Here is a 61518-nt window from a genome sequence, read left to right as displayed (position 1 = left end):
GTAATATTGTCGACATCCTTTTTTGTTTTATCAGTATTCCCTTTTCGACGCTAAAAGAGAGACGGCATAGTTCGGAACTAACAGCTGAAGGTTGAATCTTATATTTCCATTCGTTCTGGGATTGATCTGATTACTCGCTCTAGGTATCGGTTATGTTATAATTTACGTTCGTTGAAAGTCAGATATTTTGCTGTTCCAAAATATCATATCTTTTGTATATTTAACGCATTTTACATACCAGTTTCTTATAAATGTAGACTTTTTCGGGTGAGTACTATACTATATCCGTTCGCCTAAAATATCTGACAGTGTTGTTGGTGTGATTTTATTTCTCAGAGTCCTCCAGGTTCAAATGTATCTTTCCAAAAGGTGTTTTGAATTTCTTGTATAATTTTCGTCAGGTAATCAGGCCCTAATTGCCATATGTCAGGTGTTTCTGGCAATCACTGATTAATAATGTTCATCTGCTTTCATCAGAGATCAAACGTTTTACCTAAGGTATTTTAAGACTGTTCATATTGTTACCGACATTGACCATACGAAGCCCTCCTTCAGTGTAATCTAGATTCAATATACTCCTTTTTATTCTGTCCGTTTTGTCATTCCATACAAACTCGTAGAGAATGTCATTTCATTCCTGGATATATAAACTGGTGTGTTAATTTGGACACATGATTAATTTGGAGTCATGGATTTAATGACTGTGATTTTCCCAAGCAATCGTAAATTTTTTAGTCCCCATTTGTTGAGTTCTGCTATAACCTCTTCAGCTTTTGCTATTTAATTTGAGGATTTCGCTCATACTGAAAGCTGAAAACTGTATTTCTAATAAGTTGAAATCTGTAACCCAATCTAGCTTCACGTCCTGGCTTCTAGTTCTGACGCTATCATGGAACCTATCGATGCAGCTTTCATCTTTTCGACCTTAATTTAAGTCCTGGCATTTTATAGAATCGGGCCTAATACAGAAAGAGATCTTCTTAATAAAGTGGGGCCTCCGTGGCTCAGTCGGTTAAAGCGCTAGCGCAGCGTAATGACCCAGGAGTCTCTCACCAATGCGGTCGCTGTGAGTTCAAGTCCAGCTCATGCTGGCTTCCTCTCCGGCCGTACGTGAGAAGGTCTGTCAGCAACCTGCGGATGGTCGTGGGTTTCCTCCGGGCTCTGCCCGGTTTCCACCCACCATAATGCTGGCCGCCGTCGTATAAGTGAAATATTCTTGAGTACGGCGTAAAACACCAATCAAAAAAAAAAAAAAAAAAAATCTTAATAAAGTCTCAGGACCGTCAAGAGTTCCTGTTTATCGTCGGCATATTGCCCTATTTTGTATTCAGAGGCTCCTATACATATGCCTACAATACATTTATCATTTTTGATCATATGACCAAGAATTTCATCACAAAGTAAAAATATATATTTCGACATCGAATTCCCTTGTAGACCACCTCTGTAGTTTCGGCAAAAGGGCGTTTTGAACTACGCCTGTATGAATATTTGTATAAAACAGTTTGACCTATTTCCTTATTAATTCATCAAAACTGAAACAGCCCAAACCTTCATGTATAAAATCCCATGCGAATGAGTCAAGCATTTTTTCAAAGTCAATTAGCAAAAGTAATCCAGGGATACCCTGTTCTTTTGTTTCAAGCATTAAATCGTAAATTAGCCCTTATGTTGTCCCCCCAATAAAATGGCCCTGGATAGAGCCTCTTTGGTCTGCATTGATTAGTTTATCTAGGACTGTTTTTATTCCATTTCCAATACCTGCTATTGCTGATTTATATAGGACATTAAGAATACTAATTGGCCACCAGTTTTTCAGTTGACTTCGTTCTTTTCTAGGTTTGGGTAGGCAGGTAATAACTTCATATTTTAGAGATGTTGTAAGTTCTCCTGTTTGCATGCTTTATGAATAGCCCTTAAAACGAAGAACCCTAGATCTTTCCAACAGAATTTGAAGAACTTGACAGGAAAATCATCCAGTCCGTTCGATTTTTCATTAACAGTATTCTTCGAAACATTGCATAAGTCCTCATATTTTATAGAACCCTCTAAATCTTTTGTCTCCTCGGGGTTTAACATTACCGAAGGCAACGAGTCTAATAAGATTTTTACTTCTTTTCCATCTACATGTATTTGTTTACTATACAGGTCACTATAACATTTTTGTTGTCCTTATCCTAGTTTTTAATCCCTCAAAAGTTTTTAAGTAACCAAAGTGCAAGTTCTGTTTTCGGAAAACCTATGTGTTTTCAGACATTTACACGGGATGTTCTGTCCCTCTTTCTCTGGAACGGTCCGAGTCGATGATCTACAGTATATTTCTTTTAACCAGTCGCCTATATTCAGCTCTCTGTAAAACCAGTCATACTCGCTACCAAAATTACTTTTAGTCAGTGACATGTAACAACACAAGCTCTACGCAAGACATGTTGCCAGAATATCATTGCAAGGAAAATGAAGTTAGAACATTGTGAATTAGAAAAAAGTATTTTGACATTTTCCTTGTAATAATATTTGGCGTTCAACGTGTCACTGTTTAGAGCTTATGTTGTTACGTGTCACTGGCGAAAGGCAATTTTGGTAGCGAATATGACTGGTTTTACAACCAGCTGAACATAGGCCACTGTCTAAAAGAAGTAGATTATACCAGCTGCATCTGTATCCCTGGCTGAAATATCAATGCGTTCTCAGATTTTGCCCTATATCCTAATAGATGATTTCCTGATATACTATTCTACATCATTTATTTCTATTTGCACTGAACTGTTCTTGGAGTATTTAAATTTCTTCCGTAATTTTTACATTTTCTTACTCAAGTCGAACAATTTCCCTTCCATTAAATCTCACTTTTCCTGATACGATCCTGAGCGACGATCCTCCTCACAGTCAGCTGTTTGTTCGTCGACTTTAACAGGAGCACCCTCAGAACCTTCCTCCTCAATAAATCTTCTCTCGCTGCTACCTCTTAATCTTAATCGCTTTGATTCTGGTTTGTATTTACTCATGTCGATGTTGTCGGTACACATATCCCTGCAAGATGACGACGAGAGGTTCTTGCGTTTATCACTGGTTAGAAATTTAAGCATGGTTTAGCAACATGGGACTGGGTTAAGAAAACTTTCACCGTATAAACCCTCTTTGTTCATGTTGTTTGCCTTGAGCGGTCCCATGGTCCCAAATGCTTGGAGTTGTCCATTTTGTCACTGTTTCTCACTCTCAGTCTCCACAGTTCTTGTCTATAAGCATTCTAATGAAGCTTTAATAATATAAATAATTCTGTAAATACACGATTAGGTTCATGCAGATACACGATTACAGGCGTAAAAACACAATTAGGTGCAAGCAGATACACGATTACATGCGTAAGAACACTATTAGGTGCAAGCAGATACACGATTACAGGCGTAAATATACGATTAGGTTCATGCAGATACACGATTACAGGCGTAAAAAAACGATTAGGTGCAAGCAGAAACACGATTACAGGCGTAAATATACGATTAGGTTCATGCAGATACACGATTACAGGCGTAAAAAAACACGATTAGGTGCAAGCAGGTACACGATTACAGGCGTAAAAACACTATTAGGTGCAAGCAGATACACGATTACAGGCGTAAAAACACTATTAGGTTCATGCAGATACACGATTACATGCGTAAACATACGATTAGGTTCATGCAGATACACGATTACAGGCGTAAATACATGATTAGGTGCAAGCAGATACACGATTACAGGCGTAAATACACGATTCGGTTCATGCACATGCACGATTACAGGCGTAAAACACGATTAGGTGCAAGCAGACACACGATTGCAGGCGTAAAAATAAGATTAGGTGCATGCCGATACACGATTACACGCGCATATACACGATTAGGCGGTCGAAAACCCCTTGCTCAGTCTAATGTTTGTTCAAAGTCACCATGTATTCTCTCACCAAATAGGGAACAATATTCGTGAGTAACTTGCCAACAAAGATCGATGTACTCCGGTTTTCTCCGCCCTTGAAACTGTTCACCATCGTAAAACTTCTTAATTGAGTATAGCTTTATATAACAATCACTTAAAATGAACAAATAAAGATTACTTTACGGCCTTTTAAAACCCGTTAAATCTTTCTCCCCGTGGGGATACGCTATCAACTTTGTCAGTCTATTTGTGTAAAGCCTCGTGTATAGCAGGACTACTGGGATTTGGGTTAACAGACGAAAGGTATCGTCCATCATTGGTAGATCCAAAAATGTGGGCAAATTGTTACATGGCAATTTGCCATGGCAACTGAATATCAGTTCTGAGTAAGCTGATTCATATTCTCATCACGTAAAACCTCTACACATAAATCAAATCAAATCAAATCAAATTTTGTTGAAAAATCGACAGTCGTTTCATAACAGTATAACATTAGCCCTACTAGGCTACTTCTGTCTAATGTGAAACGCACAAAGCTGTATTACTAACGAATGTCAGGTTACTTTTTAAGGCTTTGGTTATGTTTGCCTGGCTTACATAGGCCCTAGAGAGAGGAATGCACTCGGATGCACTATTTTGTGATCATATAATCTTATAGTTAATGTACTATACGCGATGGCATTGATAAAATCACACCAGAACTATAATGCGCACGAGGATATCACATAGATGACTGGACTATTGGTCTATGTGGTGAGGTCACAATAGTGGTGAACGAAGGTTACTATTCAGTGGAGTCACGAATGAGCAAATAAAGACATTGGTTACTCTGTGTCCGACTTGTCTTTGAATTCAACAAAACTGTAGTTGATTCCAACTAAACCTTTGTCCGTGTGACGGGTTTTACGTTGCGTTGTATATTTGATAAAACAATTTTTGATCTAACTGTAAAATACTGTAACATAAAATAAAGACAAAAACAGTGAGAAGAATGAAATTGTCATAAACGTGTTGACGATATATATCCACAAGAATTTTGGTTTGATTCGTTCAATAACGCCAGGCCCAGATACACACGTATGTGATTGTTGTACACGTGACGTCCGCTTTTGATTAACCATGAATCAACCGTGACAATAGTCGCTCAAATATAGCTTTGAGGGGTGTTTGTCGTTTTTCTTATCTGGCAGTGACTATAAGGTGCTAGATTGCCTATGTCATAGTCTACCGGTTCACACCTGTAAGTCACATACCATTAAACACTGATCTGTCTCTATACCACCGGAATAATTGCGGTTCCGCTGAGTGAATAATCAGAAGCAAGATCCAGTCAAATCTGTTAAACGCATCCATATATATATATGGATCTAATGTAAAATACATATTTAATTCTCCGTCCTGGGAGCGATGTTTGATTCCGTCAATGTGCTGTTCTCTACACAAACACTATAGTTTACTAACCTACACAAGGCTGTGATTGCGCTACACACATGAGTATTATACGCTGCTGGCGTGTGAGATTTTGGCGTCTAGATTCCTGTATACGCCTATGTAAACGTTCCAGTACACTTGCTAGATAAACACTTTCTGTTTAAATAATAAAACGCAACGCTTTCCCTTGTTTGACAACAAACAAGGAAAGTAACCCAGTCAAGGAAAGTTAACACAAACCCTTTCTGGATCACGGAACCAGGATATGATTTAAAACCAACATAACATTCTAGTGTATAGAATTGTGACTATATATCCACGTACAAGGAATAAGACGTGTCAGATACACATGTAAAGCCTGTTCTCTCCAATGGACAAATACAGACAGTAAAATGGACTCACAATATTTTATTTTGTACCGAACGCAAAACGAAAGTAAGATATAGTTTCATCTTGGAGGGTATTTTGGTTCATTAAGAATTCGTGACCAGTACAGGCCTACCGTGAATCCTGCAGAGATGATTTGTATTCAGGAACAATGTTACAGCATCATTTCTATCCAAGCTCGTTTAATTTGGCACCACTACTGCTGTTTTTGATGGTAATTAACTTTTGTTCATCAGGCTGATCACTCTCAGCAGCTTAATAACTGACAATCATATATATTAGAACGTGCATCATAGGCGCCGAAGTGCGTAAGGCATCTGTATAATGATGCGATTCAATTAACTGAAACATGACAACCCGATATTCCATTTCCCACTACGATATCCCAAGCCGTTGTTTCATTTTCCATAAAACAATAAGTCACGGAGCAAACAGACGCGTCAGCTCCACACATGTGGTTCGTTCATACATCATTTGCCTCGAGCTGTATCGCACCGACGAGAATTCACCGACGGATAGGACTTTAACCTGATTCAACCGAGGCGTGACATACATACAAATGTGTTTGCCCTCAGGTGAATGATCATGTGATTGGTTTTGTTTTAGTTTAGTTAGTTTTATTTATTAATTTTAATATCCTTTTAGGTCCATTTACTGTTAAATTAAAAAAAATACATTAATCGTTTTCAAGTGATGGAGGATGGTGCGTGGCAACATGATCTCAGTTCCTTTAAATTACATTTGTTACAAACTTTGCTAACTGAGTTCCTGTTTTTAACGTAATTTGTAACAAATATATATCTGAAGGGAGTTTTCATCATTATCCTCAATCATTCTATCTACCAGTTATAGGCCTAAGCTCGTAGACATGACTGTGTTATTACAAGAAGCCACTCTAGATGTTCTAAATTGTTGAAATTAATTTCAAAATGTCCCTCTTAGAGTTGAAATAGAGATTTATTTATTTGATTGGTGTTTTACGCCGTAATCAAGAATATTTCACTTATACGACGGCGGCCAGCATTATGGTTGGAGGAAACCGGGCAGAGCCCGGGGGAAACTCAAGAACATCAGCAGAATGCTGGCAGACCTTCCCATGTACGGCCGGAGAGGAAGCCAGCATGAGCTGGACTTGAACTCACAGCGAGCGCATTGGCATTGTATTTTGTAAATATTGTTACAACTTTACGTTGTTTTTACAAATTGCCTTGTAACACAACAGATACCGGTGCGCATAAAATTTAACCTTTACTTATATTTTGCCATGCCAAAACATATATGATTAATCAAAATGTGCACAACATTATAGCTTTTATGGCATACACCGTTGGATAGTATATTTAATGGCTGGGAGACAGAGAGTGACCGCGATGTGAATGTATAAATTATGTAAATCTGAACTAGACGTGTGAGTTGTTGTTATTCTCAGCAATGTCGGCGTTCAGCGTTGATCTGTTAGCGGCCAGAGCGTAGAGATATTACATAGTGTCAGAAACGGGATCAGTTTTAATTTAGTGCTAGTACAGCCAGTGAACTTTATACCAAAAATCCTGTTACAAGCTGACATGGATATTCCGCCACCTAAACCATTTAGAGTCGACACAGGCGACCGTACAGGCGAGTCCTGTAAACATGGAAGCAAACTTTTGAAGTGTATCTCATAGCGAAAGGACTTAAAGACGCCTCCGGCAGGCGTAAAGTGATCTTGTTACTTCATTTCCTTGGCCATGAAGGAATAAAGCTGTACAACGCATTTAAATTTTTCACTGGAGTTGAAGTCAACCAAGACTTGGGTGTGGAAGCCGTCCTTACTGAAGACAGAGAAAACTTTTAGACTGTCCTGCGGAAATCTGATTGTCACTATGAACATAAGAAATATGGAAACGTACAGCGCCAAGCATTTCTGGACAGACAGCAGGAAGATGGTGAAAGCATGATGGATTTCACAGCTGACTGGAAACACCATGCAAAACTATGTGAGTATGGTGAGGCAGAAGGATCAATCTTATGTTACCGCATTATTCAAGGAGTGAAAAGTGTTAAATGAGATTACTTGACCTTGAAGAAGATGACTTGACATTAGAAAATTGCATCAGTATTTATAGAAGCTCAGAACTGACACAAGAACATTTGAAAACAACGTCAACGTCTGAAAGCTCTGTAGGTCACAGTGACACTGGATCTCGTGACAGAGGCCGTCACAGAATTGTGTATTGTGGTTCATGTGCACAGAAAGGTCATTTTGCTAGATCACCACTGTGCCGTGCATCGCCAGCAGCTAGAGGTAGAGGTAATCATGGTAACAGAAGAGGTCAGTCTAGAGGTTCAAATCCACGGAATAAATATTCATAGAGAGCAGTTCACACAGTGGACTATGATTTATTTATTTATTTACTTGATTGGTGTTTACGTCGTACTTAAGAATGTTTCACTTATACGACGGCGGCCAGCATTATGGTGGGTGAGAGCCTGGGGGAAACCCACCACCATACGCAGATGTCTGGCAGACCTTCCCACATACGGCCGGAGAGGAAGCCAGCATGAGCTGGACTTGAACTCACAGCGATAATGCAGTCTCCAGAGACAATGACTATTCACATGATGATACGAATAATATGTGTGAGCAGTGTGTTGTTACTGACGTTTTCTCATGTGAATCTGATGATGTTGATGAAAACCAAGATGATGATGAGTGGTATGTAAATATGAATGTAAATGGTAAAACACTCAGCCTTGAAATTGATAGTGAAGCCAAATGTAACGTGTTGTCTCTGAAAAGCCTACAGAAGTTAGGAATGGGTCACAATTTACAACCCAGCACAATGTTGATCAATGCTGTTCATGGTAAGCCTGTTAAAGCATATGGTAAAGTCGTACTAGAGTGTACCTACAAAGTTAAAACCAGAAATGTAAAATTTCAAGTTCTTAATGACAAACAGAGAGTAGACCTTCTTGGTAGAAATGGCAGTGTCTCATTTCAATTGATTGAAAAATAATGTGAAATGTAATCCAAAATGTGAGGATATATTACATAAGTACAAGGATGTATTTGACACAACAGGGTGTATTCCAGGTACATATGGGATCAAATTAGATAAGTCAGCTAAGCCCGTTATTCACTCAGCTCGCCCAGTCCCAGCCGCAATCCGTGACCAGGTCAAAGCAGAATTAGACCATCTTGTCGCTATGTGGAATTATTGCCAAAGTCACAGAGTCTACAGAGTGGGTGAGTCCGTACTTAAGCCCAGTGGTCGTGTTTGCATGGATCCATCTAGTCTGAATAAGACTATACTCAGACAGCACCATCCAATGCGTTCTCTCGATGATATTGTAACCACGTTACATGGCATTGAATATTTCACTACACTGGATGCGAATATGGGGTTCTATCAGATAATAACTGACGGAAGAAAGTTCTATGTATACCACATTGGCTACACCATTTGGAAGATATCGCCACCTACGACTACCAATGGGTATCAGCAGTGATCCGGAGATATATCAGAGCTATGGAAAATATCTTCGTGGACATGGACAGCAGAGTTTTCTTTCCTCTATCCATCCATTTTATCGCACTACCTTGCACGTGTCTTTTCGCAACGCGATGAAAGGATAGATAGACACTTATTCCTTTCATACAGATGTTTATTGATGGAAATAGCGGCAGTACCCAGAATAAACCGTCTGACAAAATCAAGCGGGGGTTGGATTCAAATTATCAACATTTCTTGCAATATATTGCGGAAAGATCAACGTTCTATATGACGTGTGACGGAGTCAGCCCACGGGGACCCTGGGTGATATACAGTTCTTCTGTAAATGCATTTATATTGCATGAGCAATTTCGTCGAAACGTGCAAGTGGCATCAGTGTGAAATACAATAACCTATACCGGCTCCCAGTGGTTTGGACACAAACGAAAGGGTGATAAGATCACATCTCAGCCGTCTCGAGAGGGGTAGTGATCGAGACATATCATCATCGTCATACTTTTTTCTTCGAGGTGGAAACTCCCTGGCATTCGTTTATTCCATTGTGACTCCTGTTATACTGTAGACGGGCGCATTGATATATATTACTCTGCTTGTCAACTGATCTAAACCTTAAATATTAGACTTACCCAGCCATATCAGTTCCTGCCAAGAACTCAAGGGTAATAACGTCGACTGAAATCGCCAGACAACACAGTCTAACCTTGGATTAAAGTAGACGTCTGTCTTAATCCCAGGTCTAACAAATGCTGCAATGCGAGAAATGTACACGCTACATCCTTCAAACTAAGGATAATTGTTGAAAGTATAACACACAGCACGTGCAGAGTGTCAATTAAACTGTGATCTTTATACAAGTACACTCAATAAAGCTGCAGGTCTGACAGACCTTATGATGGCACATTTGGCGTCTGTTTATTCAGAGAGGTAGAGAACACTGACGTTTCATCATCGGCATGCATGAGGGCTTAAGACCCAACTCAACTCACACAGTTATGTTGCGGTGGTGTACGCGAAATAACGACGAGACTAAACTAAAGTTGTATTCCAGCAGTTACGTATATGTCAGTTCAAAATCTTAAGTCCATCAGCGAATGACTTAAACTTCAAGCGATCAGTCGAGTTGAGTCGGGTCTTCAGCTCGTGTGTGTGCCGAGCTTTGTGAGTTATAAGATTTGCTTCCCTTTATGGAGTACCGGTAACCACTACATGTGAACACCCTGTGCCACACATAATGTATGCTGTGTAACAACACAATTTGTAATAAAAACACAATTTGTAATAAAAACGCAATTTGTAATAATTATTAGTGTGTTTTTGTAATACCTTATTCCTTTCAAGAATTTATTACAAAAGGCCACTCTCAGAGTCGCTTTTTGTAATAGTTATTTTGCAAATTGCTTTTCATTGCAAAGTGCGTTGTTACACTCTTTTTGTAATAACTTATCACTCCCAGTGTGACTTTTTGTAAAACTTATTCCTTTCTAGAATCTTCCTAGAAAAATGTCACAGAGTGGCTCTATTATAATAATTACAAACTGCTTTTTATTGCAAATTGTATTGTTAGAGGCTTTAGAGGCTTTATGTAATAATTTATTAGAAACTGCCCAGGTCCTTTTTCTTATAACATATTCCTTTTAAGAATGTATTACAAAAGGCTACTCTCAGAGTGACCTTTTGAAGTCATTATTACACATTCCTTTTTATTGCAAATTGTGTTTTTACACTCTGAGAATGGCTTTGTGTAATAAATTATAAGATTGCAATTCCCAGAGTGGCTTTTTGTAATAAATTATTCTGAGCAAGAATTTTTTGCAAATTGTGTTGATACACACTCCGAGAGTTGCTTTATGTAATAAATTATTACAAATTGCAACTCTTAGAGTGGCTTTTTGAAGTGTCTAATTCCTTTCGAGATTGTAATACAAATTGCTATTTATTACACCCTGCACTCTTACACATACTGAGAGTGGCTTTATGTAATCAATTATTACAAATTGCCACTCCAAAAGTAGATTTTTTGCAATAATTATTACATATTATCATCAACCCTGGCAGTAGACACAAAACCTCGTTGTAAACATTATAAACCCTTACAGTTAGCATTATACAGTAACTATCATGAAGTGGTGGTAGTTGTGGAGGTTTTCGATGTCTTTTGCGCTAACTCAATTTGTAATAATGCAATTTGCAACAAATATGTTCTTGCATGAAGTTATCGACATTATTCTCATTCGCGACATATGCAATTTGTAAATAATTCATTAAAAAAACTCTCTTAGGAGTTGCAAATTTTAATAATTATTACAAATTGGGTTTTGTTACAAATTGCATCAGCATCTGGAATGCAAGTTGTAATAACACAGTGTAACAAATATACTCTTATAGAAATTATCATCATCATTCTCATTAATGATCTATGTCAGGTGAGCTTGATTATTATTAGTAGATGAAATTTCCCAGTGTTTTCTTGAAACCAATAAGTTATTACAAAAAGCCAATCTGGGAGGTGAAATCTGTAATAATTATTACAAACTGTGTTTTCATTACAAATTGCGTTGTTACAATGCCCTCCATGAATGTGCAATCTTACAAGGTAACAACCATCCTGTGATAACATTCTTACCACAGGTAACTTACTGGAAACAATCCTGTCAAATAAATCATGCCCAAGAATTTGCTATTTGTCTTGAATATCCCACCTATAGTCTTATTTAATGACGAGGTAAATGCTGCATTCAGGCAGTAGGATTGTGGACGCGTCAAATCTGAAAAACTGAATGGAAGTAGGATAGGCCCTGGTTTCTGGTGATTGTAGCCTTTGATGAACTACACCAAACAGACTTTCATATTAAAGTGTCGCCTTGAATGAGTCGGTACGGGAAATAGCATCGTTTGAATGCAACTTAAAGAAAACTATCAACTAACATATTTACTGAGACATATACAAAACAAAATGCAGACTAGAGAGGAACAAATCACATAGCTGTTTATTATGACTGAAAATGCTGCATGTATCTGTAAGCAATGTGAGGTCCAAAATGACTTCGGCCCGATAACTTCCTGTCCTACATACTTTACATATGGAGTAGCAATCAATTAGCTAAATAAACAAACTCCGAATGTGTTTCATGTTTTTCGTAACAGCAGCTTGCCTGTACAGTCAATTATCCAGAAATGTCTATTGACAGCTGAGAATTTCTGCATACATACTTTACCACAAGAGATGAAGAACTAAAAATAAATGTCCAGGCAATGAAATCAGATAGTACCTTTATCATGTCTCCAAGAAACGACCAGCGAGCCAGTTTGACTACCCATTTTGTGGTTTCTTGGCATACTTGACATTAGACTACTTTATCAAGCTATCCTGCAGCCATTACATTATATGAAATGACAGATGCTACTAAATTGTCAGAACAGACAAATTCACCTCCAGTTTGTTTAAGAATATCTAACGTAATAAATTCACCTATGATTGATCCACATTCCAAATTTCCATGTACATGTAAAATGAACAATTTTAGGGTCCAAAATAATTATTTGACAAGACATTTATTATGCTATAATGTTCTTTATAGCTAATTCCATAACACTATAAATAAAGGTCTATGTACATCAAGGTAGGATAATTTGATTAAACTAATATGGAGATACTGTGTATTAAAATCAACTTATATTAACACTGGAGTCAGAGAATTTAACAAACAAAACATTATTTACAAGCAAATTCATCAACATTGGCAAAACTCACATGGACTTCCGTGCGTAAACTATTGGGTTAATATTCCGTGTTACTCAAAAAACATAGCACCAAACTTTGTAGAGGAAATCTACAATGATCTTTGTAGCGAAAACATTGGTGTCACAATGCATGCATATGTGCTTTAGAAAGACAGCATTAAAGGAGACGTCATACAAGACATTCTGTGTGTGGAAATTTGATGATTTTTGTCTATTACACAGGATCTCCAGAGGCATTAACTTGGCTAATTAATACACGTGGGACGTGAGAATAGCTAAAACGTCTTCACAATTTTGAAGAACAATCTCTCAAATAGAAACACTAGACAGATACAGATGGCCTAACAGAAAGACAACAAGATCATGAATTGAAATACACACATGGCATGATATTCCAGACAATAGAATATAGGTAGTCTAACAGTTATCTTATGCTGTGATTCCTATTTGGAACTGGTCACGGCCCCACAAATGTACTACTTATACACAACTAACAGAGTTTTGTGTCAAAATAAATGATAATGAACTTTCCTGATGGCAGTTTAATAAATCAAAGGCCAGAGACAAACACAAAAATGAGATTGCATTTCATAATTTGTGATTACACTGAATGCTTTGGGTAACACTTCTGTAAGAACTAAGGTTTTTGAACGCAATAAGTTACGACAAAAATACAAAACACAGAATACTTGTTTAAAATCTAGAAATGATGAGAGAGATAACTTACAATTGAAAAAAGAAAAAAATCTGTCAAATTTACATATTCAGGATTTTGTTATGGTGATATTTTCCCTTGTTTAAAGAGCATGTTTCTGTGCAAACATGAATTTCAAATCAAATTTCACCCGCTAAATTACTTCACATGCGTAAAAAACTTATCCATGATTGTACTGATACAATCCATCAATAATGCATTTTTTTTACGAAACATAACTGAAGTTTTTTAAAAGTTTAAAATTTCTTGTCATTACATAATTCAAGGTACAACAATTTTCTTTTCAAGATTATGAGAACAATATGAAAAGAATTAAAACAGTAATAAAACAAACATCTTTGTACAAATATATTAAAACTTATAAATGTATCTATTTTATGCAACAACACAACAAATGCTATCTTCTGTACAAAATACTAGATTGAATTACCTCCTTTGAAAAAGAATTATCGCAACAAGTATATCAACATAAAGATTAATAACAAAAGTGACCCAAAACAATGTCTAATAACAACAGGTCTGATGAAATGATCAATATTCATGAATGTACTGTGATTTGGTGAAAAAGGTAGACTTTGCTTCAGTTAAACTATGGTGAAGTGAAAAGAAGGAAGATGCCAATAATAATTCATCAGGAATTTCAGTAATTAACCTTGATGACCTATATAAGGTGACAAAATGGAAGTTTTGTAAGTGAACTAGAGGCTTTGGTACTGTACAATTCACGACTGAATTAAGGTAAAATCATATCAGCCTAAAACTAATCATAATATCTCCCACAGCAAATTTGAAGCCAAAATTTAAGAATACAAGTATAAAGATTTTGGATGATTTGTCCAGAAAGACATATCTACACAGGCTGCTTAAAAGATAAAAATGTCTAATGGCACTTCTTATTTTACATAATAAAACTATATGAAGCATCTTTATAAATCAATAAAATCAGCATCAATGGTTGAAAATGACTATTACAGCCAGAATTTACAGGAATGACAATGACAGTAATACCCTGGTTTTGAATTGCTGTTTCTCTGTTGGGGCCACACTGCCACTGATGACCACTGAGCTGACAATCAATAATGCTAGGCCAATAAAAACGGACACCTGAAGAGCCGTGCTACTGAAATTATCATATCAACAAAAGCTGACAAAACTGATTTTAATTCAATAATAACCTAGTCAACCTAACCCAATCCATTTGATGCAAATACAAACCTGAATATGATTACATATGATATCTGTTTATAAATGTGAAGACTTTAATAGAGACAGGAGCATACTAATAAAACAAGTGTGTACAGTATGAGAGACTTTTGGCATGCCTGGGTGATCCCACACATGCAGAGAAGCTAATGTACACTGACAATACATACTGTAACATGTAAATGATCTATTTACACCTCCAAGTATTATGTGCACCAATAAAATGGGTTTAAATCTTTGACAAGTGATAATATGTACAGATCTCTGATAAATATACAGCAAGGGGTGGCAAGACTGCTACTTGTATTAATAAATCTGAAATAGCTGCAATGCCCTTTCGCCACGCGAAAGCACATGCATCTCTATCACATCTACAGCAATACTGTGTTGTTTTGCTCCAAACACGAGAGGACTTAACATGCTGAGTGAAATTAAGTTTTTCCTTGGCTGATGTGCTGAAAGGTGATTCATATGGATTTCAAACATTTTCCATTTGGACCAACAATAAGTCTGATATACATGTAGGTATTTATGTTTATATGGATTAACGTCTGCATTTTGATATACTGCTAGACATGTTGCATGTTAAAACTGTTACAGGGTTATATTACATTTGTATATTAAAAATACAAGTGATATGGAATATGCTGCATGATCTGCAGCAGTCCATCAGCTAAAACACCATGCAACATGTATACCACAGAGGAGAAAGTTTAAGACGAGACTAATTTAAACTGAATACCCCAAGCACTCCTTGACAATTGCTCATTGTTTGTCATGATTCTAAACTTCATACTAATTAAGACCATAAATAATTCTGAGTTGTGATAAAATCTTGGTTTACAGGACCCAGTTGTTCAAAAGTGTACTAGCATTTAAGCCGGGAATAAACCTAACCTTAGTCTGGACTAAAGCCCACTTGGTTTTATATTGGAACAAGATGGGTATTAAGATTTAAGCCTGGCTTAACTTTTAGTACACTTTTGAACAGCTGTCTCCAGGACTGTAACCTTTAAAGATGCTCTCTATACTCTAACCTGATCAAAGGCACTTCATAACTTTCAACGTAAGACCAGTAAAACTGATGTAACAAGCCACATGTACATCAGCATGGTGCAGTGAACATGAAGGGCACCTCCAGTTGTAATCATTATAACACCAACAGCAAGCTCTAACTAACCACTGGTACAACACAGACTGTTCATTGGTAACATGTTACGAGTAAAGAAAGTAGGAAACTGTTACCAGTGAAGAACTTGCATCACATCAGGAAACATTTAGTATCAGTGATGCAAATTCTGATACAATGCACAATAAGTAAATGTAGATGTTGGAAACTGTAATTATTTACCGTGGCATAAACATTTATGTCTGCATGACATAGGATAACACACCCATTGCACAAAGGAAATATTGAGATATATACACCTGAACGCCATATTCAGTGTAACACCTGGTAAGGAATCACCTATCTGTCAGTAAGAACTGAAGACAAATTGACAAGATGCAGGTGTCAGCTTCGGTGTCATTTGCTACATGTAATAACATGTACATGACAGAGATGCTGAATTGGTAAGTTGGAAAAAACCTGCAGAGAGATGGAACCTCACAAACACCAACCTTAAGTCTAACTGTTCTCTCCCAACTATCTAGCGGGACAACTCTAGTGGACATGACCACTGAAGACTAAGACTGCCATCAACAAGCCAGGATGAACTCGGCTGGATGTGAAGCACACTTGCACTGCTAAAGGCAGTGCTGATCTGCATGATAATGTACTACACCTCAGTGAGTCAATGAACCATGAGCCCTGTGTTACGTGCTGCAACCCATTTTATGCTTCTCTCTCTTCCTATATATCTTACAGCAGCTTGATTGCTGATCTGTAGAGGTCAGTTAGCCACATCACAGTGACCAATGGTCTGTAGAGGTCAGTTAGCTACACCACACTGATCATCGGGCTGTAGAGATCAGTTAACCACTTCACACTGGCCACTGGTCTGTAGAGGTCAGTTCTCTACATCACACTGACCATCGGGCTGTAGAGGTCAGTTAGCCACATCACACTGACCACTGGTCTATTGAGGCCACACTGACCATTGGACTGTAGAGGTCAATTAGCCACTTCACACTGACCACTGGTCAGTTAGTTACTTCACACTAACCACTGTCCAGAATAGGTTATTCCGCCACTTCATATTGACCACTGGTCAGTTAGTTACTTCACACTAACCACTGTCCAGAAATAGTTATTCAGCCACTTCACACTGACCACTGGTCAGTTAGTTACTTCCCACTAACCACTGTCCAGAATAGGTTATTCCGCCACTTCACATTGACCACTGGTCAGTTAGGTACTTCCCACTAACCACTGTCCAGAATAGGTTATTCCGCCATTTCACACTGACCACTGGTCAGTTAGTAACTTCCCACTAACCACTGTCCAGAATAGGTCATTCAGCCACTTCCCACTAACCACTGTTCAAAATAGGTCATTCAGCCACATCACACTGACCACTGGTCAGTAGAGGTCAGATAGTCTCTTTGCTCTCTCAATGCCTCACACAGAATCCTTGGGCCTACAAGACAGCAGAAGCTCCTGTATTCTCTCTGATGTTGGACCCCATCGTGCAAAACCAGCTTCATTTTGCAAGAAAACCACCAAGGTGCCATGAGAGGATTTCACATTCATATCTTGTCTACAAGACAGAAAAAAACAACAATGGTGAGACAATTGATACTAACTAATTGATACAGAACAGCTGTCTATCTGGTTTATGGTCAACAACACACAACCGGCTTTCTTTACATAGTCTTCTGCTTTTCTTACAATGTCTTTCCAGAGATTTAGAAGAAAATAAGTTTTCTAATTACCACCATATGCCACTGACTTTGTCTAACACCGAGATCTGACTTTCAGTACAAGTCACTAAATATATATTGTACTGTACATGTAGGTGAATGGCACCTGGGAAAACCATCACCTTGGTAGTACATGGTAATTCCCACACTCACACAGGATCCACACCAGTATTGTGAGACATGCAGTGTAATATGTGTAGATGAAGATAGTGTCATCTTGGACAAGGAAACCTCTTACTGTTTAGGTCTTGATATTTATGTCCCAAATGAATGTTCTACTTACTTTGAACACAGATGTTGGAAGCCATGTCTGTACTCATGTTCATAAGCTGGCATGACAACCTGCTTCTTCTTGAACCTGAGGGAGAAATGTGCATCACTGCTATCAACTTCAGCCCATCATCCCCTTCACTAATCATTTTGTGACGTTATTTTCAGCATAGCATTTGGCTAATTAATACCAACTACTTTTTGAATACTAATGGAATTGACATAGTATAGAAGCCGGTGAAATTTGAATATAATTTAGGCCAAAAAACTCCCCCGTACTGAGACAAAGTAACATTGGAGTGGTAAAGACATCTTCTGGTCAGAATAATGGGAGTCTTAAACAAGTTTACGGCCACAAGATTTCATACCTATACTAATGCTAAGATAACATGTTGTTCGAAGTCTCACATGTACATAATACCAGGCAATTAACTGAACATACATGTACATGTACTGACCACAGTGAGCAGTCAACCTTCCCCATAAAGTTTAAAGAAAGAAAAATCATCAGTTTTCCCTAACAAAGGTTTTCACTTCTCTTTTCAGCCAATCCTACCCTGAATTATAGTCCAAGGACTTCTCTACTTCGGTCAAACAAAAATTTTTCCTTAATCATTAAAGTATTGATGATCAATATGTTTGATTCACAACAGTAATAGGTTGTTATTATCGGAAATTCATGAATTCTCAGAACATGCAATGTCATAGAGAAGTGTTCACGTCCCTACAGACTTACTTAAGGTTTGTTCCCACTATAATGCTGCTTGCTGTAGTATGAGTGAAATATTCTTGAGTGCAGCTCAAGACTTACCTGCTGGACTCTAATCTGATAAGGGCCTCTGTGGGTGGGTCCCTCCACTCTGGTATGAAAACAATGAAGGACAGTGGCTCCAAAGTCTCACTCAATAAGCTCTACAACACGAACATTCCATTATGAAATCAATATATTCATTACATTTTTTGTGTATATCATCACAAAAAATAATACATACTAAAATGTTCTCATTAAGGCCTGGTCTAGTTTTCTTCCACCCATACAACTGGCTGCAATCGAATGTTAATGTGAGAATTCCTGAATATGGTGTTAAAAAACAATGAAATAAATAAGTAAATCTGCTGATGACTGAGCCCAGTGGAGACCCGATGACAGACAAGTTGAAAAATATTCCCCTTTTGCTTTATTTCTTTAAGTGTATTAAAAACCATCAATGCATTGATTTTGTTTCATATAATCTGTCCATCCAAAAATATTAATTGGACACAAAAAAGAAAAAGAACAATTGTAGCCCTCTCCAGACTTAATTACAGTCTAGTGCAAACCCAATGCAGACATTACATGTATATATCTGAAAATGTGTAGTTGAACTTCTTTACCCAATCTGTTCTCTTGGGGATATTTTGTGCAAAAGATATACATGTATGCAGACTATTAACATGAATTTTGACTTGGTCAGCTTCAACCACCAAAATGTAATCAGACCCAGGAGTCCATATGCAAATTTTGAAGGAAATGACCCAGTAGTTTTTGAGATTTTCTGTACTGTACACAGACAAGACTTAGCAGGCCAATCAGGAAAACTCTGACCTCAGCAAGTTTATCAAATTTCAGCTTTGACCACCAAAATCCCAGACCATGATTCTGTGCAAAGGTTTATTCAATCTGGATATTTGGTTTTGGAGACATTGTGTTATGATTAAGGATGCCAGACAACACAAAAACAGAATGTCTCCTTCCTTTCAGGAGGAGACATAATTATTGCAGTAATACTTCTGCTTTTATCACCAGATTCCTTGAAAGAAAACACACAAGATATTTCTAAAACTTACCTCAAAGTGGTCCACCATTGCTTCCATAAGTTCTTCACTGAAGGGAGGGTTAGCCTCAAAGGAGCCACTGATTGGATGAAAGTCCAAGATCGGGCTGTCGATAAAGATGGTTAAAGATGTATGAATTGTGGTGTCAGGTTTAATGTAGACTTGAGAATACATTTAGAATACATTTATTTTCAGTTTTTGTCATTTGTGTCATTTGAGCTTAAATTCTTTAGGATTTTATTCATTTATTTATTTATTTGAAAGAGCCATTTGCATATATTTATTTATTTATTCGTTTGGCGTTTTACGCCGTACTCAAGAATATTTCACTTATACGACAGTGGCCAGCATTATGGTGGGAGGAAACTGGGCAGTGCCCGGGGAAAACCCACGACCATCCGCACTTTGCTGACAGGCCTTAAATTCTTTAGGAATCCTTGCTCCTCACTAAACTCCGTTTCATAAGCACTTCAGTTAACACATGCCAAAAAGCAACTGTGATTCAAATACATACATGCATGACATTATACACACAGAGATATATTTTAATTTAAAGCAATAGTGCACATTGCAGAGGAAAATTTATATTTTTCACAGTAAATGAACCACACCTATAATATTAAGCCGAGATTTTCAAAGTTTGAAAAAAAAAAAAGCGTAAATCTACTGCAGACACACGACAATCTTGGGGGAGTTATGTCAGACATGCTGTACATAGCTCCTTCATATTGGTAGATGTCATGTAAAAAGTGGACTTTAAGTAACAGTATTATTGTCATTGGGAATTACATGTTCTGAATATAACACAGATTCTTCCATCCACTGATCTCAGAGTCAGGCACCAAATTACCAGCAATGCATGTCACCGGTATAGACCACACCTGAATTTCGTCTGTGGGAGTCACATGAATGCAAAACTTCAACTCAATATATAAAGTACATTTAACATTTATATGTAACTGGAGCATCAATGATGAAACATATCCCTTGTGCTATTTTGCTTTGCATGTAGGTGATCTAATGAGCCATGTCATTTCCAATCATCATACACACCACCTCCTATTTAGTGGAGGCCTTTTGGTCAAGTGGCCTGGCGGCCTGCATGGCTCAGTTGGTTAGCGCGCTAGCACAGCGTAATGACCCAGGAGTCTCTCATCAATGCGGTCGCTGTGAGTTCAAGTCCAGCTCATGCTGGCTTCCTCTCTGGCCGTAAGTGAGAAGGTCTGTCAGCAACCTGCAGATGGTTGTGGGTTTCCACCGAGCTCAGCCCGTTTCCTCCCACCATAATGCTGGTTGCCGTCGTATAAGTGAAACATTCTTGAGTACGGTGTAAAACACCAATCAAATAAATAAAATCAAGTGGTCTGGTCCTGGGCTCAGCTTCCTGAAGCAAACTTAGACCTAAGTGTGGAATGCAAACATTATTAAAACCACAATTGAACATGAAATATAAATACGGTTGTATAAGAGGATGGGGTAAGAGAGCAGTACTAGTTCGCTAAGCAGTAATAGATAATGATGGAAACATGTCTAACTTTAAGATGGATTTCCCCATTTAGTCTGTTTACTTCATGGAACTGGGCCCTGGATGGTCAACATGTATTGCTGGTAAATTGATGCCTGACTCTGAGATCACTTGTTCAAATCCCATAGTGTCCAAGACACTGGGTGTAGTCTCCAGGTACCTGACAACCTCTTCTAAAAAGAACAATGTCAAAGAGCACGGAGCCAACACTCCCACATCTTACAGAATACCAGAGAAATATGCTGAAGGCTTACCCCCTGGATCCAAAGTAGCAGTCAGTGTCTGGGAAAGCCGAGCAATATTGCTTGAAGAAGCAGTTAAGAGGAGAGGCAAAACACTCAAATGTGACCCCAAACACCCGATGGAGACACTCAAACACCTGGATAGGCAGAGCACCTTGTAGACTGATCCCTTCTGAGTTCTTGATACCAAAATATGTCTAAATAAATAAAGAAAGAGCCGCACATTTCAAAAGCAAGTAAGATTCTTATAATATACTTATCTGTATTTCGCACCCTTCGGAGCATATTCCACATAGCGCATGCGTCATGTCAAACGCCAAAGTTAGGCCAAACTCAATCTTCATTTACATTTACTTTATAGCTCACAAGTTCCTGCTTTACTACCCGTTACTTTACAACAGTGGTTTCTACATGCACATGCATAAATGCTGAAGTTAATGCCATGTTACACTGTGCAGAGAGCACTGCTATACATGTAGTAAGAAACTGTTTTTGCACTCTTTACAGTGCTAAGTCGCTAAGCTTGTCAGTGACAGCAGTTTTGCTGTGTTGTGATGATGATAAAGAAGCTGATGTGTTATATTCCAAGGTTAATCTGCTCAGTAAATGAACTGGAAAGCATACATTCACGTGAGGTTTGACAGAGTTCCCATAGTCTATTGCACCTGCTCACAGATACGTTAAAATTGCAAAACGCTTGTCTATAATAATCATAATAAACATGCACAGCTTTATGTTGGTAAGATAACTGTACTTTTAAAAAACTGGAAAATTTGCAGAACGGACATGCATGATTCCCCACATTTACCCATCTCTTTGACGGGGCAATAATGTGGGAGTAAACAGATTACCTTGTATCTCCTTAGAAGACAGAAGACTCTTGCAAGGAAATTGTCAAATTTTGGGTCGTCTCTTGTGAAGATTCTGTATAACTGTTCCTACAAAGCATAGAAATAATGATTCAGGTTTGTGTGTTGCTTTCATCAAGTGTTGTACACATAATGCTGCTCATCTCTGACAGTCATAGTAATGGTAAAACTATTTGAAAACTACACAATATTCACATGACACTGAGTACCTTTGACACGGCTATCACTGGGCCACAGTAATGGTAAAGCTACCTAAAAACATCCTTTTCAAAACTACAGAATATTCACGCGATATAGCACACTCATCATTTCTGTACAGGAATCAGTGATGTTATAGACATATACATGTAGGAAACTGTAATATTTCTCGTAATAAATCCAGCCTGAACCTTCTAGTATTGCTGATTTATCGAAAAAAACAAATGTGAATCCTTCCACATATGTGTAAGCTACACGCTTCAAAATAATTCAAACTACCCTGTTTCTTCTAATTTTTGGGACACCTGCTCTGCTCATTTTAGCCAATATATATGTAATTGTAGCAGGAATTTCTATTTTCTCACATGGTTATACCATCTAATGAACAACATACTCATATCTTTACTTTTCCAAAAGGCTGAAAAGGAAGTATAATATTCTACTAAGTCAAGTTCGACAACACAAATATCTGTCCCAAAAATGAGAAGAATTATGTGGCTGTGTGGTTTACATGCCCATTCAAAGCTGTACTTCAGGTACATAGCAATTATCAATCACAAACCATAGCTGAAGGAGATTCAAAGGCCAACCGTCATTTTTATTTACAAATTTGTGTAAAGATTTGTCATTAAATGACAAGGGTGGGGAAGTTAAGAACTTGGAACTCTGTTTCTTAAAATCGCTAGCAATAAATTATGCTTCACACGAAGATACTTTTACTGCAAAATCTTCAACCTTTTCGACCTCTAATAACAATTACCTCAGAACATTTCCATATAATGGTCACACCGGTGGTTGAAAAGGTTGAAAAATTAAGATATCTGCATATCGGGGGAAACCCACGACAATCCGCAATTTGTCTGCAGAGGAGGTGTACACAGTACTTACCAGTTTGTGTAGGTGTGACGTGTTGATTTTGAGTACCTCTGTGCCGTAGGTGAGCTGAGTGGTCTCCTGGTCTGTCTGGTGCTGGATGACAGGTAGCCGAGGACACGGGACCATGGTCTGGATCGGGTAACACATCACCTTCCTCTTAGTGGTCAGCTCAGGGGGGGCATCAGGCTCTGTCAATACAAAACAGCTGACTATGTGAATCGGTATAGACTATGTTTAACCAGTGTTGTTTACGCAATGCATGTCCCCTTCAGAATTAAAAACTATCTTTCAATGCCAAACTGGAAGATATCAGACCATGACCAAGGTTTTTTTTTTATTAGTATAATAGTTCAGGATATATAGACTATATACTAAACCTATTAATACTTAACCTATTAAAGTGAAACCCTATGTATGCACTTTCACTACAGAATTAAGTGCTGTTTACAAAAAAATAAAGTCTGAAAAAATACTGAGACTCTATAACAGGACAAAAATGACCATAGACTGTTTTGTGGCCAGTTGACAGACGGGGGTGCAGACGTACAAAGTATAGTCCCCCTCTAAACAAGTAATGGTACAAGGATTAATAAAACACATATGGCCGTATCAAAAATTCAGCATAATTCAGAACATGACTTTGTTAAACAACAAACCTTCAATATTGCTCTCCTTGAGAATCTCTAGATGTTTCTCGCGGACCTTCCTTGCAGAATCACATGATAGAGTAAACATCTTGGTACAGATTCCTTCCACAGAACTCTTGGCTGCCTCTGTAAGATGTGGCTGACACTGTCGCTTTAAGTGGGCTAATCTTTCCTGCAAAAACATGAACTCTACACATGAAATTATGAACCTCAAAAATTCATACAAGAGAAAACTCAAAAATTCATACGAGAGAAAACTTAAAAATTCATATGAGAGAAAACTAAAAAATTCATATGAGAGAAACTCAAAAATTTATATGAGAGAAAACACAAAAATTCATACCAGAGAAAACACAAAAATTCATACCAGAGAAAACACAAAAATTCATACCAGAGAAAACACAAAAATTTATACGAGAGAAAACTCAAAAATTCATACGAGAGGAAACACAAAAATTCATACGAGAGAAAACTTAAAAATTCATACGAGAGAAAACACAAAAATTCATACCAGAGAAAACACAAAAATTCATACCAGAGAAAACACAAAAATTTATACGAGAGAAAACTCAAAAATTCATACGAGAGAAAACTTAAAAATTCATATGAGAGAAAACTAAAAAATTCATATGAGAGAAACTCAAAAATTTATATGAGAGAAAACACAAAAATTCATACCAGAGAAAACACAAAAATTCATACCAGAGAAAACACAAAAATTTATACGAGAGAAAACTCAAAAATTCATACGAGAGGAAACACAAAAATTCATACGAGAGAAAACTTAAAAATTTATATGAGAGAAAACACAAAAATTCATACCAGAGAAAACACAAAAATTCATACCAGAGAAAACACAAAAATTTATACGAGAGAAAACTCAAAAATTCATACGAGAGGAAACACAAAAATTCATACGAGAGAAAACTTAAAAATTCATACGAGAGAAAACACAAAAATTCATACGAGAGAAACTCAAAAATTTATACGAGAGAAAACTCTGGATCTTAACCCAATGAATTATGCTGCACTTTTCTGGAAAATCTTTTTGCCGAATTGCTCTCCTGGAAACACTTGAACGAATGATAGAATATGATTTAATGCCAAATGTAAACAGTTGAGAAAGGTTCTCACCATTCATAACATCAATATGTCTATTAGAATTTTCTTCTACACATAACAATTTAAAGTGTAGAAACAATTTTTTCAGTGCAAGCAGTACTTGGTTTATAATCACAAGCTTTCTGTTTTTAAAGGGTTGAACTTACTTATTTATCTGACTGGTGTTGTATACCAAATGGGGGAATATTTGACTCAAATGCTTGCTCAGATTTAAGGGTTAAGGGAAGACAAGAGCAAATGGCTAGGTACATATGTACCTAAACACTCCTGACAAAGTCAAACAGACTGCAGCTGAACCAAGAAAATTTTTTTTGTCAAAATTATAATATGTGCAACACATTAATTTATTTATTTATTTATTTATTTATTTATCTGATTGGTGTTTTACGCTGCACTCAGGAATGACACATTTACATGAAGGTAGTTAGCATTCTGGTAGGAGGAAACCAGGCAAAGCCTGGGGGAAACCAACAACTATCTGCAGGTTGCTACGCATTAAAGCCTGACAGTTAAATTCAGATATTAACAGAGATATCATACAGCTGAAGTCATCTGTACATACCAAATAATCTTCATACGAAGCACTGTGCCGGCTCCTTAACCAAGTAAAAGTTTCTTCAACATTCCACTTCACATTCTTACGACTGGCTGATGAAGTATTCCTGAATCAAAGACATTTGTTTGAGGAATATATTTCAATGTTACAAATTCTGCTGTGGTTATTCAGTCCTGTTAGCTGACAGGTTTCACGTCTTAGAGGAATAGTTATTGTATCAGAAACATGTATTTATTAAATCCATTCGATGAACTCTTAAGCTCAAAAACATTGACTTCCTTTAGGATCTCTCAATGTTTCTGCGACTCTCAAAGGCTGATATGTTTTTTCACATTCTGCCACCTAGAAAATATTTGTCACTGTCATGACATAACCTACATACTGCATGCTTTAATAGACAAAGTCTCATTTCTTATGGTTTCACGCCTCAACACCTCATCTCATGAAACGTCAAAGTCAGTGACATGTAACAAGAGTGGTAATTCACAGTAGGCCTATTGCCCAAACATCAGGGATTAGTGTCCAGATTTTACTATGTCATAATCACCAAGACTGTAATTTGTTTAAACAGTAGATGACCGGTAGGGCATATCAAAAACACAATGACTTTAAATCTGCTCAAAACAAAAGATTTACTATTGTTCAGGCATTTCCAGCTGTAGTGGTAATACCGACTGGTGTAAGCTAAATGTATACAGCTTTGGGGTGTACCTTCTCAATAATAACAGACACTCGCTAATTGAGACACACTGAGAGTAAGCGGGTAGATCAGAGAAGTCTCCCATGAGGCGCCCAAAGCGGGCCCTATCGTCACGTTGGCTGGAGTATAATCCTGTCCAGGCCAACATGTATAAAGCCAGCCTTTCCCGACAGCTTACACACGGCAATTCACGATGTCCTTTTTCAGTATACCCACTCGTTTTAAAAGTGAAAACAAAAACCACTCACTATGTTGTTTTTCCGTCCTTGTTCTACAAACTAAGCCATCCTATATTTAAAGTATATGGTTGTGTGGCATTGTTTCACAGCGGAACATTCATTGCTCCACTGCATTAGGCAGAATATCCGCAGGATTGTTTTGAATCCACCGACCTTCTCATCCTCCCCAGTTGTGCATGCGGCTCACACAAGAATGGAACATAGATGATTGCCATTGAATTAACAATGCTGCCTTACATATGTATATAAAGCACCTGTGGCAGTAAAGCACGAGTGCCCAACTTGTAGGCAGACTTTCCATTTGTTCCTGACCACAAATCTATTTTGTCGGGAACATGTCACACATCTGACAGCTAGTCTCACCGAGGCTGGGGAGGAGTGGGGGACCACAACCTTTTGCCATTACTTTAAAAAGGATAGTTTGTAACGTATTACCACAGGTATTTCAAGAAAAAGATAGTAGTGTATGTACATTCAGGTATGTATGTCATTAAATTAGATAAACAGGGTTTTGTTTTTAAATGCCTTCATTCAAAGCTCATTGGTTACATGCCAGAGGACCAACAGAGAAGATTGATCTCTGAAGAGTACGTATTGCTGTAAAAGGCATCGCTAATTTGACAGAAGGTACATAAACAGTGTTCACTCAGAAAACAAAGTTCACGTGGTTAGATCCAACTGAAAAGATGAAAGGCCTGATTTCCCAGTTTCCAGACAAGAATACAAACCATGTAGATTTCATCTGGTACCGACATGTGAGGATCTGGAGTCATTTCCAGACGTAAGACATAAACATATATGTTCTGTGTCCGAACAAAAAGTCTAAAGTAAAGAGAAGAACTGTCAAATTCTCATGTGTATTTACTTACTAATCATTCTAAAGGCATGCTTAAAAGTTACGCATGATGCAAAGTATGACAAGTTATCAGTAAATACATTAACAGGTACCTCAACACCCCTCCCTTGGAAACCTCACTCAGTTCATTCCGACTGCATTTAAACTGAAGCATCTGGACAAACTCTTCAGCTGAACATTGGTGAGATAAAATGTGCAAAGTGTAAATGGGTATATGGATTACACAATTATCAAGACCGCATGCAGAACAACCACTACAGGTACCACTGGCTGTAGAATTATTACCAGATAACCAACTCACAACAAAAAGCCGGAATAAAATATTATGGAAATTCACAGCTTGTATGTATCCAGCTGATAATATATTTAAGCAGCTTTCCCAAATTATCGGCAGGCCAACAGGTACATATATTGGTGAATGAACGATTACCTATTGTGAAAAAAGCTGACTTGGATTGGTCAATCACCCCTATGATGAAAGGAACAGTCTCCAAGTGTCTGGCCCACAGATTCATTTAAGTCCATCTAGTAAAATCACTACTGCTTAGCAACACTTTGACACTAACTGTTTTATTTACGGATTTCTGTCCAAAATTTCTCCCTCTTACTGCATTTGACATTTGCAACAATATTTTAGTATTTGCCTTGCCGTAAACTGAAAGAAAAACATACACTCATTTAACGTGATGTTTATGAAAAACATCTACTTTTGGCTGTCACACCAAACTTTCAGCTAATCCACACGACATGTTGTTGTGATAAAATGGACTCAAAAGAACTCGTGGTTATTCGCTAGCAGCTCCACATACTCATCGAGGAGTCCGAATGTTGATTGTGTCAAATACAGGAGTTGTAGGCATACGGCAATGATGTGGGCTGCAATGACGGTCACTACAACTTGTGCTTAGTCCATATACATGGATTGTTTTTTTTTGTTTTCCCCATCTTGACATTCATCATGACACTTCATCTCTGCCTCTTACTACAGTTCCATGGCACAAGAAGTGAACCTTTAAAAACCTGATAGTCTGCCTCGTCTCTCGCCATCTTGTCAAGCTGGTTGGCTCACTGAGGTGTGATGGAGACATGGACACCGATCAATAATCAACTGCCGGTAAACCCCTACTCCCCACAGAGAGTTTTCAATTTAAGACATAAAGCCTCGCAAGGCACTGTGGTATACATTTTCTGAAAATGCGTCTGAAATTATTGAGAAGGTATCGTAAATTTTGTGTGTTTGTCCTAAAATTTAGTATGTTTTAAAATATAATTTGCCTCTGGCTGCTTGACAGGTAAATATCATTAATTTCCCTGAGGGTTTCCAAATTTATACCTATATGCAATAACAACTGTTACTGCTGGTATTTCAAATAGCCTGAGTCTATAGAGTGGTGTTCAATATAAATACAATAAGGACGTCAGTATCAGAGTACAGAAATTTGCTATCTTGCAGGTCATCCAGTTTTTAGTTCAGTTTTATAGAAATGCCAATGAAAGTCTATGATGTATGAAGTCAGTGAGGTTTAGAGGAAAGGAAGGAAAATTAAATCAGTAAATCCACGCCTTCCTTAGTGTCAAATCATCTGGAAACTTACTATGGGGTTCTTCAATAACCTTTCACAACTGCCTGCAGAACAGCAACCATTATGTGGAGAAATTCAATCTACTTATTTGTCACTCTTATAGCTTTTTAACACTGAGCAAAATGGCAAAGCTGGTAAAGTTGGTAGGACACAATTCGGCGGAGACTACTGAGTGTTGGCAGAAACTCATGACTGTTGGCGGAAAATATGCATAAAGCCAACCTCATTATCACTCAGTCCATCCAGGTAAAGATTTAGCTCGGAACTGACGAACTACAAAAGATGACTCACCGGCACTCAATCATTTTGCGGGCAGCTTGTGCGTAGCTTAACAACTGTTTGCGGATGTCCTGAATGTATCTGGCCTTGACGAGTTTGAAGGGGATGTCGTTCATGACTTCTCTATACATGGACTGGGAGATAACTGGGTTACAATCTGATGGTAACAACCAGTCCTCTCCCTTATTTATCACCTGTCTCTCCAACAGCCAGCGATTGAAAGACTCAACTGGGGCATCAATACCTGCAGCAAAACATTGTAAATGTGTTAAATTTATTTATTTGATTGGTGTTTTACGCCCTACTCAAGAATATTTCACTTATACGACGGCGGCCAGCATTACGGTGTAGAAACTGGGCAGAGCCCAGGGGAAACCCACGACCATCCACAGGTTACTGACAGACCTTCCCATGTACGGCCAGAGAGAAAGCCAGCATGATCTTGACTTGAACTCACAGCAACCGAAAAAATGTGTTAAATAAATGACGCTTGAACAACATCAGTGATCTTGTGTGAACAACATCAGTGATCTTGTGTGAACAACATCAGTGATTTGCGTGAACAGCATCAGTGATCTTGAGTGAACATCATTGATCACGGCCATGTTAGCAGTGATTTCCTATCATTTACACCAGACCTCTCTGCTCCAAACTCCTAGACCACCTTAACACTGTGTTTTAGCCACATTTACCAAGAGACATGGATAAGTGTGGATTTAAAAAAAAAAAAAAAAATTTAACCTTATTTATTTTGGAACATGGGTAAGAATTCTTACTACACGTGGGCCATGTTAGAGCAACCAGAAACAGGTTGTTGTGTCACTTGTACTCCTTGCTCATAAGCCCAATAGACAAAACAGGGTTTGGACGACATTAGCAGAAGCTGCTGCCACCTGGGGCGATAGAAAGCTTTCAATTTTCTCAATGTGCATGGCAATATCTCTCTTATGCTACATCCAAAAAAAAAAAAATAATAATAAAATAAATAAAAACATATGATTTTTTAACTTTAAGCGGGATGCATTATTGATGTATGTACACATTTTGTCCAGCATTGTCTTTGCTTTTAATGCTTTCACCGATACTATTATACCTGCAAGCTTCACACTCTGACACTGCCCACTTTGGCATTAAAAGATAGTTTATGTTTATAAGATACGCCTTTCTTGGCTTTATTACTTGCACAAATCTGTACTTAAAGGTGCACTGGCGGGGCTAGCTAACCTTCCCGGGTTTGGCACAGCTCCTGGTAGGTCTGCCTCAGTTTGGACAGCAACTGAGCCCTTAACATCTCCACGTCAGGGTGGGGCGGCAGTATCTTCCTGGGTGATCGTTCATACATGATCACATTGCTGGGCAGATCGAAGTTCCAAAATGGACTGTTGCAAAGATGCAAAACACACAAATGATCAGCACATATACCAAAAAGGTGGTTCTTTTACAACAAATGCAAGTCCTTAAAACAAATGACCGCACAAATAGATCACAACCCACATTGTCAAAAATCTACTTTGATTAATATTATCTTCATGTTAAAATAGTTCCCAAAACAGTGTTTATACCTGTAGTTAAACATGGGTCTCTTAGGTGGACTTCCCATGAGCTCCCCACTTGCCCTTCTCTTTGCACTCATCACCACTGGTGTGTCTGTACTTGCTCGGCTTAGTCGGATGTCACTTGGGGACATGTTGATACCCAGAGGGTCACTCAATAGGTCAGGCTGATCACACACAATTTCAACAAGCATGAAAAAAAAACACAAAAAGTCACTCAGCAATGTTTTGAAAGAAGAAAAAAGGAGTCTGCATGTAGAAGATGCATGGACATGACGGCAAAACATCAGCTAAATACAAAAAGTACCTAAACATTTACAATCTTATCATGGCTTACCACACAAAATGAAACATTTGGTTATTTACAATATTAACACACATGCAGAGCATCAACAATGGAACATGGGTATGTTCGTCACTGCACTATATGTGCATGCCAAACCTGAACTTAATATATACAGCAATTTTTGAGATACCACCTCTAACATTCTAATGCACAAGACACTTTCGAGGTGGGGGTCCCCATGGCCGAGGTGGTTAGCGTGCAGCGTGGCGCAATGACCCAATAGCCTCGCACTAATGTGGTCATTGTGAGTTCTAGTCTAGCTCATGCTGGTTTTCTCTCCGCCCATACGAAGGTCTGGCAGTAACCTGCAGATGGTTGTGGGTTTCTCCCGGGATCTGCATGGTTTCCTCCTACCATATCGCTGGCCACCGTCATATAAGTGAAATATTCTTGAACACAACGTAAATAAATCAAAATAAATATCACGACACTTAGTCGTGAATTTAATAATTTACAGTAATTAATTCAACACAGAACATTAACACTGGAAAGCTCCTTTGTCAAGCTTGTGTCAATATGCTTTACCTTTAAGCTTAACCTTACCTGAGCTCATACATGCAGTACTTTTTGAGATACCACTCCTAACAGTTATCTTAACATCGACTCCAATTCAACTGAGGCGAAGTCGTGAATTTTGTAATTTACGGTACTTAATATGCATGTAGGACATCAATGATGGAGCATGCGCCTCATGATGTGCTTTATATACATGTACTTACACAAAAAAACCTAATCTCAACAAATGCAGTACTTCTGAAGATACCAGCCCTCACATTTACCTTTAAATTTCTTTCACTATTATAAGTCAAATCCGTATTTCACGACTCTTGTGAGTTCTGGCAGTTTTGGACGAGACAAGACATGAGGGCTCTCACAAACTAATGCTAAGAATTGTGATTTTATGGTAGTTACGCCCAACTAAATATACATCTTTCATGTGGTCAGGTCCGTCAGATCAGTAACCTTTCCCGTCACATTTTCTCTGCCTAAACCTGCATAAACTCACAAGACTCCTGAAATGCCCATTCGGCTTTTTGAACGCCGATGCTCATGCCTACACCAACATTAGAAGTATAATATTAGGTACACCTAGCCAGGTAAAAATAAGACAAATGACTATAACATCTCATTTTCATTAAGTTTCATGGATATACAAAATCATCTATCAAATATTAACACGAATTATGTCACTATGCCCTCAAACACATACATGTACATCACCAAGGTGGACAAATACATTTTGTTTCAAGTGTTCATAAACCAAGAAGCTAAATAAAATATTTCGCCCAAGGCCAGTTGCACATTTTGGAAGATTTTATGAATAAGCTGAGTCAGCATTTTAGGATTGGACGGTGACAGGTGGGGGTCTCTCGCAAACTAACACAGTTAAAAAGTGAGATTTTATGGTACTTGCTAGACTGATCTCGCATGTACGTGGGTTTGTTGGCCCAACAGCGCCGTTAGCAGCTGCTGTAAAATCACGCCTTTTAACCATGTCAGTTACCCAGATCTTACACCGTCTCGTCTCAACCTGTGAACTAGCCAAATCACTGACACGCCTGCTCAGATTATTCTCTTGATCTTACAGAGGTGTTTTGAGGAAAATGTATGTTTGGAAGAGAGGATGACATCTGACAAGAGAAATGTAAGCTTCAACACCAAAAGTAATATTTTATGACATTTACATGAATTTGCCTCTAAAAATGGCTGAAATTTTAGGTCATTTACCACATGTTATTTTAACTTACCCCACTGTCTAATGGAGGCATCTCCCACAGAGATTCATTTGTGTTTTTGTTGAAATAGTATGGTCGCTTTTCCCGTTTACTCCAAAACTTTCTCCAGCCAGCCTGGAAGAGTGCGGGGGCTAGATCAGGATTAGCGTCAGGTGACCAGGACTGAGGGGAACCAGCTGAGCCCAGCGAGTCCTGATGCTGCAGACCATGGTGATTAGTTGCATCCCCTCCTCCATTCCCACCCTCTGCAGGCTGCAGTCTAGTCATAGTCAGAGAAGAGCCTTCAGGTGTTGTCATGCTGTCGTTTGGCAAATCACTGTCTGGCTTAGACATTTTATGAGCCCTGACTACAAGGAAAGCACATGTCCGTGAATCCTGTGAAAAAAAAAAAACACGTAAAATCATATATATGTGCAAGACATGCAATTGTTTCATATACAGGACATTTTCATTACAATCCCTAGTTTTAATGGCACGAAAAAAGAATCAACAATGCAGAAGCCCATGCATGCATTAAACATTCACAAATATGAAAAAGGAAATTTACAAAACACCATAGTGAGACACAAATTTTGTACCACATATCTGCTTTGCCTAAACGACTAAACAGGTTACTATGGATATACTTTAGATTCAATTTACATGTGTCTGAAACTCATGCTACTAGTTAATGAACTGCCAAAATATAAGCTTATTCATATTTAATTCGTAGCTATGAACACTACGATAATATTACAGGTAAAAATCTAATAACTTTTTTGGGAAAAAGAGACATCTTTGTTATAGTGCTATATATCAGCATGATTTATGAGAAAAGAACGAAAATTTTTATGAAAAAATATTTCATTCTTATTATCTATAGGGCCTATGGGACTACTATTATTTTCAGTGGAAATCAGCTCAATTTACATGTGTATGTTCTGTCTTACATCACAATATTCCGAAAAGTACACAGGTATATAGAAAGTATTTACATGTCAGCTTGCAGTGGACATATTCTGAATTTCACTTTTTAAAATCTGTTCAGCCTTTGGGTAACAGCCGAAACGATTGTGGTCAGACGTACATGTAGGCTATGTATATCTGTGAACATTATGCCGGTGACTGTTAGAACGTGTTGTACCGTGCTTCTCATGTTGGTGAATATGACACGTTTTAGATGACTTTTCATCTTCTATACAAATTTCTGTTCTGGCACTATTCCAGGACAAAGCCCAAACGTTTATTTTCTTTCAAAGCAGTCGTCATTTTCTACAGAGACACGCATTATGCTCCAGCGTGTATCGAGAGTAAGACGCATTTGACAAAGTGGGCTGGGCCCGCCAGTGTTGTCGCTTGTTGTGCACCTTGAAATACGGCACACATGCGCGCTATAAATCCAGGTTTTTGTGCATTTTTCACGCATGTAACCATTACAGCATGATATTTGAATCTTTTTTGCACTTTGATCAGCACTTACTTTCAGTTTTCAATCCCTCGATGACTTACAATCGAGTGACTGAATACAGTGCGAACCAGCAAAGTGACGCCTTTCTTCCATTTTAGAAAAGCAGAACTGACTCCGACACCAGGTGGCGCTTTCCAAATTTTGTCCTAATGCATATTATCTCCCCTTGAACCATGCCCACTTTGGAGATTAACTATTGCTCTGACTCCACTTAGGTAGGCCTACTTCACAACACCATTACTCTTCACTTAAAGTCGAAGTGAAACTTATATAACAGAAACTGACATTTGTAAGCCACAGTTGACGTCTAATTGATATCCAGACACCGTGAACGAAAAAAACCTTGTTAACGTTAGAACGGTTAGTGATAGGACTTCTGGTATACTATAATATATCATGGCGGTAGAATTCTGCCTCCATGTATATGTTTTGGTGATGCTATTTCCTGGCAAACAACAGGGTCGTGTTCTCAGGCACGCCCATGTGACTTAATATTATCATATGACAGTTAGCAGGCTAACTTGTTATATCAGACATCCAAGGGAAGGTAACTCTTACAGTCTTTGGCTGTACGTATTTTTCGCATTGTATAAAATTCTAGTCAGATTTAATTCTAGGATCCAATCTCACAAATAATAATACATAATGACCGATTAAGCAAGCTTGAAGAAGAAATGTAAAACTCTATAAAGTACATTAGGCGTAATCGTTGCCCGTGGAGTCAGGATGGCCGAGCGGTCTAAGGCGCTGCGTTCAGGTCGCAGTCTGGTTCTCCAGGCGTGGGTTCGAATCCCACTTCTGACATCAGTTTTCCTATTGATATATTTATTTTGCATGTTATTTTACTTCTCAAACGCCATAATATGTATTTACCCCTTGTTGTATTTTAGTGGAGAATCTGAGTATGCTTGGCTATAAATAATAATCAAACAAATAAACTCGTCTGGAATTTAACCAGCGAAGCTTTTGGCCCTGTTTTCCCATATAGTTACAGGTTAAGTCATGGATGAAGTCACAACATTAATTCAGTAACACGTATAGGCGTCGTATTTTTATCCTCAGACAATGGGAATCAAGCGCGAGTTCAAAAGAAGTAAGGTAAGTAATGAAAACTGTTATGTATGAGAGAGAACAGTTTTAAATTGGTCGGAAAAAGACATATATCCGTTGTAATCATTTGGCGCGAGGCCTGAAATTCAAATCAAACGTGAAAATTTTAAAACATCATTAATGTCCAAAAAAAATATTAAGAGTCCAAAAAGAAGCAAAATACTATCATGTACACAACATAAGTGGTGTTAATCCGAATAATTAAATGACTTTGTACTCTTCATTTCAGCATTTTATTATGTCATCATCAGGAGTAGTTTTTATTTATTTTTTTGAAAGAATATTTCACTTGTAAGACGGCAACAAACATTATGATGGGTGGAGGCCAGACAGAGCCTGGAGTAAACCCCCGACCCCCGGAGAGGATGCCAGCATGAGTTCGACTTGAACTCACAACAACTGCATTAGTGAGAGGCCCCTGATTCATTCTGCTGCGGTGCTGTATCATGCTTAATCACTTGGCCATGGAGGCTCATACAGGAGTGATAAAGGAATATAGCAGTCATACATACATGTGTTACATATTGTAACTTCATACGTGTGAATACTGTATACTCGTGCTACTGCGAGGGACATACACCCGGCACCCACATAATGTTGTAAGAACAGTTTACACCATAGTATTCATGTGTCTGTTGCTATAGTGATGGACACACACCCAATGCCGACAGAATGTTGTATGTTGTACGCAATATTCTTATGTCTTGTAACTGCATGTTTTTGAATATTGCACTTGTCCTACAGCGAGAGACACATACCCGGCACCCACATCATGTTGTAAGAACAGTTCACACCGTAGTATCCTTGTGTCTGTTGCTACAGCGAGGGACACATACCCGGCACGCACATAATGTTGTAAGAACAGTTCACACAATAGTATCCTTGTGTCTTGTAACTTCATACGCCTGAATAGGGTCCCTACTGTATACTTGTGCTACAGCGAGGGACACACACCCGGCACGCACATAATGTTGTAAGAACAGTTCACACAGTAGTATCCTTCTGTCTTGTAACTTCATACGTGTGAATTCTGCATGTTCTACAGCGAGGGGTCAAACACACCCCGCACCCACAGAATGTTGCGTGTAGAGTTCACAACGTAGTATCCTTGTGTCTTGTAACTTCACACGTATGAAAACTGTATACTTGTGCTACAGCGATGGGTCAAACACACCCCGCGCCCACAGAATGTTGCGTGTAGCGTTCACAACGTAGTACCCTTGTGTCTTGTAACTTCATACGTGTGAATACTGTGTACTTGTGTTAAACAGCGAGGGACAAGGACCCGACACTCACATAATGCTGTAAGAACAGTACATAACGTAATAGAGACCTTTAGTTAGAAGTTACAAGTTACATTTTCTAACTGAAAATTGGATTGGTTTACCTATTCTGGTTTGAAGTTACAAGTTACAAGTTGAACTTTTAACTTCTAGCTAAAGATCTCTAATGCGTTCTACGAGAGCGGGTTGTGGAATAGTGATTAAAGGCAGTTAACTCTCGGCCGCTATAAGACTGGGGAAGGTCGGGTATAAACCCGGCCTCGGACAGAGAATTTGTTCTTTTCCCGATCTCACTAACCACTCAGTCCATAGCCAGTATTGTGTACATATCTGTACGTCACTCGTGAGAAATTTCCCCAGTGACTTGCCATAGGTAGGGCTTAAGCCGGGCGCTCCGTGTAAATACAAATTCTTAACTACAGTATTGAACAACAATCAAGTATATAAATAAATAAATTTTTGTATACTTTTATTGCATTTGAATACTGTGTTATTATTTGCTATAATAACGGTTACGCACGGATGCACGGTGTTGTATCTAGGTTACATTTGTTTATTTATTTAGTTGGAGTTAAATTACGTCGTACTCAAGAATATTTCACTTATAAAATGACAGCGGCCTGCATCTTGATGGGAGGAAACCTGGAAGATTCCGGGGGAAATCCATGATCACCCGCAGGTTGCTGACAGAGTTTCACACGCACGACCGTAGAGGAAACCATCATGAGCTGGACTTGAACTCAAAGCGATGGCATTGATGAGAGGCTCCTGTGTTATTGCCCTGCGCTAACCACCAAGGGCAAACAGAGGCCCCGCATCAACAGGAAATGCACAACATAATTAACCCCCTTTTCCTTTCGTTTTTTAAAACTTCTTTTTTGTTTCATGTTCTTGTGGTGTAACTGGGTGTGAATACTCCATGGTACTCTTCCTATAGTGATGGTCGCAATTCCAAACCGCAGATTGCTGTAACAACACTACACACCCCAGTCTGACTGTGAATATTGTGTACTTTTTAGTGTGAAAAGCTAATCTTTATTTCCTCTTTTCTTTTTGGGTCAAGTACAACATACGTGTTCATGTAGAGTCATTTCCAAAAATGCTTTCAGATGCATTAGCACATTTATATTCAATGTGCAACACCGGTTATACACACCGTAAGTCTTGCAACCATAGAAGGAAAGAATACTGTGTACTGTGTCTTAAGCGATTACCACAAACTCCACACCTAAGGTCTAAAATACTGACAATATTCTGCATTTTTTTTTAGCTTCGAACTCTGATTTTACTGAAGACAAGCTGTGCTAAGATCATATGGCTACTGTGGGTAAAATATGGTTCATTTGTGTTTTATATTTCACCAAAACTTCAAAACAGTTTGAAACATGGCAGTGTCAGAAAAAGGACTTAAAGACGATCACATACTAGGGAATACACGTGCCCCTCACAGTCAAAACTTACTGGACTCATTACCCGCCCATTATCCAGCATACTACTTCTTTGTGAATAATTGTGATGTCAGTCGAGTCAATTATGTTAATCGAATGATTTTGGTTTAACGCCACTTCGGCTGTCTGGCATTTGAACATAGGTATTCTGGTAAAAGACACAGAACCGTCTAGTGTGGCAAGAAACGGACCTTTATGTTGTGTCTCATTTCATACCCTGATATATTCTGCAAACATGAATCATTGTCTGTTTTCCGTGTGCCACGTTGAAACACACTGAACATATTTTCAGTTTCAGGTGAGAGCGATGGTGTAATGATTTGATAAAATGGTTTTGAAAACAACACAGGCTAGTACCTATGTGATGAACGAAAAGAACGTGGCGAACATGTTCGAGAAGGAAAAGGCAATCTGTAATCAGGACTTCGTAGGAAAAGCTGTTAACTTTGGTTCCCCAGACGTAACCATTGATGTAGGACTTGAGCATAGTAACCCCAAAGGAGCACTTCTGGTTGGCCTCTTTTACAGGTCCGATAACATTTTGTTAACATTCCAAAAGATGTGTTACTAAGAGCCATTCCCACACATACGATAAACTGTCTGACGTCATACAACACGTTCTTATACGTGGAAATATCTTTGATGAAAGGCGGGGTGAGTTTCATGAAGCATACTTAGTGTTAAGTAGCCTTAGCTAAGTGCAAATGATACATCTACAACATACGTCTTGGTAGTGAAGGGCAAGCTTTTGCTAAGTGAACTCCATGAAACCGGACCCTAGTAATTGGGTTAAAGTAAATTTTTATACGTTGTTGATAAAGACATGATTTTGTACTTATTTAGTAGAATTCCTGAATGAGGACATTCAAAGTCAGCAGATCGTTTCCATCATTCCTGGATACGGGATTCTGATTGGAGGATAATTCGGATGGGATGGCCAATCAGACCCCCTCTCCCAGTTTGCCCGCTGCCCGAGGACGGTGTGTTCAAATCAGTAGAATACAAATGTGACTGGGGCTACCATTCATGGAGATTTGATCCAGAACGGTTTTGGAGATTCGATTCCACTAGACTAAACTGAAACTGCCCCTTCTTGGGGCGCTTATACACCAACCTGTCACACCAATATTCTGTGGTAAACAGAATAATCTACTGAACATCACTGTAAGGGTGATGTGAGTTAAAGGAGAAGAAAACTTAAAACAATGACACTATAGGCTGAAAAGAGCACATTTTTTCTATGTGGTGATGCCTGCTGCAGAACTTTGTGATTTTTCCTCGCCAAACACGTAAAGTCTGGAAACGGCAAAGCTGGCATAAATCGCTGAGTTCATCGCGTCCTCCGTCTTCAACACTCTGTAATTTATGCTGGGGGAGTGTTGCCTCTCAGCCAATGAGAGTTGTTAAAACTGCCGGCTTGTTCCTGTAAACTCGGAACCTACGTCCAACATTCCGGTTTCCCGATCGTCAAGCGGAAAACGAACAGTACTGTTCGCTACCTTCTGGGAAGAAGAGTTCTTCCGGAAATGTACCAACTGCACTTTGGCGGTTTCCGACGGCAATTCTCCTAACTCAGAAGACTTCAGTACTAATTCTCGGGAAAAATGGAGTCGCCCACAGCGGATTTTGGCGCTGACTGTATTTATAATTTATTAACTTGAGGTACATATTAGATTTTTTTATGACATGAACCTGCGAGGAAATATACACTCTTTTCAATGGTATTTGTTTGATATTTAAATTTTCTTCTCCTTTAACATTAGGGATAACTCCCTAAGTCCATATCTCGAAGAATTATATGCAGATGTCTCGTTGGAAAGTTTGCCAGCTATTTGCGGATGATCGTGGGTTTCCCCCGGGCTCTGACCGGTTTCCTCCCACCATAATGCTGGCCGCCGTCGTATAAGTGAAATATTCTTGAGTACGGCGTAAAACACCAAACGAATAAATAAATAAATATATGCAAATGGCTCTTTCAAAGGATCGTGTTGTTAATATAGGGTTTTCAACTCGAACTCTTTCCCGCAATGGGAAACACGTTGATGTCATATACTGGCTAACGGCAAGACGGTCTGTTAGTCTCATAAATATTTATTTTTTCTCACAACACAGCATTCATATATACATGCACTGTTTTAAAGACTTACTTCTTTTATGTAACATCGTCTATGTCTGAAAAATTTTGTACACGTTACTAAAAACACAATGACGCGTAAATAATGTGTTTATCCATTTTGAAGAATTGTTTCTTTTACAGAACTTAAATGAGGATTTCAGGTCCGAAATGTTGAGTGTATGCTGTAAAATCAAGTGGGGACTGGGCAAATTGATGGACGTAGTCTGTTCCATAATACTGCAGCAAATCCTGGTTCAACATGGCGGCGGTCGGGGTTTTCTGTGTCGTAGCTCTCCCCGTAACATCGTGTTTCAAGTTGACTTGAGGGTAAATTAAAGACTCGTCGGTGTCACTATGGGGTGCAGCAGTGGGTGGGATGGTTAAGGATGCCTGGTAAAGGTTAAGGGACGGTTCGAGTGCTTCACTAAACTCCTGATATGATGGGAAAACTGTTCTAGCTGCAAACCCATTGGGAAAAGTGATGCTCTCTTCGGAGGAGAATTTTGAGTTCAGTTCAGGTCTTTCAAACAGTTCATTGTCAATAGATGCTCGGTACCGGTGGCCTTGGAATGAGGTGAGAATGGCAGGATTCTCTGAAGTGCCCTTTACGTGTTTTGGAGACATCCGCTGCGTGGAGTTTGAAACAGTTGTACTTGAACCTCTGCCTTCCTTAAGCTTCCTGACATTACAGATTTTCGCGTTGATGTGGGATCTAAGCTTTAGTATGCTGGCAATGCTGAATGAGAAGGTCTTTTGTCGCTTAGGGTGGGATTCTGGTCTGCAGTCCTCAGTGTCGTCGCTCATCGTCTTTCTCTTGAAGGTTTTGCCCGAAGCAGCGCAAATTGGAGAACTCGTCCTGATATGCCCAGCTTCTGCTACACACTGTAATCGATGATACTGTACCTTTGGTATCATCGCCTTAAAAGTGGTGTCCAAGACTACAGGATTAAGCCCCACCTGCTCATGCAACTCCTGTGCCCAGTTACCTCCCCTAGCCGCCTTCATGCTGTCTTGCCGGAGGAACACATTGGGTGAAACCAATTTAAGATTCACCGTCCAGTAATTTCCCTTGCCGTTCGCCCGTCTGGGATCCTTCAGGATCTTACAGAAACACCTGTTCTGTGAGAGGTTGTGACGTACAGAATCTTTCCAGCCGGTGTAACTGGAGTCTCTGAAGAAGGGGAACATATTGGCCAGAGCTTGATGGATCTGTGAGAGGGTGAGACGCCTGTCTGGGGAGTTCTCGATGGCCAGTATGATCATGCCAGCGTAGGAATACGGAGGTTTGGGGTACCTTTGGTAGGTAACCTTCTGTAGGTGCGCTGTTTCCATTATGGGCAATCCTGAGGCATAGACATTTACCTTTGATTACTGTATTTGCTTTTTCAAATGGAGATTGGACATTGTTACTTGTTTGTACTCTCGAAAAAATAACCCCGTTAAATTTTACAGATAGCCTTTTGGCTAAGTGATGTTAAAAAGTATCCTGTTATACCAGCAGATTTATTCTGTCAAATAGGTGTACACCTATTCTATTAATTCAACCTAAATATTGTGTTATATGTGACTTATCGGCAACAGAGTACATTCAAGCATCACACAGACAAAAGGTTTTCTGTTAAAATCAGCTGATCATTCTTTTGAGTGTAAAACTCTTTTACTGGTGCTACATGCACCATTGTTAAACAACCTTGAGAAATTTTAGCGAGTGAAGGAGAACTATGTTTAGAATTCGTTTTTAAAGTTCCAAACGGTTTTTTTCGTTATATCTCTTATTTATTTGGATATCTGGCTATTTCGACACTATTTTCGCCGCTGTGTCTGATATATGGGTTCATTGGCAATGATGTATGGGTTCGTTGGCAATGATGTATGGGTTCGTGGGCAATGATGTATGGGTTTATTGGCAATTTGAGCTTTGGCCTTGATCATTGAGATCACATGGTAAAAATCATTCTGATATGCATCTGTGGAATGTTTAGCTTTACTGATATTTTCACAATTTACCTTAATTTTGCTACCACAACCAGAATCATGTCTTAGTTGGAGATCCCTCCATGAATAAGCAAACCGCTGTTATTCTATATATATAAAAAAAACACATATTCAATCAATTAATTTTTAAATGATATTATGATAGTCCACCATGTTTTGTGTGGCTGAGGAAACATTCAACTCCCATATGAAGAGGGACGTTACCCCAATGAAAATGTGCTAACGTCACTTGTGCAATGCAGGAACAAAGTCTTACTTACGGAACCAATTCGACGATACCGGTATATCCTTTTCTCTCAGCGTACTTGTCACGGCAGATGTGTAGCTAGGTATATACTGTTCACGTTTATGGCTCATCGGAAAATGCTGGAAATGCCTTACATAAGCCTCTCTTATAGCCTGTTGAATGTGGATTGAGATTTGGAAAGCTTCAGCTAGGTGAGGAGAGATTCGGTGGGTGGGGGTGCGGTGCGTTATAGGGTGAATGGTTGTTGTGAGTGTTTACTCTCTGCTAACTGGTTGTGTGTTATTAGAGTGCAGTTTCTTCTCATCAAGTACACATTTGAGTCAACATCTGGTATAGAATTCCCACGGTTTATGTTCTATTTCAAGTATAAGTAATTCAGATGAATTATGTTGATTGAATCCCAATACACCTTATTAGTTCAGTGATATTTTTCACGATTAAGCCAAAAGTCTACGTTGCTTAACTGATCGCTGCGGTATAAATGCATGCTATATCGTGAAATAAAAGCTTTCGCCATTGTCATAGATTTTTTAAACTTGAATCCTTTTTGTGCCTTGTATTCGTGTACATATACACATGTATACACCTATCATTAAATACACGTAAATACATATATCAGTATCATATGAAATACGGGGCGATAAGCGTGCAAACGCGGCGCATTGTCCCAGGAGCCTCTCACCTGTGAATTCAAATTCAGCTCATGGTGGCTTCCTCTCCAGTCGTAAGAGGGAAGGCCTGCCAGCAACCTTGCAATCGTCGTGGGTTTTCCACGAGGATGACCAGTTGCGTCCTACCATGACGCTGGCCACCATCATGTAAGTGAAATATTGTTGAGAAACGGTACGGCACAAAACACCAAGCAAATACATAAATAAATATGAAACATTATGGTCTCTAAAACACAAGTTCATAGTTTGAAGATAAGATATATCTCAGAAAGGTAATTTAAAGATCGACTGAATTGATAGAGAGGATAAAGGCACCTACCTGTAAGTCACTGTGAATGTTCAAAATAAGATGGCTTTTTTTCTCGGTTATTCATATCTGTCAATATATCTTACAACATATGGACGAAAGAAAGCCATCGTTATCAAAAAATACTATGAGTTTGTAAAGTAAAATTCATACAGACGCTCCCTCAAAGGTTTGTTTATTTACTGACAGGTATATAAAACAAAACTTCATTCATGTTAATCTGCGAATTATGCAAATTACGCACATAATGCGAAAGAAAGAATCTTTTGTAGGGTTTACGAAATGATCATATCCGGTAGTGTATATTTTTCGACTGACGAAAACTAAAATTATATATCACGAAAACTGTATATGTATTAGCCTGTGGATTCTGTTTATATAGTGTTTAGTGAGGAGGGAATTGTAACATAGCTATGTGTGAGGACAGAATGACAATCCATACCATTGCTGTGTTTAGAGAGAATTTGGTAACCATCCAGTTCCGCACCCTTCACCTCTTCCCCTACCCGTCGAGTACACATACCACCCCCAGAGCTAATTTTAATTCAGTCGTCTCACACACGGATCCTTCTATCCACTATTGCCCTTGACATTATATCAGAGATTTTCGGCAAGGGATAGATCACAGCCAATCCAGTCGATTTTTTTTCTATAATTTTGGAATAAAACATTTGACAAAAATATCAGCCTTTTCACTGCATGAGTGTCACATTATGACATTTTCCAAACTCAGCATCATGTGAACACCATAGATAGTGCTTGTATATTCAAGTCCAATATTTACTGAAAACCAATAATTTGAACTACTCTTGGTGTATGCAGAAAATTGGATTAGCAAATATGGATTTTTTGCGAAAGATCTACAACATGGCCTCTTCGAGATTACTGTACAATAAACGCCATAATTGCAAAGTATTATGTGATTTGCAGGAGAACTGTGGTCAGTTCAGCTTTGACCCGAGTCGCCACTGGACAGGAAAAAGTTCCCCTAATCATAACATATATTAACCACTCAAACATGACTTGCTCTCCATACATGTTATAAAATGTTGTTAGCACTAATGTAAATATTTGTGAAACGTTCTATTTTTCTGTTTTAGAACATATTTGTTTAAGCGTTTTCTCTTTTGGATTTGAACGTGACCATATATTTATATAATAATCCATCCATAAGGGATTTACTCAACTTCAACAATTAAAGCGTGGCGCTGATACCTTCTCTCTGATTCCCGGATGTAGTAAGTAATTGTGGACGTGGATATCATATGGGAAAAGCATGTCGTGCATGGTGCAGTCTGATATCTTTTCTGCTAATTTAACATAATATTATAGTATTAAGTAATGCTAATAATATTGCAACATATTACTATGTTATATAAAAAAAATACTAGTAATGTATATAAACTACATTGCTGTCGCATAAAACTTACATTGACATGGTGGTATAGAGCAGCGATATCGTCGAAGTAACTGCGTATTCTTTATATGTATTCCTCCTTTTATAGGTCTGTACGGTCTAGAAGTGAACATGAAACGCTTTGGGAAAAACATTCAATTCTGTTCAGAGAGAACACTCGAGCGAGATAATACCTTGACATTTCGCTTGGAGTCATGACCTCAATGGCAGTCTCGTTTTCTGGCACTTGATCAGAAAAGCAGCGATTTGCGGCGAGCTTACTTACTCTCTGTGGTAGGCTAAAAAAAAAATAGATTGATTTTTGTGAATTGGTCTGATTGTAGCTTCAACGAGAGTTTCTCAACTCCATAACTACGATATTAAGGTAACACCTAGAACAGCGGCATGTGATTTACGAAGAATGATATGCAGTCATATCACCAATAAGGTACAATAAAAAAAATTTAAAAAAAAGTAACTTTGGCAACCAATGCTGTCTTTGCCGAATAATTCTAAATGTCACATTGGTATATTATCAGGTTCTTACAGTATTATCATCGCTTATGACTTAATTCAATTCCTTTTCGTTTCCCTAACCAGCAAGCAACGTCCAGAATATTTCCTTCATTAACCTTATTTCACATTACAAATGAAAGAGGTTGCTTTTTTGTTTTCTTTTTGGGGTTTGTCGTAGCGTTTACATTATCTGAGACATGTCTCCAGCAAGTTTCGTGGCATCTGACTGTCAAAATGCTTTGTTATCAACACGGGAAGAAAAGGCTTGATGTAGACAAAATAAATAAATTTATTTCGTCAGTTGAAAACACAAATACATGTAAATGCACAAATTCATTGTTTTGGTTTAAGTTTCACACAAATCATCCAGGACACAAATACAATAATAACTGAAATTTATAAAAATAAATTATGTTTCACTATGTACAGATAGCAAATACACAAGTTGTTGTAAGTCAACAAGCTTGATCAGAGAGTCCATCAACACTTAGTTTGCCTGAAAGTAGGACTAAACCAACCATACAGCAGAATTCCGCCATAAATCATCTGTCGCGTCTTCTTTCTTGACCTCAGGAACAGTGCTGGTTGTTGAAGCACAGGATGAAGGGCAACGTGAGCTCGTCTGGCCAACCGTGAGTTCCGAGGGTCTGGATGGAGATGTCTGGGAGGTGGATGCAGGGTAGATGGCACTCTCCAGGGCGGAAAACGACGGCCAATAGTAGTAATTCCACAGTGACGTCTCAATAGCTAGGGCATAGTCTTCTGGTGGGAATCTGGGGACGGGTGGGATGTGACGAGAGCTGAACAGGTCAGCCTCAGGAGAGGCAGAAGAGCTGGACACGTAGCAACCAGAGTCGTCAGGGCAAGATGGCGGATTCCTCTTGTCTGCAGGTTCTGGAGTCATCAGCTGGGTCGTCGGGATGTACGTAGGATCGGCCGGGTAGAATCTGGGTGGTGCATTGGTAAAGGCGCATGATGAGAATCTGCCGATGTCATCCTGTGGCTGGGAAGGCGGTGACTGAAGGATGTTGGCGATGTGGAAGGATTGATGGCGCTTCTCTGCGGGCAAGACCAGTGGATCGGCCGTGACGTCATCTAGCTTCCGCTTCCTGCAGACGTTGACGTTGATGATTCTCCCAGTCGTTCGCTCCTCTCCGACATGAGACTGCTGTCTTGACGGGATGAGGACGGGAGGACAACCTAGTTGATCGTGTAGCTGCAGTGCCCATCTCCCCTCTCTCGACACTGTCGTATCTTGTCTCTTGAATACATCGGGCTGCACAAGGGAAAGGTCCACTGTCCAGAAGTTTCCCTTGCCGTTCTTCCTGCTGGGGTCCTTAAGGATCATGGTAAAGCACTGGTTGTGTGAGAGGTTGTGGCGGACAGAGTCTTTCCAGCCCGTGTACGTGCTTTGTCGGAAGAACGGAAACATCTTGCCAAGAGCGTCGTGGATCTGGGACAAGAGAAGTCTTTTCTCAGGCGAGTTGAGGATGGCCATGACGATCATTCCAGTGTAGGTGTACGGTGGCTTCTTGTAGCGTTGGTACGAAGGCTTGCTCAGACGTTGTCGTTTGGGAACTGGTGGAAACACGGGCTGACGTTCGTATAAGCCTGAAATAAGAGACACAATTATTGCACATGACGACATCCTGATGACATTTTGATTGACATCTAATCCTAAATTTAAACTTTCTTGAATAAATAACAGAATAACTGATATAGGCCTAAAGATTGTTCGTTCAGAACCCTCCATGGCGCGTGTTTAAAATGTTTTTGGTCATCCCATTTATGTGGAGTACTGTTTTGATTGGTCAGTGGATCAAACTCCCTACAGAGTTGTGTGATACAGTACATCGGGTATATGCAATAATTAGCCGACACGTTTTTTTTGTGCTTACCAATGTTGTACATGTTTCCAGCAGTAGAGATAATTTCAAACTGATCGAAGCCGTGTACAAATTCTGAGAAGGGTTGTGAGCTCTGAAGTGATGTGCAATTTGGTGTATCACAATGGTAAACTCTATTTATACAATGTTCTGGATCCACAGGCCATCACAGAGGACGGAGAGAGTTTACGTTCTGATTGGTTGGTACCCCCCGCCCCAACCATGCTTCAATTTGTCCCAAAAATCTTGCCAGCAACCCACCGGAAATAAAATGACAATCCATACCGTTAGTTTTTTCTTATAAAGGAAGAGTGGCGTCCTGTAGTTATTGATGGAAATCCCTTGTCTATATTGTTCGGTTATATCACATAGCTGTCGACAACGGTGTCCCGACCCCACTCCAGCAACTTATGGGGATTAAAGGATTACCTCCCGAACCATATCTCGTGGAAAAAAAATCACATGTTTTTCTTCTACTTCCAAAGCTGAAATCCTTTCTCTAGTTGTAAAACTGTGTTTGAAGAATAAACTTTTTGTCTAAATGTTGTGACGATGCATTTCTTGAATCGTCATAGTTTATTGCACGCGTGAACGAGTGATGAGTGTTACTGTTATGTACATTTAGCTTTTATCTTTAAAATTCTTAATTCAAATATAAGTGTACTTGAAATACAGAGAACCTGTAGGTCCATTTAGTGTGTTGATCATTGCTTTATTGTTTATTGTACTATCTCACTTTATTATACTGTTTTGGTGTAGTGTATGACTCGGGTTAATTCAAAATTACTGGAACTACCCTGTAGTGTAAATTCATTAAAAGTGAATGACGAATTGTATGCTATTTGCTAATTGCTTTCTCGGCTTTGGTGTAAATTTGATTGAAAATAGGATATTTGATTTTAGTTTAGTTGATCATATAGTTGTATTTGGTGCACACTGGAACCTCAGTGGATTCACTAATCCATTCACCAGTTGAATCATTCCAGATATGATATCCAGATTATACGAATTAGGTAACAAAAATACAAATTTAGATATGTTTCTTGGCTCAGAAATTATGATGTGATTTTCAAGTTCTAGTATTTCTCCCACTTCCCTTTTTAACATCTCCAGCACTGTTAATTAGATTGTCACAATTTCCTCATCACTGTGCTTTGCTATATTATGTCATGATGAAATCTTCTCATGCCAGAATCCTTGGAGCTCTTTGGGTTCCTTAATTATATACCAGAAGATTGCAACGTGAATCCCTATTAATTCAGTCAATGGATCAGTCAATCTATATTAAACGTGCTGTTCAAAGTATACGTATAATGTGGTCTTTTTCAAACCAGTAATTTGAAGTTACGCTGTTAACTGCGCTGAGTTATTATATAATATTTCCCTCAGTCATTATAGATGTATGTTGTTGACTTAATAATGGAAACAGGTACTTTGACAATTACAGCAGATATTTTTTATTATAGTGAAAAGTTGTAACGCTAAAAACAAAGATAACTGAAGGCAACTGAACCAAGTATGCATTATATCGTTCTCATAACGATATTTTCAAAATTAAATGAATATACTATATATATATATATATATATATATATATATATATATATATATATATATATATATATATATATATATATATATATATATATATAAAATATCTTTTAACATAAAAGGCGAACAATATATATATATATATATATATATACAAAACGAGATGGCCCCAATTAATTAAGAAACGAAGATTGACAATACTGAATACATTTTATACACAAGTATATGTCTATGTATAGTTTGTGTTAAAAGATTTTTATGCGAAACTTTCATTGCTTGTTCAAAAGGTGGTCTGTCACTACCTAACAAGATATATGTACATAAAAATGTACCATGGGAATTATTTCCAGTTGTCAACAACCCTTGAAATGCATGCTTTGCCTTATCGGATCAACAGGAAATTGAAATAAATAGAGATAATTAGGTGGATGACCAATAGACTTATCCGATAATCCGCCCACCCCCGTCACCATGCCTGTGCCCAAATTACTATCCTCAGACGGTGGTATATGCCCAGGAACCTTGAGCACAATAGACACAGTAATAAGAGGTGACCACACAATGATTCTGACCGGCGAGTTTCATTAGCACTTTCTAAATACAATTACCCCCCCCCCCCCCCATTAATTCTGACACAATAACAGTAAACTTATGTACTGTTATATGTGGTTTCTTTCTGGTTTGCATTAAGCCAAATATCTCCTTTGTCACAGAAATCCTTGTCGCGCAAACCATCCTACTGCTTCTGTCGCACAAAACACAAAAAAAATCAAATCCCTATACCATATCGAATACTGACTAGCACTTTGTTCGGTCATTTTCCCACATATACCCTCAGATATGCCGCAATTTTCATTTACTACAAACTACCGATAGTATAAGACTTCCGGCTCACAGTTTTTCGTAATTGCACAGTCATCGGGGAAGCCCATGAAGAGAGTTTGTCGATGTGTGATAGTTCGGAATGAAAAGTCATCACAGTAAAATTGGTGCGAACTTGAAAGCTTCGTTTAGCAGACTGATGTTGCAGCAGTTACCCACAATGCCGCAGCCTTTCATAATATACCATATTTCCAATCACTTGTGCCATGACTGAGAAGAAATGCTTGTACTGCAGCCTGGTCGTTTATTGGACGTAAAGTCTGTTTACTGTAGAGCATGGATTGGCTATAAAGATGGATTGCGTGAGACAACGTGCCATTGAAGAGGTTTATACTTATGAATGGTAATATTTTACCGTATATGTATTTCACTTTGGCGAACAATTTATAAGATCATGACATTTCACAAACCAAATAACTGAGCAATTATGAAATAGAGAAATATCTAAGCTGCCGCCCTATTCTATGTTTGTAGTTCAGTGATCATCGCTTTATCCGGCCACATTGTCCTCCTCCCCCCCCCCTCCCGACAACTCTCCCAAGAGACAGTGATCTTTACCCAGGACCACTACGACAAAATGATCAAACAACACTCTACAAACAACCATGGATTTTCATTCACACCCCCAGGATACCACGCGTCATATGGAAGGATTAACTAACAGCGAGTAGATATGAGTTGTCATTTTTTCCCTGCACTGCTGAAATAAAAGAACAATCCCTCCCAAAATAAGTGAGCTTCAGTGAAAAAAAAACATTTGACAACTATATTCAAGCCTCTCACTTCTTGTTTTTTTACTTTATTATTTGCCGAATAAATGATTGAACTCGACGGTGGGCTTTTGAGTCATAGTGATAATGTTGGTTGGAAATGATGTGACAGGAAGTTGTGGTAATACTTTTTCCGTTGGATAAAATTATTTTTCTACGTTAACTGGTTCACAAAGTGTCTATTCACACCACACACACACAATAAAAATGGCGAACAATTTACAACATATTTGATATTTCACATGCCAAATAAATGAGCAACAATAAAATAGAGAAATTACTACGCTGATACCCTATGCTACGTTTGTGGTCAAGAGATTATCGATTGTCCCCCAGTGCACATCTCTCCCAATGATCTTTACCCATGCTCACTGAGGACAAAATGGAGGATAGTGTGAGATGAGCAAACAATAGTCTAGACCAGGAATTTTCTTTCACACCTCCAGGAACACCACACTTCCTTGGAGGCACACCAGTGATGTGAACTGTCATTTTGTTTCCGCTCTCTGCTAAAGGTTAACAACACGGTCTTTTAAAGTTACATGTAATTTTGCATGTAAACGGAAACTCAAATGCAGACTATAGCTTATGTTCTGCAAGGTCGATGTCATTTTCCCTTTTCGACAATTTCTCCACCAGACATTTTCTAACCGTAGATATTTTCTCCACCCAACAGTTTCCATACTTCATACATTTAAAACTTCGGATGGTCGTGGGTTTCCCCCGGGCTCCGCCAAGTTTACTTCCACAATAATGCTGGCTACCATCATAGGGGGCCTATAAGTGAAATATTCCTGAATACGACATAAAGCGCCAATCAAATAAATAAAATAAATCATACACTTAAAGAAGCTATATCCGTTTTTTTTCCAAAAATACATATCTGCAGATGAATTTAGATTTTGAGATCATACCAAATGTAGCTCAAATGATTGTTTTTTCAGTAAATGTCAAACTCGTACCTGCATTAATTGTCGTGTTACGATGATTAGTAAAATTTTTTAAAAGTTTAAAATACCACCAGATATGTAAATGTCAACAGCACATGAAATGATCATAAAAGACAAGATGATATACATGCCAAGCAACAGTTTCACTATATATTTTCATTTGTACGATGCGGGCCTCCGTGGCTCAGTCGGTTAGCGCGCTAGCGCAGCGTAATGACGCAGGACTCTCTCATCAATGCGGTCGCTGTGAGGTCAAGTGCAGCTCATGCCGGCTGTACTTGGGAAGGTCCGCCAGCAACCTGCGGATGTTCGCGGGTTTCCCCCCGGGCCCTGCCCGGTTTCCACATAAGTGAAATATTTTTGAGCACGGCGTAAAACACCAATCAAATAAATAAATAAATAAATCGTACGATGTAGGAATTATATGAAAGAAGCTTCAATTAACATATATTCGTTTTAGTTCTTATCTTCATTTAAGCTCTCTTTATTCTTTATCACATTCCAATTATTTATGTCCTCATGTTATACGTATACATCGTGTGGATTCAATTTTATGAGAAAATGTCTGGTAGGGAAAATGTCTGATGGAGAAAATGTTAGTGGCGAAATTGCCTAGTGGGGAAACGCCTGTAGCACGTTCTCCACATATCACCATGCATGTAACATTTGTGAACCTTCGAGATGAGGTGGTTATTGCCAAACAGAATGAAGTAGCCCTGCAATAATGTTTGACACGACAGAGTATGATATATGCCATGTAAGGAAGCACGTTGTATAAACTTGACAACATTGCGCGTTGGTAAGAATTCTCTGTACAGTGGAGAACTACCCGGTGCAATATAACGAAACATGCTTTCACAATATTGTTGCTTTTTCATTATTTTAGAAAACAAACATTCTGTTTATGTGTTTATTTGATCGTTGTTTAACATTAAATCGTTTATCAGTTAGTCCATGCTAACGGGGCTGTCTGAGAAATGTCATGGATATGAGGTGAACACAGGCAAAGGTATACATCTGAGTTTCCATTTCCTCTGTGTTGTTAAGCTTTAGCATTGGTCGGAAACGAAGTGACAATTCACATGACTGTTATGCCTCCAAGGAAGCGTGGTGTCCCGGAGGTGTGAATGAAAATCCCTGGTCTAGACTGTTGTGAGATCATTTTACGCGAAGCTCTATTTTGTCTTCAGTACGCCTGGCTAAAGATCACTGCATCTGGGGAGAGTTGTGAGTGGGGATGGATTAAGCGATAATCTCTTGACGACTGTTGCAACTTCTTTCAGAGACATATAGGAGCTGGGGTTGTATAGGTGAACAGACAGGTTTCTTATGAATAACAACTCCCGTGTTTTATTACCTGGTAACGTTTCGGTATAGCTTCTGAAACCGCTTTCAAACCAAGCTAATAAACACGGGAGTTGTTATCCATAAGAAACCTGTCTGTTCATCTAGACTAGTGTAACATTTGTCAGCACCGTATAGATATTTCTGTATTTTGTGATTCCTCAGATTATATGGTATGTGAAAGCTCGTGTGTAAATTATCCAGCAATTGTAAATGTACACGGATGTATGGTATCATGTTTTATCATTGCTATGTAGATTTTTCCATCGGAACATGCAATATTATACACACAAACACACACACACATACACACACACATACACACACACACACACACACACACACACACACATATATATATATATATATATATATATATATATATATATATATATATATATATATATATATATATATATATATATATATATATATATATATATATATATATATAGACCTGGTGTCGAAAATAAAATTGCATCAGTGTTTATTCTCATGTAAAATAGTGTACCCTTCAAAGAGCAAGTATGGTGTAAGTAGGCTAGGCTTGCTCTGCAATCCAGACTTCGACAGCTCTAGATATGTTATATATACTATACCTACTTGTTTCCTCATAACATTTATACCTTTATTTACAACATTTTCTCCTTGATACTGTCGCGTGTCTAACATCACATCTTCCCAAATTATATCTGAATGTTTTATATTGTTATAATTTCCCTATTGACTGCGCATGTGCATGTTATCTTTGATATCCGTAACGTCATCATATTTTTCAGCTACATTGTACACATTGCATGTGTTCACTTCATTACATTTTCTACCTTATATTCAGTTACAATAACTTGCACATTGCTTACTTATTTGTGCAGTGACGAATAACCGTGGACTTCAAGTCTTATACAATAAATATTTTCTAGTAAATGAAAATTAATGCATCTTGATATGAACGATAAATATATTTCCAAAAGAAACTGGGATTGGCATAATCGGGCATTACCCATATTAAAGCTTCTCCCTTACAAACTCTATATACACAGTGTTTGAGTGGCTAGTCAGTCACAAGATTGCAATGAAGAGGTAGTATATTCATTTCTAAGTAGAGTTTATTATTTAAAAATATTAAACACAATATACATGCGCCATATACATGCCAATGATATGAAATAAGTGAAGAATACCATTTTTACAAAAAAAATATCAACAGTACTCTATATTTTAGAGTGTATGCGAAATGATCTGACAATGTACTAATCCGCATTTTATTTGGGCTAAGAAAGCGATGATCTCTGGACAACTAATGTAATATTTGTCAGCACCGTATAGAAATTTCAGTATTTTGCGATTCCTCAGGATCTGTACATTAGGTGTTCTTCTCACATGCTGTTTGAAAAAAAAAAAACAAACAAACAAAAAAAAAACCCAACGGTAATGCATATTTGAGAGACTATGGGAAATGATCTAACGATATACTAATCCGCATTTTATTTGGGCTAAGGAAATACCGCTCTACATTTTGGTACAACAAGAGCAGTAACACGCCTTGAGTCACCGCGATTATTTTTCTTACATGAAAGAGATTTTTGGCTAAATTCAAACCGGAAAAACCCACATGACACAGTACACAAACCTCCTATTTTGTATTAGAATTAAGGGAAGAGTGGTACTTAGAAGGTGCTAATAAAACTCTCTGATCAGGACCATTGTCCGCTTTTTTAACCGTTCGTATTGTCTTCCACCCCCCCCCCCCCCTGGGCACAAAGCACCATATGAGGGAAGTATTTCATTAGGAGAGGGGGTGGGGGAGTAAATGTTAGCAGATCTCCAATTATAAACTTTTATTTAGTAATAATTCAACAGCGTAAAGTAGACAACAGTTGTTAAGAGTAAATAATTTCCACGGTTTATTCTTATGTCTTGTTAGATTGTAACCCAAAAGTTTTGAAGCAGACGATCTGATCTTTACCTGTGGGTGTAAATATCCTTTAACAAAAATTATAGATATATATGTAATTGTATCTATTCATATAAATCTACTGAGTATTTTAACTTTTCCTCGCTTATGTGGTGTCATCTCGTCTTGTGTATATGGAGTACATTCATTGACAACATCATAATGACGACTACAGTTGGATTAGTTTCCTTAGCATCGACTTTTACCTAAAAATGCCTGCTTTAATTGTTAACGTGTCCGTTTTTAATATCGTCTCGTGTATGTGTCAAAAGAATACAATTCTAATGCCTCAGCGACGGTGACGGTGTCACGTCTTACTGTCTTAAGATCCACCGCCTTCGATGTGGATTGATTGATGTACTGATTGTATAAACGTTGTTCCACGCCACAATCCGCTCGTGTAGAAGCCTGGGTACATTTAGTGAACCCAAGAAGGAATCCAACATGATAAGGTTTCGTCTGGTTCAAATTAAACACCGAATTATAATATAATATAGCAATACATCATGATGACAGTAAACCGCGACCATCAATGTAATAACGCAGGAAATGCAGGCAGAAGAATGCAAGAAACTACTTAAGACTTGAAAATCACATTTTTGTCAGTGTATATAAACGGGATACCATATCAGGATATTTGTCCATTCTTTATTTATTTTTTTTTTTGATAGGTGTTTAACGCCGTACTCAAGAATATTTTACTTACACGATGGCGTCCGTTAACGACTGAATTAGTGAATGCAATGAGGTACCAGCATGCAACTATAGGCAATTACTCCTTGGGCTCGGAGCTGATTAAGTCAAATGTCTTATTTTCAATGAAATTCACTCCAAAAAGAAGCCGAAAAAACAATGAGTAAATATAAAGTAATAATGTACAGTGGATCATTTCTATTTAATAACTTTTCAAACTAATTAACCCGGGTTTATCATGCAGTATATACATTAAAGCATTTGACAAATTCTTAGGAGAATTAGGAAATGATCCGCACATATATGAATGCTCGACTCAGGAATAAAAAAGTAAATGTGCCTAATAGTAACACTTATCATTAGAGAAAGACAAGTTCATCAGTGACCTTTGCAGTAAATGCAAGTATAGACATTTAAGCAAAAGTTTATACTTCCAAATTAGTCTTAGAATCAGAAATAGTAGGTTAGCATTGAAAATGGAAGTAATACACGTAGTTTTGTTGTACTGAGATATGGATTGGGAGATAATCTCTTAATCCGTCCCCAAGTTAAGGGGAGTCGGGACACTGTTAAGAAAACTAACGATATGGATTGTCATTTTATTTCCGGTGGCTGGCTAGCCAGATTTTCGAGACTGGGGACTGGTTGATGGTGGTTTGTACTAACCAATCAAAACGTTCACTCTTGACGTCTTGCGAGAATGCCTGGGGTTCCAAAAGATAGTATAAATATTGACTTAACCATTGTAGCAAACCATATCACACTTGACTTCATAGCTCACAAGCCTTCCATCAATTTAAAATCATCTCTTTTGCTGGAAACATGCTCGCCAGCGGTAAGTAAAACGTCGTGGTGAACCACTTTACACTACCGATCTGCTCCAGCATACAGATCTCATCAATCGTGATCTAATGAGAATTTAAACCCAACTCCATTTTGCTCGGCTACATCTTCACGTCATTATGTTTGTAGCTAGCATGGTGCGATTGTTTCCAAGTATTTACAAGTCTTGCCTTTGCCATCTAAAGTACAACCACCAAATATGTAGTACTATTTGGTGTCAGTGCATCGCGTTCTATATGCTATAGAATGGATACTGATTTAGCAATCCGCAGGTCAGGTAATTTTCAGATCAGATAGCAGACAAACATCATCAGGATGTAAACTTTAAACATGTGGGAGTAAGGTTTACAACTCCGATTCATATCTCCCAGATTTTAACTCTGTTTTTCTTTTTTTCAGGCTTATACGAACGTCAGCCCGTGTTTCCACCAGTTCCCAAACGACAACGTCTGAGCAAGCCTTCGTACCAACGCTACAAGAAGCCACCGTACACCTACACTGGCATGATCGTCATGGCCATCCACAACTCGCCTGAGAAAAGACTGCTCTTGTCCCAGATCCACGACGCTCTTGGCAAGATGTTTCCGTTCTTCCGACAAAGCACGTACACGGGCTGGAAAGACTCTGTCCGCCACAACCTCTCACACAACCAGTGCTTTACTATGATCCTTAAGGACCCCAGCAGGAAGAACGGCAAGGGAAACTTCTGGACAGTGGACCTTTCTCTAGTGCAGCCGATGTATTCAAGAGGCAAGATACGACAGTGTCGAGAGAGGGGAGATGGGCGCCAGATTTACATATCCAACTGGGTTGTCCTCCCGTCCTCATCCCGTCAAGACAGCAGTCTGATATCGGAGCGTTGCGTCCGTCAGAGAGAAACACCAACGTCAACGTCTGCAGGAAGCGGAAGCTGGATGACGTCACGGCCAATCCACTGGTCTTGCCCGCAGAGAAGCGCCATCAATCCTTCCACATCGCCAACATCCTTCAGTCACCGCCTTCCCAGCCACAGGATGACATCGGCAGATTCTCATCATGCGCCTTTACCAATGCACCACCCAGATTCTACCCGGCCGATCCTACGTACATCCCGACGACCCAGCTGATGACTCCAGAACCTGCAGACAAGAGGAATCCGCCATCTTGCCCTGACGACTCTGGTTGCTACGTGTCCAGCTCTTCTGCCTCTCCTGAGGTTGACCTGTTCAGCTCTCGTCACATCCCACCCGTCCCCAGATTCCCACCAGAAGACTATGCCCTAGCTATTGAGACATCACTGTGGAATTACTACTATTGGCCGTCGTTTTCCGCCCTGGAGAGTGCCATCTACCCTGCAGCCACCTCACAGATCGGAACATCCATACCCTCGGAACTCGAGGCGACCTCACCTAACCTTTCTTCTAAGGGTTGCACGACAGAAGTGAAGAAGGAAGAGGACACTTACACTTCACATGACGATGTAATGGGATTGTATCTACCTGTAAATGTCAAGGCGGAGAACATCTGAAGTCTTTCATGGTTAACCTGAGGAAAAGTGAAGATCAGAAGATCAATTTCATGTGACTGTTATATGTGCGTTTGGCCAAAGGTGGAAAGGTGTTGACACGTCAGTGCTACTGTATATACATGTATTTAACGTTTGTATATATTCGTACTTACATTATCAGCCAGCAAGTTGCATTTAATTATTGCGTGTGTTGAAAACATGACATGTAATCTGCTAATAAAACGAAAATTGTCTTGTACACACTCCAATGCCCGGTTTTTATTTTCAAGCGAAATACAAGCACAATGTTTTTTTTGAGGCTTATTTGTATATGACTTAAACGCGTCCTCCAATGTATGCCAGTTAAACGTGGTGAGGCTCGCTTATATATCGGAAGTTGGGGGCAATGGCCTTTAAATGGTAAATGCTTTGCGTGAAAATAAACCATTGCCACGTATCGCTTTCGCCATAAAATATTCTCAATATTTTTTAAGTTTAAGCGAAGCTTGAGGTGGTATCACTGAATAGGCGCTGGACTAACTCAGTTCCCATATACGTCAGGGCTGTTAACCGCAATGCTATTCACAACCTCCTGTATGTGCACGAGCCGTATTTCATGAATAATTAACCTTCCTGATAAGCAGATGACGTAAAATAAAGTGTATGTTTAGACAAGAATAGGTTTGTTCTTGGTAATATATATAACCGTCATGTCCGACATTCGTATACCATTCGTAGTCCGTAATGTACGATCCAAGTCGATAATCTCAAGATCCATTTCCAAAACAACGTTTAACACTAGCTCCCAAAGACAAAGGTATGTAAGAAATTATACAAATAGGAAATAAAGCCGGTAACACCCAAGAGAGAAGCGGTCATCAGTTTTCAATGATGCCGGGCAGACAGTGGATACTCCAGGCATGAATTCCATATCAAAGTTCAAATTCGTAGTCCATGAATGAGTTCCAGGTCAAATAACAATTAAATAACAAATAAAAAAGGTCTAAGTCATTTGTGAAATTTCTAACGCATCATTCCCAACAATGCCTGTGAAAGATCTATGAATCAATAGCTTCCCTAGCCCAAATTTCACAGGGCTCTTATTTGAACGTTGAGCCCTGGGTGGCTGACCTATCTATTCCATGAGAACATTTTCATTGACGTTTACAACACGAATCCGTCCTTATATATTTGATACACTCCAAGTCCTACGAAATGCATTCACCAAAGCCTGCATCGGTATACCTTAATCTTAAATGTTTTTACTGGTAATCCAGCAGTATAAAGCCGAACAAGTCGAACCAACGTCCTGCCATGTTTTGAATTCCAACTTCAGCTATAAAATCCGACAAGATGGCTGTTCTTCTATTACCACTTTTCGTTGAGATTTTATTTGTTCTTTTTTTTTATTGTTTTTTTTTTTTTTTTTTTGGTCTTAGAAATGTTCCAATGTGCTGATGCTCGAACATGAAACATGGAGAGCGTTAGATTGACTTCTCGCTTCAAAATACCAAACGCCAGAATGGACTCCTGATGTAAATAAAAGGTTCCAGTTTGTGAAATTTTCCTGCTGGGCAACATACATATGGACAGTCCGGACAGTTTGTAAATAAACAGCTCTCTTCTGACTGTAAATTGCCAGCCAGTTAATTACGTAGCCATGGTGCTGTAAAGGTGCAAATACACATGGTGTAAAGATACAGCTAAAACAAGTGCACGATTCCAGAAATTCAAGTCCGTAAAAAGGTACCAGTATTTGTATAGTATTTGTTTGTATATATGAACTCAATCTGTTTTTGTGAAGTATTTACATGTGTACATCTTGATGTGACGACCGAGCGGCTTAACTTTGCAAAAAATTTTTGGTGGATAACATCCGTTCTCACTAGCTAACTTTGTGACGTTACAACAACACCGCCAGTGTTACTGAAATAACTTCCCTGAGACCCGGATGGCACAGATGGTAACTAGATTGTTACAGCTGACAACTGACCTCCCTTTCAAGGCATGGAGTTCTCAGATTTTGCAAGCCAAAATAGGATTTCATCACCGCAAACTCTCGTATGGCCTCAAGCAAACGGAACCGCGGAAAAACTGTTGAGTTCTCTTGTCAAGGCCATTTGCTCATCTGTCATGGAAGGGAAAAATTGTAAGCTCCAACTGCTCTCATTCCTACGGAATTATGAGCAACAACTCAGATCACAAACGGACAGTCTCCTTCACTATGTTCGGCCGATCAATCCACACCAAACTACCAGGCCTGCCGAAGCCTGCATCGTATACTGCCGTTCGAATTAATGATCGCAAAATGCCGAATGATAGCATATGTCAGCGTCGTTCAGTCAGACAATCTTGCATTTAAGGTGGGGGACCATGTGTTGGTAAGGCAGAACAAGGTGAACAAGTTCTCAGGTCGTTTCAAACATACGCCTTTTGTTGTTACAAAGGTCAGAGGATCCTTGATATTAGCCCCATCGGGACAGTCTGTGATAACACGCCAGATAGGTAACTTGGAATAGCACCCCTTGGCGGCCTATAGTTTTTTTGGGAACATTCCAAAGTGTCAAAAATGAAATTCTCAAGGGCATACGCTGATGAGCATTGTTCTGTCTTTCTCGAACCAAATGATTTCTCACGACAACGATAGTATCTCGAGGAAGCACAGTAGTCCACTCTGTATGTAGTTCCGCTATACTTGTTAGACAAGGGAGACAACTATATAGCTCTCATCGGTGTACTGTACTCGAGAGTTATCCTCCTTACCTTTCAGTTTCACCGCATTAAGCTCGTAAAACGTATGTCTTTCCTATTTGGCATTTGTTGCCGTTGAAAATTTATCTGTGGACTGAATGGATCGGATAAACTGCACCGTCAGCATGGACGCGGAAATATATAGGAAATGTATAGGCCTAAATAACAATCCCAAAAATCTAGGCTGACTTTTTCCCGTGAGACCAGCAGCCATAAACCTGTAGACCAGGAGTTCAAACCTGGCGGTGGACAGTTCAGAGTTTTCTTTTACTTTTACCTGCATTGTAATAGCAAATCTGCATTTTTGCAGTAAAATTTGCTGACAGTTTGAGCCACAGTGCATTTTTCTGTAAATAAACAGCTCTCTTCTGACTGTAAATTGGCCAGCCAGTTAATTGCGTAGCCATAGTGCTGTGAAGGTGCAAATACACATGGTCTGAAGATACAGCTAAAATAAGCGCACGATTCCAGAAATTCAAGTCCGTACGAAAAGGTACCAGTATTTGTACAGTATTTTTTGTATATATGAACTCAATCTGTTTTTTTTTTTTGTGAAGTATTTACAGTTGGTAAATAGAAATTTCATACAGTGCAATATGGATAAACTACAAACAGTTCAAACTTTTTCAGCTTTTTCCACACGGTAGTGTCTGAGGATATATCTTCCACCTAAAACAAACATTTTAAAAGATTTTTAACTATATGAAGACAG

At 38.7% G+C, this 61518-nt stretch overlaps 3 protein-coding genes and 1 non-coding gene across 4 annotated transcripts; 1 reads left to right on the top strand and 3 right to left on the bottom strand.

The window, feature by feature from the left end:
* Positions 1 to 15654: 15654 nt before the first annotated feature.
* On the bottom strand, positions 15655 to 34701 carry LOC135465770 (mRNA (2'-O-methyladenosine-N(6)-)-methyltransferase-like). The gene is made up of 14 exons (XM_064743098.1): positions 34620 to 34701; positions 33173 to 33535; positions 31088 to 31245; positions 30750 to 30904; positions 29538 to 29769; positions 25875 to 25974; positions 24200 to 24362; positions 23556 to 23731; positions 22452 to 22538; positions 21613 to 21797; positions 19846 to 19939; positions 18830 to 18930; positions 18032 to 18106; positions 15655 to 17585 (listed from the first exon to the last, which is right to left on the bottom strand). Exons 2-14 carry the CDS (start codon positions 33491 to 33493, stop codon positions 17447 to 17449), a joined length of 1986 nt encoding a protein of 661 aa, XP_064599168.1. The 5' UTR covers positions 33494 to 33535; positions 34620 to 34701; the 3' UTR covers positions 15655 to 17446.
* Positions 34702 to 35327: 626 nt separating this feature from the next.
* Trnal-cag (transfer RNA leucine (anticodon CAG)) lies at positions 35328 to 35411 on the top strand. The gene has a single exon. It is a non-coding gene; the product is annotated as a tRNA-Leu (tRNA).
* A 5297-nt stretch (positions 35412 to 40708) lies between these two features.
* LOC135465937 (forkhead box protein C2-A-like) lies at positions 40709 to 41896 on the bottom strand. The gene has a single exon (XM_064743318.1). The coding sequence runs from the start codon at positions 41894 to 41896 to the stop codon at positions 40709 to 40711; it is 1188 nt and encodes a 395-aa protein (XP_064599388.1).
* A 4308-nt stretch (positions 41897 to 46204) lies between these two features.
* On the bottom strand, positions 46205 to 47344 carry LOC135465936 (forkhead activin signal transducer 3-like). The gene has a single exon (XM_064743317.1). The coding sequence runs from the start codon at positions 47342 to 47344 to the stop codon at positions 46205 to 46207; it is 1140 nt and encodes a 379-aa protein (XP_064599387.1).
* Between the last annotated feature and the right edge of the window lie 14174 nt (positions 47345 to 61518).

The sequence above is a fragment of the Liolophura sinensis genome, chromosome 5 (genome assembly GCF_032854445.1).
Source record: "Liolophura sinensis isolate JHLJ2023 chromosome 5, CUHK_Ljap_v2, whole genome shotgun sequence".
Classification (NCBI taxonomy): domain Eukaryota; kingdom Metazoa; phylum Mollusca; class Polyplacophora; order Chitonida; family Chitonidae; genus Liolophura; species Liolophura sinensis.
This window is presented reverse-complemented; position numbering and strand designations above follow the sequence as displayed.

Coding starts and splice junctions, on each gene's coding strand:
- LOC135465770 (XM_064743098.1), bottom strand. CDS start 33,493: ATGTCTAAGCCAGACAGTGATTTGCCAAACGACAGCATGACAACACCT. Junction 24,363..25,874: donor CTTCGTATGAAGATTATTTG/GTATGTACAGAT, acceptor ATGTTTTTGCAG/GAAAGATTAGCCCACTTAAA. Junction 21,798..22,451: donor GTCTTCTAAGGAGATACAAG/GTAATCTGTTTA, acceptor TTATTTATTTAG/ACATATTTTGGTATCAAGAA.
- LOC135465937 (XM_064743318.1), bottom strand. CDS start 41,896: ATGGAAACAGCGCACCTACAGAAGGTTACCTACCAAAGGTACCCCAAA.
- LOC135465936 (XM_064743317.1), bottom strand. CDS start 47,344: ATGTCGTCATGTGCAATAATTGTGTCTCTTATTTCAGGCTTATACGAA.